Raw genomic sequence first — 60,948 nt, 5'->3', positions numbered from 1 at the left:
GGCAAATAACCCAACCAGGCCTCCCGAGTGGTGCAGCGGTCTAAGGTACTGCATCGCAGTGCTAGCTGTGTCACTATAGATCCTGGTTTGATCCCAGGCTGTGGCCGGCCTCGACTGGGAGACCAATGAGACCTTGCACAATTGGCCCAGTGTCGTCCAGGTTAGGGGAGGGTTTGGCAGGCTGGGATGTCCTTGTCCCATCGCGCTCTAGTGACTCCTGTGGCAAGCTGGGCGCATGCACGCTGACTCGGTCGCCTGTGTGTACTGTGTTTCCTCCAACACATTGATGCGGCTGGCTTCTGGGTTAAGTGAGCAGTGTGTCAAAAAAGCAGTGCGCCTTGGTGGCGTTGTGTTTCGGAGGATGAACGGCTCTCGACCTTTGCCTCTCCTGAGTCCGTACGGGAGTTGCAGCGATGGGACAAGACTGCAACTACCAATTAGATAACACGGAATTGGGTTAAAATAAATAAATAAATAACCCAAAGGGAAAGCTCCTTGAAAAATGGAATATGCCAGGCCTATTGGGCCAAAATCAATTATGGCCTATTATATAGATAATAGAACAAAAAGGAAGGAAACTTTTAAGAGATCAGATTTTTTGTTTATAAATACTTTGCTACAATGTCAGACTTAATTAGCTAACCACCTCATTCCTTTCTTTTAGCATGTGCACGTAGTAAGTACACCATCATGCTTTCGGGATTTGTGTCTTTTCAGATTCCACAATGATTCTTTGGTTGTGGACATTACATCGCAGCACTCTCTCTCTTGCTCTTGGTCCTTTGTAAGTCACCTTGATTTTGTACCTCTGTGATTTTACAGTTTTTTTATGAAAATACTTAGCGAACTCCATGACCGTAGCTAAAGCAAGGGCCTTTAGCAGTACACAAAGTGACTACAAATGCATGCTGGGCCGGGTATGCCCTGAGCTGGTGAAGTGAGCGCTATTGGAGCAGGACAGAAGGTCGACACTCCAGCCTTTGGGAATCTCGCTCCACTCTCCAGTCAAATTGGGCAGGCTCCTTTCCTTGCTCCACTCCAGCGCTGCTCCACTCACATACTCTGGTGTCTGTCATCATATTGTTTGATAGATTCTTAACCTTATTGTCTATACACCCTCTTGAGAAGAACTAGATTGTTTGTTTTGAGTCATCAGTAGGTCTTCCAGCCCCTGGTAAGACTGATCTTATCCCACCTAATGACTCACAACCAGCCTGAGAGAACTGTCTGAGACACTATTTGTCCGTCTGGTTATTATTTATTTGAGAAGTTCAAGAAGTAAAGTAAAAACATTGATTGTAATGTTCTCTTTTGAAGACAGAGTAACCAATAAAAACAAATACTGACACTGACTTCAGCACAGTGAGAGCTACCCATGGACTGATGCTGCTAAGCAGTGACCTTTAGCTTCTGTCTGGGTGTGAGAAGTGGTCAACCCCGTAATACAGATCACTTGCTCAAACAGGTGACTGGGCAGGGCCATGTTTTAAGGCAGCAACAGACCTTAGAATGCCCGACCATAGCTACATAGCTCTATCACGTCTTGTGATGTGACGTGAGAGCTTAATATACGGTTCCTTTATGAAAAAGGCTTGCAAAAGAAATTAGAACATCCGACCATACAGTAGCTTTCACGACGATGCAATGTTGTTATGTGGGGACTTTTGACATGTCTGGTTCATTTATGATACCACTGTTGTTTTGTTGGTTTTTGTCTTTTATCCACTCAGTTATAAGTGATGCTTTCTTTCCTGTCCTTCAGATGATAAAGCAATTATTTATCCTCTTCATCCCCTTATCTTTACGCAAAGTGCTCCAGCAGTCAGCCCCCTGCCTAGAAGGAAGATAGGATTCCTGGACTTTGATTGCCTGGACTTTGATTCCCCCAAACACATGTGGGCTCTGTAGGGCCATAACAGAGTGTCAAAATGTGCTCTCTTTATGTTAGATCTCTGCCGTTGTCTAATCGTTTCCCATTTCTTTTCTCAACTGTGCTGAAATCAGGAATGGAGCCAAGTTGTGCTTAGTGTACAAGCACAATTTTTCCCATTCCCAGGTCATATTTGGAGCTGTCTGTGTCTACCTACCTAGTAGAGGTTTTCTCACCAGGTCTTTTAGATGCGTAATGAGGATTCTTAGCCAGAACATCTGGTAACACTGAGAAGTGGTCCTTGTAATACGGATTACTGGCAATTCAAACAGGTGACTGCGCAAGGCAGTGTTATTAGGGAGCAACAGGCATTTGAAAGAAATGAGAACACCTGGACATTATGTGATTCTCCTCTTATCCTGTATCTTCAGTTGTATGTAGTTCAAGTTATATCTTTTTTTATTTAACCTTTATTTAACTAGGCAAGTCAGTTAAGAACAAATTCTTATTTACAATGACGGCCTATCCCAGCGACACTGGGCCAATTGTGCACCGTCCTATGAGACCCCCAATCACAGCCGGATGTGATAAAGCCTGGATTCGAACCAGGGACTGTAGTGATGCCTCTTGCACCGAGATGCAGTGCCTTAGACTGCTACGCCACTCGGGAGACAGGCTCCATTTAGTTCAGTCATAGGGGACAAATTAAACATGCATGTTTATGTAAATCCCTTGTGTTCTACACTCTTAGAAAAAAGGGTTCCAAAAGGGTTCCTCAGCTGTCTCCATGATGTGGAAACAATGTTGATTGATTTTTTTAAACTCATGTACTACAATGTTTTGGCACAAAAACTGTGCGTGTTGACTTTTCTTCTGAGTCTCAACGTGTGTGTGTGCTGAAGATATCAACAACAGAAAAATTGCATGTAACGTCCTCCTCCCTTGATAGTGAGTGTTATATTCGATATTGGACATGACACTATTGTGTGCTATTGTGTAAGCATACCATGGGTTTCATTTTCACCACATGACATGGCTCCATAGTGTACAGGCACTGAACTACGGTACAACCGATATTTTGATGTCATTTATATTATTTAAGGTGACCACTGTGGTTTTCGGAGGGTTGCTGGTGTACAGTACATGTTTTACATAGAAACACAGTCTTTTGAACATTGTATGCCAGAGGACATTACACAGACATAGCTTTTAGTCCATTTGTGAAGACATTTATGGTATACAGTGCCTTCAGAAAGTGTTCATACCACTTGCCGTATTCCACATTGTTGTTGCAGCCTGAATTCAAAATGGATTCAAAATAAAAATTCTCACCCATCTTCACACAATACCCCATAATGACAATGTGAAAACATGTTTTTGCAAATTTATTGAAAATGAAATAAGCATATAATTTACATAAATATTCACACAATCCAAAGTGTAATTAATAACAACACCATGCTCTAAGGGATATTTAGTGTCTGCTTTTTTAACATTTTTACCCATCTACCGATAGGTGCCCTTCTTTGCGAGGCATTGGAAAACCTCCCTGGTCTTTGTGGTTGAATCTGTGTTTGAAATTCACTGGACCTTACAGATAATTGTATGTGGGGTACAGAGATGAGGTAGTCATTAAAAAATAATGTTAAACACTATTATTGCACATGCAACTTATCTTGGGACTTGTTAAGCAAATGTTTACTCCTGAATCTATTTAGACTTGCTTTAACAAAGGGTTTGAATACTACAAGACATTTCAGCTTTTCATTTTTAATTAATTTGTAAAAATGTCTAAAAACATAATTCCACTTTAACAGTATGGGGTATTGTGTGTAGGCCAGTGACAAAAAAAAAGATCTACATTTAATTAATTTCAAATTTAGCCTGTAACAACAAAATGTGGAAAAAGTCTAGGTGTTTATACTTTCTCAAGGCACTGTACAATTCCACATGCCTACATTTGTGACTAGGGAACTCAAGGAGATCCACTACACTAATCAGACATAAGCCTACACAATGTATTGACATTTGGTAGCCCTTGGTGACGTTTTAGACAGTGTCAGAATATGACGTTGTTGTTGTGCATTTGCACAATGTGTAAAGAGAAAAACAGTCATTTTACCAGATATACATTTTTATTAACAGTTTAATACACTTTATAACGTTTTTTTAACATTACATTTGGAAATAGGTGGTATACATCGTCCCTTGTAAGGAAAGATTTAAGGAACAGACAGTTTTTTTTCTTTTTCTGTAAGGTTTTCAAAACATGTCTAATAATAACGTTTTATTAGTCTAATGTTTGGACAAATAATCTCAATCTTATCTCAAGAAAACACATCTTGTTATGCTCTGGCAATGTATAAAATCTCTTTGTGTTCCGTTTGATAAACAGCATACCGAGCATGACCAATGCAAATGAGCATGTTCAAACTGCGTGTGTAATGCGCTCTTGGAGTTTCATTGCAAGTCTTCAAGAGAACGTTAGCTCCCACCGTTCAGCAGTGATGATTGGAAATTCTTCATCACCACCACCTGACCATGGAACAGTATATTTAGTTCAGTTTTAGTAACTCATCACCAGCTCTTGAACACGTTTTTCTTTTTCCACGATGGACGGACGTGCATTCTGGAATCGGACAACTCAAATACTTCTCAATGAATCTTGGGACAATCAGTACAATGACCCTTATCATGCTTACTATAATTTCGTCCATCTAACAGAGACCACTATTTTACCTTCTCTCATTGGATTCCTCTGTTCAACGGGGCTTGTTGGAAACATTCTGGTCTTGGTGACTATCCTAAGGTATGTATCACAGCATTCCAGTTGAATCGAAGTTGTTTCAACATCATTTCTCAACATGTTGTGACGTGGAATTAAAGTGGAAAATACATTCGATTTGAAAAAAGTTAGCAACCATCATCTCATTTCAACCAGCGTTGTAAACATTGCAATTAAGGTAAAACTTCAATTTAAATGGACTTAACCTGACTAATGGGTTCATACATCAATCTAATTTCAAGATGATCATCAGAACTATGTATATGTTGAAATTGCATCTAAAATTCCACAGAAACATTAAAACCTCAACAGGATTGGTGGGTCCCCCACGGGACGGTTGCGCTAACATAGGCTAATGTGATTAGCATGAGGTTGTAAGTAACAAGAACATTTCCCAGGACATAGACATATCTGATATTGGCAGAAAGCTTAAATTCTTGTTAATCTAATTGCACTGTCCAATTTACAGTAGCTATTACAGTGAAAGAATACCATGCTATTGTTTGAGAGTGCACAGTTATGAACTTGAAAAGATATTAATAAACCATGTTTTTTTTCTTCGTATTATCTTTTACCAGATCTAATATGTTATATTCTCCTACATTCATTTCACATGTCCACAAACTTCAAAGTTTTTCCTTTCAAATGGTATCAATAATATGTATATCCTTGCTTCAGGTCCTGAGCTACAGGCAGTTAGATTTGGGTATGTCACTTCAGGGGAAAATTGAAAAAAAGGTGCGGATCCTTTTAAACGTTTTAAAAAGATAGGGGCATGGATCAGAAAACCAGTCAGAACCTGGTGTGACCACCATTTTTGCCTCATGCAGCGCGACATCTCCTTCGCATAGATTATTTATTTTAATAGTATATTTTTTAGGGGGTAGATCAGCTTTAATATAGCTGATGGATTGTGGCTTCCATCAACGTAATTGTCTGCGTCATTTACAATCAACATATATATTTTTTGTAGACATGTACACTACCGTTGAAAAGTTTGGGATCACTTAGAAATGTCCTTGTTTTTGAAAGGAAATCAAAAATGTTTGTCCATTAAAATAACATAAAATTGATCAGAAATACAGTGTAGACATTGGTAATGTTGTAAATGACTACTGTAGCTGGAAACGGCAGATTTTTTTTTATGGAATGTCTACATAGGCGTACAGAGGCCCAATATCAGCAACCATCACTCCTGTGTTCCAATGGCAAAGTTGTGTTAGCTAATCCAAGTTTATCATTTTAAAAGGCTAATTGATCATTAGAAAGCCCTTTTGCAATTATGTTAGCACAGATGAAAACTGTTGTACTGATTAAAGAAGCAATAAAACTGGCCTTCTTTAGACTAGTTGAGTATTTGGAGCATCAGCATTTGTGGGTTCAATTACAGGCTCAAAATGGCCAGAAATAAAGAACTTTCTTCTGAAACTCGTCAGTCTAATCTTGTTCTGAGAAATGACGGCTATTCCATGCGAGAAATTGGTAAGAAACTGAAGATCTCATACAACGCTGTGTACTACTCCCTTTACAGAACAGTGCAAACTGTCTCTAACCAGAATAGAAAAGAGGAGTGGGAGGCCCCGGTGCACAACTGAGCAAGAGGACAAGTACATTAGAGTGTCTAGTTTGAGAAACAGATGCCTCACAAGTCCTCTACTGGCAGCTTCATTAAATAGAACCCACAAAACACCAGTCTCAACGTCAACAGTGAAGAGGCGATTCCGGGATGCTGGCCTTCTAGGCAGTGTTGCAAAGAAAAAGCCACATCTCAAACTGTCCAAAAAAGAAAAGATTAAGATGGGCAAAAGAACACAGACACTGGACAGAGGAACTCTGCCTGGATACTTCTGTGTGTCGCTCTGAATGGGAGTCTGTTTGATGACTGGTGTGGTGTAATTTTTGAGCGGCTTCACTACAAGTATATCTACTGTATGTTTAGAATTATTATTATTATTTTTTAAAGCTATGCCCTGTGCACAGCGCTTAATTGGAGTCAATTTCCTCATACAACAGGACAATGACCCAAAGCACAGCTCCAAACTATGCAATAACTATTAAGGGAAGAAGCAGTCAGCTGGTATTCTGTCTATAATGGAGTGGCCAGCACAGTCACTGGATCTTAACCCTATTTTAAAAAGAAATTTTACTAGGCAAGTCAGTTAAGAACAAATTGTTATTTACAATGACGGCCTACTGGGGAACAGTAAGTTAACTGCCTTGTTCAGGGGTAGAATAACATATTTTTACCCTGTCAGCTCAGAGATTCAATCCAGCAACCTTTTGGTTACTGGTCCAACGCTCTAACCACAACGCAACCTGCCGCCCCTACCGAGCTGTTGTGGCAGTAGCTTGACAGTATGGTACGTAAGAAGTGCCCATCAAGCCAATCCAATTTAAGGGAGATGCTTCAGGAAGCATAGGCTGAAACCTCTTCAGATTACCTCAACAAACTGACAACTAGAATGCCAAAGGTCTGCAAGGCTGTAATTGCTGCAAATGGAGGATTCTTTGACGAAAGCAAAGTTTGAAGGACACAGTTATTATTTCAATTAAAAATCATTATTTAAAACCTTGTCAACGTCTTGACTATATTTCCTATTCATTTTGCAACTCATTTCATGTATGTTTTTATGGAAAACAAGGACATTTCTACGTGACCCCAAACTTTTGAACTGTAGTGTGTATATAAAATATATATATTTTTAAATATATTTGCCTTTATTATTTTCTCCTAACCCTACCACTCCTTCCCTAATTGGAGTAAACTAATAGACAACACTTAGGCTTCTACTTCCAGCTTAAACATACTATGTACATTTTACGGACACAGTATATTTTACAATAGTTACCTTTTGTTTGTTTTTAGTCCTATCCTTCAGCTAACCTCAACTCCTCCCATCAATCTCTGAAGACCATCCAGCTTTTATTTCTATTTGCCATACATTTCTCAACTGTGCTGTGATGTTTCACAAAAGTTCTGAACCTTTCTATTCTCATAGTTTCTACAGATTGAAAATTAAAGAAACATTGTTGCTAAGATTTTATTATATTATTGATCGATTGACTGACTGTTTTTTGATCGATTAGTATATTTGACATTTCTGGTGGATTAAACTGAAATTGCAACAAACTTTCTATGGCTTGTTTTAAAATTGCGATATTTTGCAGATTATTTCATTTTCAAGAAGTGCAGTTTGGCAGGTCATTTTTCGGAGGATGCATGACAAGACCTTCGCCTCTCATGAGACCGTTGGGGAGTATTTAAAAAATATATATTATTTACAATTATTTATTATTTTAGGGGGTAGATCAGCTGTAATATTGCAGATAGATTGTAGCTTCCATCAATGTAATTGACTGCAACACTTCCAATCCCCCATATACAGTGCCTTGCAAAAGTATTCGGCCCCCTTGAACTTTTCGACCTTTTGCCACATTTCAGGCTTCAAACATAAAGATATAAAACTGTAATTTTTTGTGAAGAATCAACAACAAGTGGGACACAATTATGAAGTGGAACGAAATTTATTGGATATTTCAAACTTTTTTAACAAATGAAAAACTGAAGAATTGGGCGTGCAAAATTATTCAGCCCCTTTACTTTCAGTGCAGCAAACTCTCTCCATAAGTTCAGTGAGGATCTCTGAATGATCCAATGTTGACCTAAATGACTAATGATGATAAATAGAATCCACCTGTGTGTAATCAAGTCTCCGTATAAATGCACCTGCTCTGTGATAGTCTCAGAGGTCTGTTTAAAGCGCAGAGAGCATCATGAAGAACAAGGAACACACCAGGCAGGTCCGAGATACTGTTGTGGAGAAGTTTAAAGCCGGATTTGGATACAAAAAGATTTCCCAAGCTTTAAACATCCCAAGGAGCACTGTGCAAGCGATAATATTGAAATGGAAGGAGTATCAGACCACTGCAAATCTACGAAGACCCGGCCGTCCCTCCCTTTCAGCTCATACAAGGAGAAGACTGATCAGAGATGCAGTCAAGAGGCCCATGATCACTCTGGATGAACTGCAGAGATCTACAGCTGAGGTGGGAGACTCTGTCCATAGGACAACAATCAGTCGTATACTGCACAAATCTGGCCTTTATGGAAGAGTGGCAAGAAGAAAGCCATTTCTTAAAGATATCCAAGTGTCGTTTAAAGTTTGCCACTAGCCACCTGGGAGACACAACAAACATGTGGAAGAAGGTGCTCTGGTCAGATGAAACCAAAATCGAACTTTTTGGCAACAATGCAAAACGTTATGTTTGGCGTAAAAGCAACACAGCTCATCACCCTGAACACACCATCCCCACTGTCAAACATGGTGGTGGCAGCATCATGGTTTGGGCCTGCTTTTCTTCAGCAGGGGCAGAGAAGATGGTTAACATTGATGGGAAGATGGATGGAGCCAAATACAGGACCATTCTGGAAGAAAACCTGATGGAGTCTGCAAAAGACCTGAGACTGGGACGGAGATTTGTCTTCCAACAAGACAATGATCCAAAACATAAAGCAAAATCTACAATGGAATGGTTCACAAATAAACATATCCAGGTGTTAGAATGGCCAAGTCAAAGTCCAGACCTGAATCCAATCGAGAATCTGTGGAAAGAATTGAAAACTGCTGTTCACAAACGCTTTCCATCCAACCTCACTCGAGCTGTTTTGCAAGGAGGAATGGGCAAAAATTTCAGTCTCTCGATGTGCAAAACTGATAGAGACATACCCCAAGCGACTTACAGCTGTAATCACAGCAAAAGGTGGCGCTACAAAGTATTAACTTAAGGGGGCTGAATAATTTTGCACGCCCAATTTTTCTGTTTTTCATTTGTTAAAAAAGTTTGAAATATCCAATAAATTTCGTTCCACTTCATGATTGTGTCCCACTTGTTGATTCTTCACGAAAAATTACAGTTTTATATCTTTATGTTTGAAGCCTGAAATGTGGCAAAAGGTCGAAAAGTTCAAGGGGGCCGAATACTTTCGCAAGGCACTGTATTCTTTTGCAAATACACACACACACACACACACACACACACATATATATATATACAGTTGAAGTTTACATACAACTTAGCCAAATACATTTAAACTCAGTTTTTCACAATTCCTGACATTTAATCCTTGTAAAAATTGCTTGTCTTAGATCAGCTAGGATCACCACTTTATTTTAAGAATGTGAAATGTCAGAATAATAGTAGAGAGTGATTTATTCCAGCTTTTATTTCTTTTGTCACATTCCCAGTGGGTCAGAAGTTTACATACATACATACAATTAGTATTTGGTAGCATTGCCTTTAAATTGTTTAATTTGGGTCAAACATTCTGGGTAGCCTTCCACAAGCTTCCCACAATAAGTTGGGTGAATTTTGGCCCATTCCTCCTGACAGAGCTGGTGTAAATGAGTCAGGTTTGTAGGCCTCCTTGCTCGCGCAAGCTTTTTCAGTTCTGCCCACAAATTTTCTATAGGATTTAGGTCAGGGCTTTGTGATGGCCACTCCAATACCTTGACATTGTTGTCCTTAAGCCATTTTGCCACAACTTTGGAAGTAGGCTTGGGGTCATTGTCCATTTGGAAGACCCCTTTATGACCAAGCTTTAACTTCCTGACTGATGTCTTTTTCTTTCCTCATGTTGCCATCTATTTTGTGAAGTGCACCAGTCCCTCCTGCAGCAAAGCACCCCCACAACATGATGATGCCACCCCCATGCTTCATGGTTGGGATGGTGTTCTTTGGCTTGCAAGCATCCCCCTTTTTCCTCCAAACATAATGATGATCATTAAGGCCAAACAGTTCTATTTTTGTTTCATCAGACCAGGGGACATTTCTCCAAAAAGTACGATCTTTGTCCCCATGTGCAGTTGCAAACTGTAGTCTGGCTTTTTTATGGCGGTTTTGGAGCAGTGGCTTCTTCCTTGCTGAGTGGCCTTTCAGGTAATGTCGATATACGACTCATTTTACAGTGGATAGATACTTTTGTTCCTGTTTCCTCCAGCATCTTCACAAGGTCGGTTGCTGTTGTTATGGGATTTATTTGCACTTTTCACACCAAAGTACGTGCTTCTCTAGGAGACAGAACGCGTCTCCAGCCTGAGCGGTATGACGGCTGCGTGGTCCCATGGTGTTAATACTTGCGTACTATTGTTTGTACAGATGAACGTGGTACCTTCAGGCATTTGGAAATTGCTCCCAATGATGAACCAGACTTGTGGAGGTCTACAATTTTTTTTCTGAGGTCTTGGCTGATTTCTTTTGATTTTCCAGTGATGTCAAGCAAAGAGGCACTGAGTTTGAAGGTAGGCCTTGAAATACATCCACAGGTACACCTCCAATTTACTCAAATGATGTAAATTAGCCTATCAGAAGCGTCTAAACCATGACACCACTTTCTGGAATTTTCCAAGCTGTATAAAGGCACAGTCAACTTAGTGTATGTAAACTTCTGACCCACTGTAATTGTGATACAGTGAATTATAAGTGAAATAATCTGTCTGTAAACAATTGTTGGAAAAATTACTTGTCATGCCCAAAGTAGATGTCCTAACCGACTTGTCAAAACTATAGTTTGTTAACAAGGAATTTGTGTAGTGGTTGAAAAACAAATTTGAATGACTCCAACTTAAGTGCATGTAAACTTCTGACTTATACACGCATATCTTGAAAATATATATTTCCTTTATTACCCTCCAACCCTACCCTCTTGCAGCGATGAGACAAGATTGGAATTGGATTGCAATTGGATATCATGAAAAAGGGGGTAAAATACTAAGAAAATTATATATACATATCATGAATAAGCAAACAATGACACCTTTGTTTTTAAGGTCAGTACTGTGTTTCAGTAGTGTATAATTTATCAACGGTACTGTGTTCATTCAAACATATAGTTCTCACGGCGTGACATGGATGCATCGGAGAAAAAGACGTGCAAGACAAACGCCCGTTTCAAGGAACCAACCTGTGTCTGTTGTCGTGAAGAGAGCTACAGTTACTATACATAACTATCACCCATTGCATAAGAGATTCTCCAAAATTGAAATATCCCATGCATTTAAATATAAATTCCATTTGTACTTTTTAAACTTTTGGTGCCAGCGAAGATGACATAAGAAAGTAGTCAAGACAACTTGCTTGAGCCTCCGCCATTGATATCTCATTAGGTCAGAATATTTAAGCCTCCATAAATCCAATAGTTCGAATATATCTGTGATATTTGTGATTTCCTTAAGTGCATAATGGTGATCGTTTGTAGTGTGATTTCCTTTACAGTCCACTGAGGCATTTTAAACCGTATTATAATCTCCCACCATAATAATAGAGTCTTGTAGGCTTGATAAACCATTATTAATATACAGTACCATTCAAAAGTTGACACACCTACCTATTCAAGGGTTTTTCTTTATTTTTACTATTTTCTACTAATCATGTTCAATCAATTGAATTTACCACATTTGAAGAATAATAGTGAAGACATCAAAACTATTAAATAACACATATGGAATCATGTAGTAACCAAAAAAGTGTTCAACAAATTAAAATATGTTTTATATTTGAGATTCTTCAAAGTAGCCACCAGCTTGATGACAGCTTTGCACACTCTTGGCATTCTCTCAACCAGCTTCACCTGGAATGCTTTTTCAACAGTCTTGAAGGTGTTCCCACATATACTGAGCACTTGTTGGCTGCTTTTACTTCATTCTGTGGTCCAACTCATCCCAAACCATCTATATTGGGTTGAGTTCGGGTGATTGTGGAGGTCAGGTCATCTGATGCACTCTCCTTCTTGGTCACTCTCCTTCTTGGTCAAATAGCCCTTACACAGCCTGGAGGTGTGTTGGGTCATTGTTTTGTTGAAAAACAAATGATAGTCCCACTAAGCACAAACCAGGTGGGTTGGTATATCGCTGCAGAATGCTGTGGTAGCCATGCTGGTTAAGTGTGCCTTGAATTCTGAATAAATCACAGACAGTGTCACCAACAAAGCACCATCACACCTCCTCCTCCATGCTTCACAGTAGGAACCACAAATGCGGAGATCATCCGTTTACCTACTCTGCGTCTCACAAAGACACGATGGTTGGAAACAAAAAAATATCAAATTTGGACTCATCAGACCAAATTAGATTTCCACCAGAAATGTCCATTGCTCGTGTTTTTTGGCACTAGCAAGTCTCTTCTTCTTATTGGTGTCCTTTAGTATGGTTTCTTTGCAGCAATTTGACCATGAAGGCCTGATTCACGCGGTGTCCTCTGAACAGTTGACGTTGAGATGTGTCTGTTACTTGAACTTTTTTGGGCTGCAATCTGAGGCGCAATCTATCCCTGCTCTCACTCAAAACCCTATCCAGGGCCCGCTCGATCAAGAAACAAGTCCACATGCTTTGACCATAGACTCAGATACAAATGTTGCGATGCACAAGGTAAACCACATTACAATAGCCAATTCCACTCAAACGCCAATAAGTCGATCTGTTTTCACCATGAACACAAATGACATATCACGTTGTTGCGAACAAACACTACACTTTGTGGGGAATATGACCACAAAACGCAACTCTGAAAGTCGCTACCTGGAAACACTCCTGGAGGACTGCTTAACCCGTGATACGCTAATTGATTCGGGCTCGACAATATCGCTCATCTCTCAGACGATGTTCAATGATCTCAAAAGGGCTGTGAACCCAGCTAACCGTTGGTCAAAAACAGAACAATGTGAAACTAAACTTCGAGGTTTCACTCAGACTACCTCGCCTCTCACAATGCAGCTCATGCTGAAACTACACTTCCAAAACACATTGCTTGTTCACCCTGTGTATGTTACTAGACTCGAAACTGAACACCTGCTACTTGGAGAAGACTTGATGGATCGTTTAGTCCCACAGATGGATTGTAAAAACAACCAATTGTGGTCACAAGTAACCGTGCCGTCTCTACTGACCACACCGTCTTCTCCTCACGCTGGCTACAACACAGTCATCCACAAGGGGTATCTGTCAAAAGGACCCCTTGGGAAAAAGAGGTTGACACCTCGAGGTGTAGAATCTGACTCAAACAGATATTACGATATCCCGTCACATTCAATCAACAAACCTGATAGACTATTCTTTTCATGATTTCGAGCCAGCAGTCTCTGTGAGTGAGAAACTTCCCTCCTCCTTGGAGTCATGCAATACTGTAGCTAAGATTAACTTATCTTGTCCTTCAGATACTTCCGCAAGCACCAATGCCGAAACAAAGCATCAACGTTCAGAGTGGACTCTGCTTCCGATGATACATTTTTCACTTTGAGGGGGACTGAAACCCCTTACAATGAAACTAACAGTCAGTCCCGCCACTGATCCAGTGACTCCACTGGTGAAACAAGCCCCTCAAATGATCGTTTGGTCCCACTGATGGATTGGGGATAACCTTAGAATACATCTGAGATATCAATGAGGTGATGGCGGCAGATGAATGACAATAGGCCTCAGGATCTCGTCACGGTATCTCTGTGCATTCAAATTGCCATCGATAAAATGAAATTGTGTTAATTGTCCGTAGCTTATGCCTGCCCATACCATAAAACCCACTGCCACCATGGGGCAGCAAACCACTCACCCACATGACTCCATACATGCTGTCTGCCATCTGCCCGGTACAATTGAAAATGGGATTAATCAGTGAAGAGCACACTTCAGCCATTGGCCATCGAAGGTGAGCATTGCCCACTGAAGTCGGTTACCATGCCGAACTGCAGTCAGGTCAAGACCCTAGTGAGGACAACGAGCACGCAGATTAGCTTCACTGAGACGGTTTCTGACAGTTTGTTCAGAAATGTATAATTTGTGCAAACCCACAGTTTCATAAGCTGTCTGGGTGGCTGGTTTCAGACGATCCCGCAGATGAAAAGCCAGATGTGGAGGTCCTGGGCTGGCGTGGTTACAGTACATGTAGTCTGTGGTTGTGAGGCCGGTTGGATGTACTGCCAAATTCTCTAAAATGATGTTGATGTTATGCAGCCTGGTCTCATGGACTCGGCATAACATAGTACATTTAAATCCGGGATACTCAAATTAGTATGATATGTTACGTTTGGTATGGTTACATAAGATAGATGGTTATAATGCGAACGTCTAGCAACCCAAAGGTTGCGAGTTCAAATCTCAATATGGACAACTTTTGCTAATTAGCTATTTACGACTTTTTAGCTACGTTGCAACTACTTAGCATGTTAGCTAACCCTTCCCCTAACCCTAACATTAACCCTTTAACTAACCCTTCCCCTAACCTTAACCCTTAAACCTAACTCCGAAACTTAACTGTAGCCCCTAGCCTAGCTAACTTTAACCAACTAGCTAATGTTAGCAACCTAGCCACCTAGCTAGAATTTGTAACATATACTTTTAGCAAATTCTTTACATATTGTACATTTTGCAAATAAGTAACATATAATCCAAATTGTAATTCGTAACATATCATACAAAATGGGTGACGGATATCCACACATTTAATACATACCATGCGAAACGTAACATATCATACTAAATGGAGTGTCTCGGTAATCCGTACAGAATTATAGGAAATTCTCTGAGACCAAGTTGCATTATGGTAGAGAAATTAACTTTCAATTCTCTGGCAACAGCTCTGGTGGACTTTCCTGCAGTCAGCATGTCAATTGCCAATCCCTCAAAACTTGAGACATCTGTGGCATTGTGATGTTTGACAATGATCATGCTGTTTAATCAGCTTCTTGATATGCCACACCTGTCAGGTGGATGGATTATCTTTGCAAAGTAGAAATGCTCACTAAAAGGGAATTAAACAAATTTCTCCCTAAAATCTGAGAGAAATAAGCTTTTTGTGTGTATGGAACATTTCTTGGATATTTTATTTCAGCTCATGAAACATTGGACCGACACTTTACATGTTGTGTTTATAGTTTTGTTCAGAATAATTGCGTTGTAAACTGAAGACCATGATTAGTTGATTATTGGAGTCAGGTGTGTTAGCTGGGGCAAAAGTGTGTCACCAATCAGGCCACTGGGGACTGGAGCTGCCCATCCCTGCTACAGCTACAGAAACTCGGTGGAGAGTGACAGTAATAATATGGAACAATCATACTTTAAAGGCATTCTCCAGGGGATTTCACTCTACCGTACTGTACGTGTACCACTGCAGCAAGAATTGGATGTGTTTTCACTGTATTTGCTCCATGTTGGTGTCAGCAGGTCCTTTAAGGTCAGTGTTTCCCAACTCGAATCCTCGAGAACCCATAACAGTACACATTTCTGTTGTAGCCCCGGACCAGCACACCTGATTCAACTTGTCAACTAATCATCAAGCCCTCAATGAGTTGAATCAGGTGAGTTTGTCCAGTTCTACAACAAAAATGTGTGCTGTTGGGAGTACTCAAGGACTGGAGTTGGGAAACACTGCTTAAGGTGGAACAATGGACTTGAAAGCAATCCTAAAGATCCCATTACCGAGCTGTTTGTACAGTAATTGTAGATGTCCCAGTCCTTTCCATTTCCATACAGAGAGTCTTTGAAGCAAGGCCTTTGATTTTACCATTCAGTAAAATCAAAATGCAGTGCATTGTGGGATATTCCCAGGTCGGGAACCAAAGGGTAGAGTGAGGACCTCAGGCCACATGATAAAACAAGTTCAAATGTGATAGTCAGGAGCCACTAGAGGACAGATGGCACAATTATTGCTCTTTTGATAACTTGTTTAAAATCTTGCTCCACTGGGGTTTGCTCCACTTCACACTACAATAAAGGTTGTGAAGGAATCATCTCAAAACACAGCCCTACAAATGTGACCCTATGCATTAAGCAGATTGGAGTTCCTTTATTTCAACTTCGTAAGGGCAGCTCTGCCTAGAGAACATAAACTAATGCAATTAGCTATGTTTAGGAAAGAAATGTGATTGACATCCTCCACCACCACCATGCACCATCACCAACCTACCTACCATTCTTTCTGCCCTTTGAGGCAGAACAACCTTCAGAACAAAATTGAACAAGCACAGAGTGTTCCTTTCTTGTTAGATGTGATAAGTATGCAGTAGTTATGCAGTACACCATTGTTAGTTCTGAATGTATTAAACAGAGTACAGATAGTGCTAAGATGTGTGTTATTTTATAGGACCACTAAGAAGACAGTTCCAGACGTATACATCTGTAACCTGGCCGTGGCTGATGTGGTCCACGTGACGGTCATGCCCTTCCTGATCCACCAGTGGGCGCGGGGGGGGCACTGGGTGTTTGGCAGCACCCTCTGCACCATCATCACCTCCCTGGACAACTGCAATCAGGTGGCCTGTGCAGCCGTCATGACCGCTGTCAGCCTGGACAGGTGAGTAATATGAGATGGGAGTCAGTTTTCCTGAGTGCCAGTCTGTTTGTGCTCTATTGCTGGTTGGCAATAGAGAGACCGGCACATAAAAACACCAAAATTACAATTAAGTAATCAATTTTTGTCCTAAGCCCTAATCTTCACATTTTCATATTTGGAACAGGTCCTTGCATGCTGGCACGTCCTGACCCTAGTAAGATGTCATTTTCTATAGTAGAGTAGGTCAGGGCATGACAGGGGGTGTTTTGTGTGTTTCTATGTTTTCTATTTCTATGTTTGTGTTCTAGGTTTTCTATTTCTATGTTGTTTTTTGGGTTGATCTCCAATTGGAGGCAGCTGGTCTTCATTGCATCTGATTGGAGATCATATTTAAGTAGGGGTTTTTCCTGTGTTTTTGTGGGTAGTTATTTTCCATTTTGTCAAGTGTACCTGACGGAACTGTTGGCTGTCGTTTTGTTTAAGTGTCTTCATTAAAGTAAAAAAAATTAGCACTCTACACACTCCACCTTGGTCCCCTTTATGCGACCCGCGTTACAGAACTACCCACCATGATTGGATCAAGCGGCATGCCCGGGCTGAAATGGACACCTGGTCTCATAGTGAGTGGACGGAGAGGAGAAATTGGACCTGGGGCCAGGTAATCAAGAGATACCGTAGAGGCAGCCCCCAAAACATTTTTTGGGGGGGAACATGGTTAGTTTGGCTGGGCCAGGGGTGAGGCCTAAGTCAACTCCCCGTGCTTTTTGTGGTAAGCATGTGCCTGCCTCTCGCACTCTCTCTCCAGTGCGCCTCCATAGCACAGTACGTCCTGTGCCTGCTCCTCACGCTCTCCCTCCAGCGCGCCTCCAGAATCCAGTACGTCCTGTGCCTGTTCTTCGCACTCTCCCTCCAGTGCGCATCCATAACCCAGTACGGCCGGTGCCTGCTTTGAGCACTCGGTCCCCAGTGCGTCTCCCCAGTCCGGTGAGACGGGTTCCTGCTCCACGTACAAAGCCTCCGGTGATAATCGATGGTCCGATGCCTGTAGAGATGATCCATGGCACTAAGCCTCTAGTGATGATCCATGGCCCGGAGCCTGTAGGGATATTCCATGGCACGAAGCCTGAAGAGGTAATCCATGGCCCGGAACCTGAAGAATTAATCCTTGGCAAAAAGCCTGGAGGGATTATAAATGGTCCGGAGCCTTTAGGTATAAACCATGGCACGAAGCCTGTAGGAATAATTCATGGCACGAAGCCTGTAGGAATAATCCATGGCCCGGCACCTGTAGAGATAATCCATGGTAAGAAGCCTCCAGTGACGATCCTTGGCGCGGAACCTGTAGAGATGATCCATGGCATGGAGCCAGCAGCAATGGTCACTAGTCCGGAACCTATTATGACGCCTCCCAGTCCGGAGCCTCCAGCAACGCTCTTCAGTCCGGAGCCATCAGCGACGCTCCCCAGTCCGGAGCCATCAGCGACGCTCCCCAGTCCGGAGCCATCAGCGACGCTCCCCAGTCCGGAGCCTCCAGCGACGCTCCCCAGTCCGGAGCCTCCAGCGACACTCCCCAGTCCGGAGCCTCCAGCGGCGGCCCGCAGCCCGGAGCCTCCTGCGGCGGCCCGCAGCCCGGAGCCTCCAGCAATGATCTACAGTCCGGTTCCTTCGACGACGATCCACGGTCAGGTGGTAATAAAGCAGAAGGATCAGCGGGTGAAGCGGGGAGTACGCCCCGAACTGGAGCCGCCTCCTATGCTGGAGGTGTTTTGTGTTTTTCTATGTTTTCTATATTTGTGTTCTAGGTTTTCTATTTCTATGTTGTTGTTTTTGGGTTGATCTCCAATTGGAGGCAGCTGGTCCTCATTTTTCTTCCTGGATTTTTGTGTGTAGTTATTTTCCGTTTTGTCAAGTGTACCTGACGGAACTGTTGGCTGTCGTTTTGTTGTTTTGTTTAAGTGTCTTCATTAAAGTGAAAAAATGAGCACTCTACATGCTGCGCCTTGGTCCCCTTTATACAACCCGCGTTACACATGCCATGCACTGAGTATGTAATAAGACACTTCATTAGATTCTGATCATAATTGGGGAGTTGACTTTGCCAAGCGGTTGAAGGATAAGGATAAGTGTCTCAGTAGTGGAAAAAGGTGTATAGTCAGTTCAAATCAAAGTTTATTGGTCGTGTACACAAATTTACAGATGTTATTGCAGGTGTGGTGAAATGCTTATGTTTCAAGATCATTAGAGTTACCAGCCTCAGAAATTGCAGCCCAAATAAATGCTTCACAGAGTTCAAGTAACAGACACATCTCAACATCAACTGTTCAGAGGAGACTATGTGAATCAGGCCTTCATGGTCAAATTGCTGCAAAGAAACCACTACTAAAGGACACCAATAAGAAGAAGAGACTTGCTTGGGCCAAGAAACACGAGCAATGGACATTAGAGCAAGATGGCGCCGATAGAGATGGCAGCTTCGCTTCTTTCCTTAGAAAACTGTGCAGTATTTTGTTTTTTTAAATGTATTATTTCTTACATTGTAAGCCCAGAAAACCGTAAGTGTTATTACATACAGCAGGGAAGAACTATTGGATATCAGAGAGACGTCAACTTACCAGCACAACCAGCACTACGACCAGGAATACGACTTTCCCAAAGCGGATCCTTTGTCTGCACCTCCCAGGGCATTTGAACAGATTCCAGAGGCCGACCCAAAACAACGCCGCCGGAGGAGAGGGTGCCGGAGCGGTCTTCTAGTGAGGCTTCGGATGCGCGCACACCACCCACCGCTTCTGAGTATATCACTCACTAATGTCCAGTCCCTAGTTAACAAAGTTGACGAAATCAGGGCAGGAGTTGCTTTCCAATGAGATATCTGGGATTGTAACATACACTGTTTCACAGAAACATGGCTAGCTTGGGACATGCTGTCGGAGTCAGTACAGCCAACAGGATTTGCTCCTCTGCTATAGGCAGAAACGAAAACAGGAAGTGCCCGTGGTTAGGTCTATCCAACGCTGGTCTGACCAATCGGATTCCACGCTTCAAGATTGCTTTGATCACGGGAACTGGAATATGTTCCGGGTAGCCTCCGAGAACAACATTGACATATACGCTGACTTTGTGAGCGAGTTTATAAAGAAGTGTATAGATGTTGTACCCACTGTGACTGTTGCAATTCAACGGCTCAAACATGAGACGTATGTCGTAGGGTCTACAGACAATCAAGGATTATAAAAAGAAAACCAGCCCCGTCGTGGACATCGACCTCTTGCTTCCAGACAAATTAAACAACTTCTTTGTGCGCTTTGAGGACAATACCATGCCACTGACGCGGTGTCATCGTGAAGTGCTTTGAGAGACTAAGCAATCGCCATCACACTGTACACTTCCCTATCCCATCTGGACAAGAGTAATACCTAATTAAGAGTGCTGTTCATTGACTACAGCTCAGCATTCAACACCATAGTGCCCTCCAAGCTTGAGTCTCTGGGTCTTGACCCCGCCCTGTGCAACTGGGTCCTGGATTTCCTGACAGGCCGCCCCCAGGTGGTTAAGGTAGAAAACAACATCTCCACTCCGCTGATCCTCAACACTGGGGCCCCACAAGGGTGCGTGCTCAGCCCCCTCCTGTATTACCTTTTCATCCACGACTGCGTGACATGCGCGTCTCCAACTCAGTCATCAAGATTGCAGACGACACAACAGTGGTAGGCTTGATTAACAACAACGATGAGACAGCCTACAGGGAGGAGGTGAGGTCCCTCGGAGTGTGGTGTCAGGAAAATAACCTCTCACTCAATGTCAGCAAAACAAAAGATGATTGTGGATTTCAGGAAACAGAAAAGGGAGCACCCTCTATCCACATCGACGGGACAGCAATGGAGAAGGTGGAAAGTTTTTAAGTTCCATGGTATACATACCACAGACAAACTGAAATGGTCCACGCACACAGACAGTGTGGCGAAGAAGGAGCAACAGCTCCTCTTCAACCTCAGGAGGCTGAACATTTTTTTACAGGTGCACAATCGAGAGCATCCTGTCGGGCTGTATCACCGCCTGGTACGGCAACTGCACCATCCAAAAGCGCAGGGCTCTCCAGAGGGCAGTGAGGTCTGCACAACGCATCACCGGGGGCAAACTACCTGCCCTCCAGGACACCTACAACACTCGATGTCACAGGAAGGAAAAAAAGATAATCAAGGACAATAACCACCCGAGCAACTGCCTGTTCACCCCACTTCCATCCAGAAGGCGAGGTCAGTACCGGTGCATCAAAGCTGGGACAGAGAGACTGAATAACAGCTTCTATCTCAAGACCATCAGATTGTTAAACAGCCATCACTAGTACAGGGAGCCGGCTGCCTACCTCAGACTGGGGTGAAGGTTCACCTTCCAACAGGACAATGACCCTAAGCACACAGCCAAGACAATGCAGGAGTGGCTTTGGGACAATTCTCTGAATGTCCTTGAGTGGCCCAGCCAGAGTCTGGACTTGAACCTGATCTAATATCTCTGGAGAGATCTTAAAATAGCTGTGCAGCAACACTCCCCATCAACCTGACAAAGCTTCAGAGGATCTGCAGAGAAGAATGTGAGAAACTCCACAAATACAGGTGTGCCAAGGTGGTAGCGTCATACCCAAGACGACTCGATGCTGTAAATGCTGCCAAAGGTGCTTCAACAAAGTACTGAGTAAAGAGTCTGAATACTTATGTAAATGTGATAGTTAAGTATTTTTTTAATAATTCGATTTTTTTTTAAATCTGTTTTTGCTTTGTCATTATGTACATACAGTTGAAGTCAGAAGTTTACATACACCTAGGATCACCACTTTATTTTAAGAATGTGAAATGTCAGAATAATAGTAGAGAGAATTATTTATTTCAGCTTTTATTTTTTTCGTCACATTCCCAGTGGGTAAGAAGTTTACATACACTCAATTAGTACTTGGTAGCATTGCCTTTACATTTTTAACTTGGGTCAAACATTTTGGGTAGCCTTCCACAAGATTCCCACAATAAGTTGGGTGAATTTTGGCCTATTCCTCCTGACAGAGCTGCTGTAACTGAGTCAGGTTTGTAGGACTCCTTGCTCGTACACGCTTTTTCAGTTCTGCCTACATGTTTTCTATAGGATTGAGGTCAGGGCTTTGTGATGGCCACTCCAATACCTTGATTTTGTTGTCCTTAAGCCATTTTGCCACAACTTTGGAAGTATGCTTGGGGTCATTGTCCATTTGGAAGACCCATTTGCGACCAAGCTTTAACTTCCTGACTGATGTCTTGAGATGTTTCTTCAATATATCCACATAATTGTCCTCCTCATGATGCCATCTATTTTGTGAAGTGCACCAGTCCACTTCGTGCTTCACGGTTGGGATGGTGTTCTTCGGCTTGCAAGTCTCCCCCTTTTTCCTCCAAACATAATGATGGTCATTATGGTCAAACAGTTCTATTTTTGTTTCATCAGACCAGAGGACATTTCTCCATGTGTAGTTGCAAACCATAGTCTGGCTTTTTTATGGCGGTTTTGGAGCAGTGGCTTCTTCCTTGCTGAGCGGCCTTTCAGGTTATGTCGATATAGGACTCGTTTTACTGTGGAGATAGATACTTTTGTACCTGTTTTCTCTAGCATCTTCACAAGGTCCTTTGCGGTTGTTCTGGGACTGATTTGCACTTTTCACACCAAAGTACGTTCATCTCTAGGAGACAGAACGCGTCTCCTTCCTGAGCGGTATGACGGCTGCGTGGTCCCATGGTGTTTATACTTGCGTACTGTTGTATGTACAGATGAACGTGGTACCTTCAGGCGTTTGGAAATTTCTCCCAAGGATGAACCAGACTTGTGGTCTACCATTTTTTTCTGAGGTCTTGGCTGATTGATTTTGATTTTCCCATGATGTCAAGCAAAGAGGCACTGAGTTTGAAGGTAGGCCTTGAAATACATCCACAGGTACACCTCCAATTGACTCAAATGATGTCAATTAGCCTATCAGAAGCTTCTAAAGCCATGACATCATTTTCTGGAATTTTCCAAGCTGTTTAAAGGCACAGTCAACTTAGTTAAACTTCTGACCCACTGGAATTGTGATACAGTGAATAATAAGTGAAATAATCTGTCTGTAAACAATTGTTGGAAAAATTACTTGTGTCATGCACAAAGTAGATGTCCTAACCAACTTGCCAAAAGTATAGTTTGTTCACAAGAAATTTGTGGAGTGGTTGAAAAACGAGATTTAATGACACGAACCTAAATGTATGTAAACTTCTGACTTCAACTGCATATGTGGGAAACAACCATTCCAGCTCTGCATATTTTGCTGCGAAGAGATATTTACTTCATTTGTTTTGGTACTGGGATGGTCGCAGGTCCAGGAATGGCTGAAGAATTGTGAAATTTACCTTGAGCTTACTCTGCAGGTAGCCCTACTGGGTGATTTGAAAAGTCCTAGTCAATCCATCAGTAATATAATAATACTTTTAGCAAAAATGTTATCTTTAATTTGTAATCTGTAGAAACTATGAGAGCAGAAGGTTCCGAACTTTTGTGAAACATCACAGCATATTTGGAAAATAGATGGCAAATAGAAAACCAATATGGATAATGTTAAGTGATAGATGAGAGGGGTTGAGTGGAGCTGAAGGGTGGGACTAATAGCAACAAGATGACTAATGTAAAATATACTGTGTTCGTAAAATGTATATAGGTTCCGAACTTCTGTGAAACAGCACAGTTGAAAAATACATGGCAAATAGAAATCAAACTGGAAATAAATGGGTGGGGTTGAGGGTAGCGGAAGGATATGAGTAAAAAACAAAAGATAACTATTGTAAAATAGATTGTGTCCGTAAAATGTTCAGTGCATTCTGGAAGTATTCAGACCCCTTGACTATTTCCACATTTTGTTATGTTACAGCATTATTCTAAAATAGATTCAATTGTCACACAGAATGTTGTGAAAATTCTGTGCAACTTCCAGCGTCCATTTACTGTGAACACTGTGGCTGTTCCCACTTTGATTTAGGTCTAGGCATCCCGTCAGTGGGACACCTGTCGACAACTACCGGTGAAATTGGAGGGTTGGGCAATTCAAATAAATAATCATAAAAATTATGGATATTAAACATCTAGGTATATACAAGTGTCTTATATCGGTTAAAAGCTTAAATTCTTGTTAATCTAACTTCATTGTCCGATTTAAAATAGGCTTTACAGTGAAAGCATGCCATGAGATTGTTTGAGGACGGCGCCCCACATCAAAATATTTTTCAACCAGCACATGCGTCGTAAAATTATTAAATATTCACTTACTTTTTGAAAATCTTCCTCTGATTTGCAATCCCAAGGGTAACAGCTACAACATGCATGGTCGTTTTGTTAGATAAAATTCTTCTTTATATACCAAAAAGTCAGTTTAGTTGGCGCCATCGATTTGATTAATCCACTCGTTCAACATGCAAAGAAAGGAATCCAAACAAAGACTGTTGACATCTAGTGGAACCCACAGGAATTGCAACCTGGGAGCTGGAATCGCATAGGACCCATAGCTTCCATTGAAAGAGCATGGGCTCTCCCCCCAAAACAAATCTGGGTGGTTTTTCTTTGGATTTTCTCCTACCATATCAATTGTGTTATAGTCTCATACATTATTTTAACATTTCTACAAACTTCATTTACTTTGGGCAGGTCAGTCAGACAGGAAGTGGAGAAAAATAGACCCTAGCCTGAAGAAGCTTTAGTTTTAACAGTGGCCAAATAGGCTACTGTGGCTATTTGATCATAATGTAGGCCTACCATAGTAGCCAACCATCAAAAACAATGGAGAAAATGCATCCCATAACATTTTAACATGGAAATAGCAGTTCTATCATTCAGCCTACAGTAACAGCCAATGTGTGGTGTCAATGTAGGCCTACATTCCATGAGACTTTAACCGGTTTACCCACTTCTCCTTCAGACAAGGAGGTGGTTGAAATGTTGTGTTGTTTGATGCAAGAAACCACTTTACAAAATAAAATGCATTATTATTCCCATAGCATTATTACAGAGAATCAGACAAATTATTATACCCTCTCCCTACACATGTTGTGTTCTTGTGGGAAGCAATCACTCCCCTATTGCTGACTACAAATTATCTGTAACTGGGCTAGTAACTCAGTAACTAGGAAAGGATATGAACAAAATGTGCACAGGTGGCTACGGGCAGCCCTTGCTTTGATCTCAAAACAAGCGCATTTACTCACGACCACAGCTGTAAACACAGTCCAGTTCAGAGTAAATAGCACAGATCCATACAGTATATGGCAATGGTCTATTTGCATATAGGCCTACTGCAGCTCTGATTGGTTATGCAACACTGGTCTCTGTAGAGTAGGGGCTAAGTCTTGCACAATAGAATCTTGTGCCGATGCGTTCTGCCTGCTACATAATCTCTTGCATAGTTTGTTTTGATTCGGTATGTTGCATTGAAATTGGCTAATATTGCATTCATTCGATCACTATTGCCACAGTAAAGGGAAACGTTGATAGTGTTAACTAAAGGGGAAAACTCTAGAAAGTTGAGTGAAGTTCAATCTAGTGCTTCTCTCCATGGGCTGATATTTCTTCTGCGCTCTGATTGGCAGTCCAGAGGGAGCTGCATGGCAGTCTTGGGGCTACTGTGCACCCACACATGCGTGCAGCTTAGAGGGAACATTGTACATCACAGTGAATGTTCTCATTGTTCATGCACCATGGGAAAAAAACATTTTGGCATGGCAAATCCAAGCTTGACATTGATCTGCATTGACGTTGTCACATGCCTTAACTATGGCCAGAAGGAGGGTGGCACAATCATGGGGATGGTGGTCGTATACCTTCCTCCTCCATGCTGAAAAAATGTCCTCAATAGGTTTGAGGAAAAGAGAGTATGGGGGCAGGTATAGGGTCACGAATCTGGGATAGGCCCAAAACTGTGCCTGAACCACTTCTGCATGGTGGAACCTGACATTGTCCCAAACAATGACATAGGTGACCCGTCACCTTGACAAGCCTGCTGAATTTCATTAAGAAACCTAATGAGGTGATCAGCGTTGTAGGATCCAAATAATGGCCTACGTCCTACCACACCATGTTAGAGATAGCTGCACACATGGAGATGTTTCCCCCACGTTGTCTAGGCACTTGTACGGTCGCCCGTTGGCCGGTGAGGTTCCACCCACCGCGACGAGTTTTGGCCAGGTTGAAGCCCACTTCATCAACAAAGATATTCTTGTGATGATTCACAGGAGCATCAAGCACCATTACCCTCTAAAAATATATTTTGGTTAGTTCTTTTTACAGTATAGTTCCAATATGATATTGTGAAGTATCATGGGCATCAAATAGTAACAGTAATATAGTATATAGTGCTGCACCTGAACATACTCGGCCCGCAGTTGTTTCACCCGGTCATTGTTTCTCTCGAAAGGCACCAGGTAAATGTGTTTCATAGATACCTGGTGCCTCTTCAAAAGGCAGGCGATTGTTGGTAGGCTGATGGATGCCACATTGGCAAAGATGTCATCGTTCTCCTCAATGGCCTGCTTAATTTTGGACAGCTGTATGTCATTCCTGGCCCTCACTATTTCCACCACTGCCCACTCCTCCTGGTCGGTCAGCACACGGCCACGGCCATCACCATTGGGCCTTCTGTCAATTCTGAGGGTAGAACTGAGTATACTGTCAATAGATCGCACTGTAAGAATACTGTAGCATGTTTTGTGAATTTACAATATGTCATTTACTGTAAATCTAATTGTAAAGCATAATGCATATTCTGCAGATTTACCGGTTTTCTTGGCGAAATGTTCTCATGATCGAATTGACCTTTGATCTTTTCAGATTGGGTTGAACTAATCTGGCAGCCCCTGCCATGGTAAGGCCTCTGTTTAAAAACCTGGGCAAAAGACTCGCTGGCATAAAAATAGGAATGAATGATCAGTTCACGAAGGAAATTGCAGAATTCTGTACCCACTATTCAAAGTGAATAGAATAAAAGGGAAACGTGTAGCACTCGTTCGATAAACTGTACATTGTAGAAACTATCAGAATAGTAAGGTTCAGAACTTTTGTGAAACATCACAGCACAGTTAAAAAAAATGGATGGTGTTCGAAGATAGGCGGGAGGGGTTAAGCGGAGCTGAAGGTTGGAACTAAAAACAAACAAAAGATAACTGATGTCAAATATACTGTGTCTGTAAAATGTATATAGTATGTACTGTATGAGCTTGAAGTAGAAACCTAAGTGTTGTAGTCCATTAGTTTACTCCAATTAGGGAGGGGTGGTAGGGTTATGGGAAAATAATACAGGAGTAAACTATAGAGTAAACTAATATACAATATATATTTAAAATAATATATATATTTATACAAATATTTATTGGGGATTGGAAATGATGCAGACAATTACATTGATAGAAGCTACAAAAATATAAAAGCAGCATGTAAAGTGTTGGTCCCATGTTACATTAGCTGAAATAAAAAATCCCAGACATTTTTCATACGCACAAAAAGCATATTTCTCAAAAAGGTTGTGCACACATTTGTTTACATCCCTGTTAGTGAGCATTACTCCATTGCCAAGGAATTCCATCCACCTGACAGGTGTGGCATATCAAGAAGCTGATTAAACAAACAGCATGATCATTGCACAGATGCACCTTGTGCTGGGGACAATAAAAGGTCACTTTAAAATGTGCGGTCATGAGGAGTATTTCTGTCTGTAATAAGCCATTTTGTGGAGAAAAACTAATTCTGATTCATTTCAATTGACTGATTTCCTTATATGAACTATAACTCAGTAAATTCTTTGAAATTGTTGCATATTGCGTTTATATTTATGTTCAGTATATTTGAAATAATAAAGCTCAACCCCCCAAAAATAAATACCTTACCGTGAAATGCTTACTTACAAGCCGTTAACCAACAATGCCATTCAAGAAATAGAGTTAAGAAAATATTTACTAAATAAACTAAAGTAAAAAATTACATAAAAAGTAGCACAATAAAATAACAATAACGAGGATATGTATACGGTGGGTACCGGCACCGAGTCAATGTGCGGGAGGTACAGGTTAGTTGAGGTAATTTGTACATGTAGGTAGGGGTAAAGTGACTATGCATAGAGGGTGTCAATGAAAATAGTCTGGGTGGCCATTTGCTTAATTGTTCAGCAGTCTTATGGCTTGGGGGTAGAAGATGTTAAGAAGCCCTTTGGACCAAGACTTGGCGCTCCGGTACCACTTGCCGTGTGGTAGCAGAGAAAACAGTCTATGACTTGGGTGAGGTGACTGGAGTCTTTGACAATTTTTGGGGCCTTCCTCTGACACGTACGCACTACCCTCTGTAGCGCCTTACATTCAGATGCCGAGCAGTTGCCATACCAGACGTTGATGCAACCGGTCAGGATGCTCTCGATGGTGCAGCTGTAGAACTTTTTGAGAATCATATGAAAAGTATTATGAGCATTGCATTGGGAAAGGTATTTCTAGATGAAACACTGATGAGGTTTGGTGAAAAAGTTACTGTGTTATTTTGATTGTTGTACTTAATCAATTGAAAACGTTCTTAATGTAAAAAAAAAAACACTTTTTATGACCTGTTTAGATTTTTATACTAAGAGTTGTGAAATTTTACCACATAGTACCAAAGCGATAAAAAACTAAATAGTCATGTCTATATGATTTCTATAGGTTTCCTATGGAAGATTGAAAGTATAATTTAAAACGAGATATTTCAAGTTAACTTTCTCTGATGAGCGGACTTCCAACCATCTTTGTGGTACCATTTGAAAGTAGAAACTTCCTAAACATTTTTTTGCAGTGGTGGTTATTCATGGAGCCAAGGGAAGTCAGGCTTCCCCAAAACATTGACCAAGAAAAAAAACATATAAAATAATTTATCTTTATTCTCTCTGTGCTTCATAATGTTCCTTCAATTCGCAAGAGGCTGAATGTATCTCACCAGAGAAAGCATCCGAGCCAGCGAAACAGCGTCCCTCTGTATGTATGTGTAGCCCATATATCTAACGCTGTCTGGTCAAAAAGAGTATGACATTGTTGCCCCCTGTAGCATTGAATGCAAGGGAAGCCAGTGAGCATTTGGCCTCCCTTGATAAAAAAAAGTATAAAATTATAGCCAATCAGCATTGAGCTAAACTGAGTGAGCTCAACAGTGAATGGTCGTGGGGCACCAAAAAAAAGTGTCAAGGGAAGCCAATTTGGATTTGGCTTCACACCAATCACATCACATCGAGCGCAAAATGCAATTGACAGAAAAAATGTGCATCTCGTTCTGTTGTTGTCCTCAGGTTGCATAGACCGTTTGTCAACATGAAAGAGAGGAGGATGACATTGGCGTAGGGTGAGTCAGCGTTTTTTCTACATGAATGCACGCACGTACGCTCGCACACACACACACACACAGAAATCAGAACCATGGACAGCCAAATCATATTTAGCTTATGTTGATTGGACTAAATTGTTTTTGGTATCTTTTAGTTGTTACAGTATTAGACTAAGCATAGGTAATTTGATGATGTTGAAATGGTACTGGAAGAGTGGAGGCAGCTCCTGTTTTCTTTGCGACTTGCTGTAGGTCATGTAACTCTCTGTGGTTCTAAATCAATAGTTGTTTAGTAGTCCGAAAATGTCGGAAACATTAACTTGCTTGAACTGGCTGGGTTTCTGTAGGTCATGTAGCTGTTTGTTACATGCAATATGGTTTGCGGATTTCACCGGACAGAGGTTGCTGTCTTGTTTTGTGATGAAACAAAGGTGTGCCACTGTGTCTTCTTATTGTCTTGGCCTTAGGCCTATATATCACGGTCGCAAGGCGTATTAACTAACAGGTCCTAGAGAAAACAACAAAATTATCACAACACGTGTAATATGGCTTTTTGGGGGGTTTGGCTACCCCAGGGTATTTTTTGATTTTTTAAATTAGAAAATAGTTTGACAACCCTGTTTGTAAGCTTTTAAATGATATCAATCTCAACTGTTTATCTTTTCCAGAGATGAAGACATGGATATCTCATGGTATGGTGGGGTATGCAAAATAGGGTATCTTTGAGCACCTTTATCTCTTGAATGTTTTTGCATTCAGGTCCAAAAAGTCACTTTCTGAGCACTTCAACAATGGGCAAATATGTATGGAAGGTTTTGTTCCAATCAAAAGGGATGCTGTCAAAAAGTGATTGCATTCAAATGGATTTACCCATCAGCCAGGCTAACACTCCACTGTATTGCATTTAGTACAGTACTGTTCCTAACGTTTCCTTTCACAGGGGTTGCGGTACAAACGTTCCATGATGTGATTGCATTCCTATTTATACTTCCATAGAAAACTGAAGTACGTAATCAATAATGTCCTTTAGTTTTCCAAATTGCTGTTACACTTTCTATACTTTATTTACCATCCAATCCAGGGCCATTTCTAGATGTTCTACACTGGTTTAGTTAAATTCACTCGTATACAAATTGCATACAAAATGCCAGAGTCCCACTAAAAACATGCACGATTTTTCAAAGGAGGTAGCATAATTTGGAGGGAAAATCAATTTCCCTCAACTTCTTAAAAATGATATCTGGCTCAGATTAGGAACAACTAACAGATTAACTGATTTGTGGAAGTTGAATAATTCATGGGTTTTCTTTACCCTGAATGCCCTGTTTCTAGTGATATGCAGATAGTGTCTTGACCTCAGTTGTATAATTGATGAGCGTAGCGGCCTCCATGTCAGTGTCCAGTTGGATGCTTCTACACCTGCATTGCTTGCTGTTTGGGGTTTTAGGCTGGGTTTCTGAACAGCACTTTGAGATATCAGTTGATGTTAGAAGGGCTTTATAAATAAATTTGATTTGATGCGGAACCCACTGACAATCCTCTCTAGCTAACTGTTCTGCTCATGATCAAAGTTACCTTTCCATTCGTTCCAAGCCAGCACATGATGAAAACTCAATCGTCTCGCCCACAATCTCTACACAGTCTCATCTGCACTGTATTACAGACAGTAACAAAGTGACCTTACCTGACTTTGTATAGATGGGTTAGCTGACAATGTCACGAAAACAATGTGCACGCTTCAATGGGGCAGAAGTCTGTAAATTGTTGTGATTCTGGATGGCTAGTAACAATGACACGAAACTGCCATGCGGGAAATAAAAGTGTCTCATTTCAGCTACTATAGTTTCATCTCGTTCTTGACACTGTTTTGTTTTGAGGTGTTTGATTGATTTCATGTCAATCCTAATATGGCTCCAATTCGCTAGCTAGCTAACCAACCAACAACTTTAACAATGCATTTGAGAGACAACAAGTGATCGTTGTGCAAATGTATTATGTTTTTTTGTAAACATTGAAGACAAAATATCGTTTACATGTAGTCAACATTCCAAAACCAACCTTGTCGGTTTTGTTACTAAACAACCAACCCTTCTATAGATTGTTCTGTTGTAAGTCTATATCTGCAAGGATATAAATTAGGTTATTTAATGGGGATGTATGTTTGTGGCATATAGTCGGTTTAATTGGTCAGTTCCTCACATTGATCTATTAATTGTCTCATAGGTACCTGGCGGTGGTGCACCCGTTCCGTCTGATGACCCTCCGAACCCGCTCTAAGACCATCTGGATCAACCTGTTTGTGTGGGTGGTGTCATTTGTCATGGTCCTTCCCGCCTGGGTCCACTCCAAAGTAATTCGCTTCCCTGATGGACTGGAGAGCTGCTCCATGAACCTGGTCACTCCCAAAGAGGTGCTCTGGTAAGGTCACAACCTTGACATAACATCAAATCAACATTGAATTAAGGTGGATATTTAATTGACTTGACTAACATGATTTCAACATGGGGTAAACCAGATCATGAAATCATGTTGTTGGTTTGCTCTTGAATTAAATGTTCAATGCTGAAAGAAATATGAAATCTGATGTTAATAGAACTTGGAGTTAATATATATTTGTCTGATGGGGTCAGAGGTCAGATGAGTCCTGCTGGTCTCTATATCATGATCCTCTACTCCAATGTCATATTCCCCCCCCTCTAACTAGCTTTATAAACAAACCATGCACATGTTATTGGCTGGGGAAATTAATGGACTCCTGCAGAAACTGTTCTTGGAAATCCAAATGTCAATTAAATTGGTAGAGGCCTTTTAGGGCGGAAAAAGGCAGAAAAACCATCGGAGGAACCTGTTCTCGAAAGTAGAGCTGCTTTCAAGCATAGTATTAATCAGTGGTAGAAAAATGAACACCAACTACTTGAGTGCTTCGTTAATCACACCCTTCACTGTAGTTACTGTAATCCTGGGGACACTTTTAACAGTGTGAAAATTTGTTTAGCTACAGTTCTTACATTCTATCTAATGATCAAACGTAGCAGTGGGACATCCCACTGGGCACAGACATCAGTTCAATGTCTAGTTTCGATTGACATTTGGTTGAGTCAACTAGCGTGAAATCAATGAAAAATGTAACCATGTCATTGGATTTAGGTTAAAAGTTGAGTGAAAAAAAGATGAAATGCCCTTACTTTCTGCAAATCCAATTATATTTCCACATTGATTCAACATTGATCACATATATTTTTGGGGTTGAAATTATATGGAAACAACATTGATTCAACCCGTTTTTGCCTAGTGGGATGGTACTGTAGCTACTGAAAGCTGATACACATCTTCTCTCTCTCTCTCTCTCGCTCTCTCATAAATCTCCCCCCCAGGTACACCCTCTATCAGACCATCACATCTTTCTTTCTGCCCTTGCCCCTTATCCTCACCTGTTACATGCTGATCCTGTGCTATACCTGGAGGATGTACCAGAAGAACAAGAGGGAACGGCGGTGAGTCATGCCCGCTGGCAGCTGCCCAGCGGGCACACATGGGCGTGCATAGAGCAGGCCTGAATAACGTAATACCCTGGGCAGGGCGAGATCCTATGGTATCTCTAGTGGCAGAGAGCGTGGTCAAATGTAGTCGTGGTCATCAACCGTGGCAGAGCCTGATAGTTACTTATATACACAGAGACACACAAAGGTACTAGATACAGTAAATGTGAGGCACTAGAAATAGAGATGCCCACAGGTATGAAATTACAGGTTTTGGTGGGTGTTCTAAAAAGAAATGACATTAAAACAGTTCTATGCTGGAGAAATCTAACGGAACCATGACCTCAATTCAGTAATCTAGTCATTAGCCGTCTGTTTTTCTGTGGGTAGAAATTGAGCCTGAGGACAAGGTTATCCACTCAGTAAACCAAAATTATTGAAACAAATTATAGTGGGAATGACTTATCTGATGCAGGAGGGAACTTCTTGATTCATGCTTCTATGCTGGTCATTATTGTCACTAACCCCTGCCCCTGGTTCCTCTCCCCTCCTCAGCTTCAGTGCTAACAACCAGTCCAGGGACCGAGCCATCCGCCTCACCAAGATGGTTCTGGTCCTAGTGGCGGTTTTCCTGGTGAGCGTAGGGCCCTACCACATGCTCCAGCTGGTCAACTTAACACTGCGGCAGCCCACGCTGGCCTACTACACCTGCTACTACCTGTCAGTGTGCCTCAGCTACGCCGCCAGCAGCATTAACCCTTTCATCTACATCCTGCTCAGCGGACACTTCCGTCACCGACTCACTTACCGCAAGCCGACCAGCAGGCCTAGTGTTGAGAGGGAGCCTTGTGGGCCCCAGGTCCGTACACCACATTCCAGCTTCTGACAGTCCCGTCCTCAAAGCAGGCACACACACACATACATACGCACACACATGGATGCATGCACGCACACAAGCGCATCCCCACACATGCGCACACGCGCACACACACACATACACACATACCACCACCATTATAGCCTATCCTCAGCACACTGCCTGTGGCATTACCTATGGCAGGAGAATGACCTTTTGGTCAAGGATTGCTTTAATTTACATTGTGGATTGACTTACACCTCAACAGGATCAGAGTGTTATTATTTATTTTCTATTATGGTTTTCAAATGGACTGTACGGTAGAATACTGTAGTTATTGTATTGTAAAGTAATTATGTTCACATGAGTAGTTCCTGCTGTTAAAGAAAATACATATATTGCTAATGGATCAGTCTCATGGGTGGTTAGCATAACACGCTAGGGGTTATTGCCTGTTGTTAGGATATTTTTGTGTTGCCATCTTGTAAAGATACTGGTTCAAATTTCTCATGGTGGCAAGGCTCCATCCAGAGGTGGATTGGGATATTGCAAGGATCCACTATCATTTTGGATTCACCTGAATTCGGCTGACATTACCTTCACTGTGTATTTTAATGTATAGCTAAAAAAAAAAAAATAACACATTTTAAGTGTTTTCCATTAGCACATAGTTTGGCATTTGTTTTCAACCTAAAGTTAGTGCTATATCATTAATTGGTGCATTGATTGTGATGTGTGGGACTTTGAACACAGAAACATCTGTTCTACTGAACTGTATCTACTGCTAACAGTGCTGAGTGAATAAACATTTATTACAGATAGACTTAATGCTAAGCATTAAACTGGAATCACTGGGATCGGTCCAGGGTGTTTTGGTATTTTCTGGTGTTAACTGGGCTGGACTGGGAACTGGCCCCAGGATGTAACGGTATTACCAGTCAACAGACTGACCACTGGCCACAGACACACAGATGGACAGTACCACCAGGGGCACCTAATCAAACCACTCATCCTTACCCTCACCCAGCCTGTGATCAATAAAAAGCCTATAGCAAACCAGATCAGACAGATAGGCGCAGCGTCACACCCCCGGCAAGGCTAAGGGGAGACTAAAGTGCAACCCCTCCTCTCTCTCTCTCTCTCTCTCTCTATCGTTCTCTCTCTCTCTATGGTAATCCCTCTCTGTTTTTACTCCAAAATTGCCTCTGGCATAGAGTGCTTTGACATATTGATCAATATGTCTCAATGTCAACATACTCCTGTTGTCTCCATAGTTTCCAATTAGTCTCCTATTGGATTGGTTGTGCTCAACATACTAAATTCCATTCTGTTATTGGTCGACCATGGATTCATTTGTATGTTATCAGTACCAGTGTACCTAATTTATTAACGTTAACTCTCAGCTCACACCTACTCCAATAACATCAAATTATTAAATCGACTAATATACCAATGTGATATAATTATATTTTCTTCCTACTCTCTCTCTATACTCCAACTGTTACTTCAAAATATTTCCTTCCCATACTACTGCCTATATAAATCTTCCATCTCTTTGTACACCTCAACCCTCTTCTTTCCCCTCTGTGCCTCAACCCCATGACCTTTTCCCCTTTCTCCATCTCTCCCTATACACCTTGCTCTCTGCACTTAGCCTAGGTACCTTGCTGGTCAAATTGATGGTCTCTGTGTTTTGAAAGGGTGCTAGTCCACAAAGGGGATGACGACATATAAAAGAGATGACACACTCCAGATAATTATTTCAGTTACGTCTTATGTTTTATTTTATTTTCTACTTTCTTTTGGAAATGACACGTCACCTTGCTGGTTCCAGTCAGTCTGCCAGTCTGGGGGAGACAGACAGACAGACAGCTGTAACCTGACTTTGTTTGACCTTGTTTACCCCATCATGGCATCATGTGACACCAGGACCTTGTCAGTAGCACTGGCACCCCTGAGGCCTTGCAGCCTAGCGTCTGTCTGTCCCAAGACTGTCTGCCGTAGGGAACCCAGACACCCGCTCCTCTCCTCTAACCCATCCCACCCTGGTCACCCTGTCTAGTGTCTGTCTACCCCCACCATCAAAAGGTAGCACAGATAATCATGCATTCATGTAACTATTCATGTATCTGAATAGAATAGAACACACATTGAGAGGCACAGGGTCAGCCACAGAGCAGCACAACTGAATGTAGAGTTGGAGCTCTTTCACTTGGTTTAGGAAAAAAATTGTATTGCAGTTGTCTGGATAATAAAATGTGTTCAGAATGTGTACAAATAAAAATTCATCAAGACAGTCCATGACATTGTAGGAGTCTGACTTCATTGTTTAAAGGTGTTATTGTTTTCTTGGTAAGACTTTTGAAAAAGTGTTATTACAGTTTGTAAATAGAAAATATGCTGTCTTATTTTTTTTAATATATATAATAATGTATCAATAACATGTGACCTTGATGTTTGTATTTTAGTGAGAGAGAAACAGAAAAATAAAGACAGAATCCCTATTAAAACTATTTTATTTTAGCATTATAAACAGCAGAGGGCACCCTTTTCCAATGTTCCTCAAAACTGCAGTGTTTCCCAACTGTTGGGAGGTCACAACTGGTTTGACTTGTTCTGTCTACTTGCCTCACAAGACATCAAAATGTCAGTAAGTTACATCATATTTTTTGTACAGTAAACCATACATTTAATCAGAATTTGATGATTTATTTAATTCTTCCCCACACATCTTAAACGAAGACCAGGGGATTAGGCCTCTAATACAATTAAATGACTTGAATCAGTCAAATGAGAATGGTACAATGACAACATGAAATAAAGCAAATTGAGTTGAAGTGAATTATAGGTTCTCTATAGATAAAACACAGTGGTTTCAGTTGTCACTTGTTTTGCCGTCACTGACCACCTCATTGACCACCTACAGCATGGATAGGCAACTCTGATTTTGTTCCAACTAGGCACCACACCTATAGCCAAGTTATCGTTACTCATTGTGTATTTATTTCTCTTTTTCGCTGCATTATTGGGAAGGGCCCGTAAACATTTCACTGTTAGTCTACACCAGTTGTTTACGAAGCATGTGACAAATAACATTTTATTTTGATTTGATCAGTTCATCGATTGCCTAAATTCAACACACCTGGTCTTCCAGGTCGGTTAAATCAAAAACATTAAGTACCTTCCCCCTGACCTACAGCTGAGTGGTACCGTGACCAGTGCGCCATTGTCAAGCTCTGACCACTGCCCTAGCCTATGGTCCTGAATGGTGTGATGCCGATGTCAAGACCACTGCCTTACGTTGCTACTGTAACCTGAAAATGCTCCTGATGAAGCCGTGGAGATACAGTATAATGCATGTTCCATTCAATTATGTGGGTGAAGTCACGGCCACTAGAGTAGACCATTTGCTTTACAGGGCTGATTTTACCCACCTACTGACCTGCAGTGCTGCGGTCTCAACTTACTATTGAGAGTAAGAATAGTAGAATACACTAGATGCAATTTTGAAATTTGGTTATGCATCATTTGGCAGTTTTTTTTCTTATATCAGTCACTGATAGTCACTCAATTAGCCATGTCAGTTAAGAATTTTTAGATTGGTAGTTAGTTTAGCCAGTTATCTAAACTTGTAGAAATCATGGCCGAATACTTACTGAGCACGCAGGGCACTTGCCCAGAGCCCTGACCTCCAGGGGGCCCCCATTGATTGTGTTAGTTATTCTCACTCAGATATCATATTAACATAGTCATGGCAAAATGTGTAGAATTGCAGGAAATTAGCTTTAAACCATTTTTAAAGAGCGACTGTCTCTAAAAATCTACTTCTTGTTTAAAATGGCATATGTGGCATCAATATATATATTTTTGTTATTATTTACTTTGGCAAGTTAGTTAAGAACAAATTCTAATTTTCAATGACAGCCTAGTTAACTGCCTTGTTCAGAACAACAGATTTGTACCTTGTCAGCTCAGGGATTTGATCTTGTAACCTTTCAGTTACAGGTCCAACACTCTAATCACTAGGCTACATGCCGCCCCAATAAGAGTCAGAAACATTTATTAGTCAGAAACATTTACTGACTACAAAGTGTAAAACAGGATACTTTTGGTCATAAAGTCAATCTCGTCCAAAACTGAGATCTGGAGATGCTAGGAAAAAATGGTATGTCACGGAATGAAGGGTACTATAACAGTTTTCTATGGGTTGAGTTTATTTTAATCTTGCCCACATGCCCACAGCTGGCAGCACCCAATTAATCATTAATTATAATGTCCATGGGCAATTTGGTTTTACATTCGATATCCATATGGGGTTAGTTAGGGACCATCAGTAAATTACACAATGGTCACTGGACAATATTTTAAAAAGTCAAAAGCTACAAATTTCAATGACTTAAAAACCTCAAACCAACTTTAAATTGTAGAAATTAATATACAAATATTGAGCGCATTTTATGAGACAAAGAAAATGTGTGCAACATGAAAATATTGCCCTATTAACATTGTGTAATTTATTAACGGTATCCAATGTTAAACCAATTTTTCCATGGTCACACACCAGTCAGCTGAAGCTAAAAAAAAGATTGGTTAAATTATTTGGCTAACTCTTCCCACCTGCAAACACACACATTAAACCCCACTCAGAAACCAACTCAGGTTTGAATTCAGTCATGGCCACTAGAATTTCTGAACTAAATCAGAGAGGAAGAGGAGAAGCGAGAGGATTTACTCTGCCCTAAAATCTGTCCTGTGAGATTAGGCCTTTTTGTATGGAGATCTATGAGTGTCGAATTACGTGAGGCTCATTTAATCGAATTGAAGTTTCGTAATGTTTAAGCTGTCATAAATGTACTGATAGGCCTATAAGTGGATGACCTTTGAGAAAAAAATACTTAGTTGTTCCTTTTGTTCAAACACGTATCTGCCCTCTCATTGGCTAGAATGGCCCCACCTGATCTCGCCTGCCTTCAATAATTGAAGACATGTATTTCCATCGTTAAAGCGGTCAACCCGGCTATCTTGTCAATAAAATAGATCATCTTTGGCCAAATCAAGAAATGTAGTCGACTTTTATTTTTTTTATCACATTAGACTAACTGGTGGACCACCTCATTTCCCAGACACAAACATGACAAACTACAAGTCATTAAGAAAGAAAATGGCACGCATATAACCCCTCACTGTTTTTCGATTCACTTGACTGATTCTGTGAGTAATATATCAAGACATCTCGGATCTCCAGCCAGCTCGTGCGTCCCGCGCTACGCACAGGTTTTCGCCTCTGAGGCAATGGTGGGCACAGGTTTCCGACAGCCTGTTGTTTCTCGGGCGGGTACCACGCGCAGATAGCAAGCAAATCCTAAAGACTTGACAACTTTTACATAATTAGACGAGGCTTCTCACCCCGGTGTGACTCAACTCCGAATTGAACATGACAAGTGTGATCACGACCTAAAGTCGCGTTTAATATATTCAATTTATTGGAGACAGTCTTGCCGAAGCCCCCACTGAAAACCTCCCAGTCCTTTTTGTGGCAAAAAAATGGTTGTTGATGGTTTTGACCTTATCAGACATGGTAGGACCAGCATACTTTGAGTTTGTTTAACTCAGCAAGTGTTAGACCTAGGCTACTGTAGCGAAATATAGCCTGCAACATCACACTATTTGTAGGGTGTCCACCCGACCTGCTCAGGGTCGCAAAAAGCTACATTAGCATGATAGGAGCTGAATTAAATGTAAAAGGCTTTTAAAATAAGACGCTTGGTTAAACTCAGTGCTTCGTTGACACCACATAGAGAGCTTGGTTTTCGGAGGAAACTTCAAAAAAAATTACAGGAATATCGCATTAATTTGAAAAGCATATAGGCTACTAAAATATGAAAATACTACATATGCCTCAAAATTGAGAGTTATCTTACCTCATTGTTTTATAATAAGCCACATTTAAACTTCTATAGCCCTTTTCATAAAAATCTCAAATCCCTTCATAACAAAACTAACAAATAAGCAATATCTCAAGACCGATCAACCAATAGTGGCGAGTCTATGAACGCTGCATCCTCAGCAGATCGAGAATCCTGCCGATTTGAAAATATGACGAGTTCAACAGGAAAGTGAGTCTCTCAGGTAGCCTTCATTCTCCTACAGCATCCTGCCTAGCTGAGGCGATGCTGTGCAATTTTCCTTATTTTTGATAACTTTCTTTTTATCTGGCCTCCATTGATTTAGTCACCCTAATTTTGGCCATCCTACAAGAGTAAAAACTCCAATACAAAATTCCCATGTCCTTCTGTGGGAATTTCAGTACTTCAGCATAATGTTTTCATCAGGGTTCCTCATGGTTCTATTTAAAGTAATGTTCTCTGAACATTAACACTTTCCTTAAAAACAACAAAACATTCATAACATTCAAAGAATGTTATTGAAACACATATACATTCCATTCTCAGCGTCAACAAAACTCTATCCTCTACCTTGTTAAGTGTGTTGGCTGCGCCCACTAACTCACCACACCTGATCTTAATGAGTGCTTGTTTCCTTTGAAATGTGGTCTGTATGAATAGACTAAAATGAACAGCATTGTATGAGTAAAAAAAACATGCTATTCTAGCTTCATCCTGGTGAGGCAGTGGACTAATTCCATGGATAGAGATCAGAAGGTCATAGGTTCAAGTCTGACTGATGCCTTGCCATATTAAAATATAGATGTGTTTTCATGATTAATGTCTAAGTAAATGAATATCTGTGCTTGGAGTTCAAAACAGTTAACCTAAGCTAGCAGAGTTGTTAAAAGTCTTATTGAAACATGTTCTCAGAACGTTATTAAATAACCTATCATTTCCATTCTCAGAAGGTTAATAAAATCTCCAAGGAAAACTTTCAGGGAACCATAGTAAAACCTAAAAGTTAATGTTTCCAGAAAAGGCACTTTTTTTTTTACTTCAGTTCTCAGAATGTTTAAAACACTTTTTTACTGGTCAGAAAACGTATGGCTTCTATCCCAGAAGCAATGGGAAATCAAAAACGTACATTCCCACAACTTCCAAGGAAGTTGCTGGATTGTCCTCACAATAAACATATTATTTTACCCGTCCTTGAGTAGCCTAGGCCCATGTTAACACAATAGGCTAATAACTTCAGTTTTTTACATTGGCCAAATAGTGTTTAATGTATACACATATTTCAATCATTTTTCTGGCAACGAACGCTAAGGAAAAAGTGACATATTTTGTATAATTTTGCGTCTGTGTACTATGAATACATGGAGAGGCTTGCTATATTTCCCGCCCTTACCATTTCGGATCATGCTCGCGCAGCTTGTGCTGATTATTCACTTCTAGCTACAGCTCCAGATGGATCAACACATGCTGGACATATGACAAGTAAGATACAGATTTACATTTGACCTCAATCCTTCACTTCTGCTCCACTGTACAGACAAGGCATTTTACATATTTGGTGACCTTGGTCCTTGACTGAAACGTCTTTGCTACAGCATACAAAAGCATAGGCCTACCTTCACCTATACTATGCCAACCTGACTGATTTCCTCAAATGTGAGCAGAAATGTTAATATAGGCCTAATGTGCTACATTGACACTGTTCATTTTTAAATCATAAAAAGTAGCCAGATGACGTGCTTCAGCTATCCAGGGCTAGACAAGTATACTGGAAAAATATATAAATGCAAAATGCAACAATTTCAATGGAAATAAATGAATTAGGCCCTATATGGATTTAACATGACTAGGAATACAGAAATGCATCTGTTGGGGCGTGGATCAGAAAACCAGTCAGTATCTGTGTTTGTTGTCTGTAGCTTATGCCTGCCCATACCATAACCCCACCGCCACCATGGGGCACTCTGTTCACAATGTTGACATCAGGAAACCCCTCGCCCACACAAGACCATCTGCCCGGTACAGTTGAAACCGGGATTCATCCGTGAAGAGAAAACTTCTCCAGCGTGCCAGTGGTCATTGAAGGTGAGCATTTGCTAACTGAAGTCGGTTACAACGCCGAACTGCAGTCAGGTCAAGACCCTGGTGTGGATGACGAGCACACAGATGGTCTGCGCTTGTGAGGCCAGTTGGACGTACTGCCAAAGTCCCTAAAATGACATTGGAGGTGGCTTATGGTAGAGAAATGAACATTCAATTCTCTGGCAACAGCTCTGGTGGACATTCCTGCAGTCAGCTTGCCTCGTTTGACGCTCCCTCAAAAGTTGAGATATCTGTGGCATTATGTTGTAACAAAACTGCATATTTTAGAGTGGCCTTTTATTGTCCTCAGCACAAGGTGCACCTGTGTAATGATCATACTGTTTAATCAGCTTCTTGATATACCATACCTGTCAGGTGAATGGATTATCCTGGCAAAGGAGAAATGCTCACTAACAGGGATGTAAACAAATGTTTGCACAAAATTTGAAAGTATGTGCGTATGTAACATTTCTGGGATCATTTATTTCAGCTCATGAAACATGGACCAACACTTTACATGTTGCGTTTATATTTTTGTTCAGTGTAAAATGGTGAATGTGAGTAGGCCTAGAGTAGGCCGAGTCCAGGGAAGGGCAACTTTTATGGGGCTGGGGGCCATATAAAAATCTGAACTCATCATGAGGGGCCGCAGTGGCTCGCTTGACCGGCGACGAAATGTTGTTGGGTTTTACAACTAATTTCCTGCACCTTTTTGTCATAAGGTGGAGAAAGTGTTTGCAGTTTTTAATGTGATAACTGAGTGAGAGGGACTAATAAAATCAATGGGGGCCCCCGGTCGGTAATTCGATCATGATTACTGCAAGTTTAGAGAGCTGGCTAGACTCATTTGTCAATCAAAATCACTGATGAGAACAAGAAAAAACTGCTGATGCACAACCACATTTCTAAATTACACTTTGTGTATTTTATTATTCTAAATCTCAACAGTAAGTTGAGACCCGGACTGAGTTCCCAGATTTTTTAAAATCTAAATAATATTTTGATCCGCAGGCTTACCAGTTGCCCATCCCTAGCCTAGTCTGTCAACCGTTAGTAAGATATTTCTTGAGTTTTACATCTTATTGCTGACACTGTCCTTTGCAGACTTACCCGGGATATCATAAGGTGAATGCACCAATTTGTAAGTCGCTCTGGATAAGAGCGTCTGCTAAATGACGTAAATGTAAAAATGTAACTGTTCCATCCAAGTCTGTCTGGTTCCTGTAACTGAGAGGTGCTGATGAAGGTAACATCATTTAAAACTGCTCTTATTTCATTACCAATTAAATCATAAAGGTTATTCCGTTCAGGAGGATTCAGTAAGTGCTATATATCAAGGACAAGAATACAGACATTGGCCAATTAAAAGGTATTGATTCAAATCACATTTAAATGCATGTATTTGAGGCATATTAACATGCATGTATTTGAAACAATAGCCCTGGCCATTGTTTTTGCTGTCTTCATTAAGTCTGCAATTGTTTGTCACTGACGATTGACTGCCAAGTTTGGTGAACATCAAAGCATTTAAAATTTTCCCCCAAACCAGAGAACCCATTAAATTAACATGCATATTGCATCTTGAGCTCAATAAGTTGCCTAATTGTGAGAGGCACCGACAATAGAGTAGTTTCGTCATCATGTCGATAATAGAGAAAGATATAGAACATAGTTGGTATGTATACTTGTGTGTTTACGTGGTTGTTTTGCTGTGTGTAATTGTGTTTGCGTGTGTTGTTGATTCTAAATGAGCGTGGGAGAGCGTGTGTTTGTAATGCAGCCTCCAGTGCTCTCCATCCCCCGTTAATAACCTGGTCTCCTTTGATGTGGCTGCAATGGATGAGGTGTCTCTTTCTCTGCATCACTTGTGGCATGTAAATCCGGCTGGGATTTTATCTCCTTACCTGCTCAAGGGTCTACGTGATATCGTAGACCCCCCCACTTCCCACCCCACACTGCTGAACAATACAGTGACTCAACAGACTTGCCCACCTAACAGACCACTTAGAACTTCTCCAAAGCTGATTGTTGTCTACGGTTGTGGGTTTTTGAGTCACTGTCTGAACATGAGAACATTATTATTTAGTGCGTCAGGTTTAATTGACCAGGCAGCAACAATGTCCATATCTGACCAACTGAATCTCAAATAGCGGAAAGTAGAGAGGTGGCTGTTCATTAGATATCAGAGTGGACAGTTGGTTGGTTGAGAAGTATCTGAGACATAAGTAGGAGTCTGGGGTCAGTACCCTCTTAAAAAAGAAGGTGCTGCAGTACCTAGAACCATAAAGGGTTCTTCAATTGTCCCCATAGGAGAACCCTCTGAAAATAACTATTTTTGGTTCCAAATGAAACCCTTTCATTGATACAAGATTCTATGTGGAACCCTTGCACCACTAAAAGGTTCTTAGAATCTTTTTCACCACCAAAAGGTTCTACCTGGAACCTAAAACGCTTCTCCTATGGGGACAAACAAATTAAAAAAAATGTATTTATATTGTCTGTCCTGTTTTTGCGTGTGCATGTGTGTGTGTGTTTGGGTGGGGGGTGACGGGCACGTTGTCTGTCTGCCGCTCTGCCCTGCAAGCCGCACATGGGCAGAAAGCTCATTATCCATTGTCGGCAGGCACAATGGCCTCGAGGGCAGCCTACATGGGTCCAACAGCCTCAGCACAATACTTGTAAACAACCAGCGGCCTAATTGAAAACAGAGCAGGATCACCGGGCTGTTTTACAATAATGACAGGGATGAATAGGAAAATGGGTTTTAAAGAAAATATTTTTTTGATGAAAGGTGGGAATGTAGTCTATCCTCATGCTTCCAAGCCGAAACAGTTTGGTAGAGTTTATGCATATATTATGACAACGTTTTAGTTCTTTTGGACTTTGGCTGTTCTGGCACAATACATTTTTTCTGGGGGAGCCAGAGTTCGGAGCCGAAGTCTACGCACCTTCATCTGTGATTGGTCAACATTGGGATTCTTCAATAAAGTCTTTGTTGTCATTCAATGAGAGACGACTCGTTTTCATGCACATTTCATACAAAAAAATCTTAGTCAGATGTTAAATTGTGCAACTAAGATCTCCTTGGCAAAAAATGTCTAAATTAATGACAGATTTCTTGAGTTATTTTAGATTTTTTCTGACAATTTTGAGGAAGTGTATACTGACTACGGCGTCTCAAAATGGACAAACAGTACCATTTGCCGCTTTTTTCTCGTTTCTCAAGCGAAGATCTTTTAAGGGATTATGCGAGTACACTCATTCGGTTCGGCATGAACTGAAACATGCTCATCCCTTTAGCCATGTTGTTTGTTCTGTGTTGTCTCTTCTGGGTTGGTTCTTCTGTGTCTTGTTCAACAGGTGGATTTTGCAGGTTGTTGTTTTCTTTTAGTGACACAGTTTGCTTTTCAAGGTGGATTCTATTCTGTGGTTATAAACCATTTATTAACTAAAATGCAATAGTATTAATTAATGAAAGTGCAACCCGTATATTTTCACTCAAAACCTCCAATCGTCCTTTGGCCGATGATGTTGGTTTGCTCTGCTGGTGTATTGTGCTTATAGGAATCATGCTATTTAATGCATAGTATACATATACTTAGTGATCTTTTGGATGTGTCCACCATCCAGTCCATGATGCAGCCAAGCTTACTCTTAGGCACAGAAGCAAGTTGCTTATTCTTCTACATTCACAAACATACTATATACAGTATTTAAGATAGAAGGTTTATCAAATAGATATACATCAGTTTGGATATGTTCTCCAATTAGGTCAGGTCATCTCCAGTCCATCTCCTCTCCCACCCACAAGAGAGAGAGAGAGGTTGGAGTTATTCATTCTTGACTGTGTATGGTCTGAGTAACAGTAATCCAATCAGATAAAAGACTAGTCAACCTACTAGTTTTGCCATTTTTTTCAGCTGCTGTGCGCGCGCCATAAATTCACTAGTATCCCGTCAACTTGTTGGCTTCCATTACGTTGAACCGTAATGCTGTGCGCCTAATTCACTTGACTGCTGTTCCATAAGTGGGCTTAGCGATTAGGCTAACAGACACACCTCTGTTTCCCCTCACGGAGGATAAAGACACAGGCTACAAGCCCCGGGTCTCTGTTTGGGATGGGCGAGAGAGTGAATGATCCTCCATCAGGAGGTTTTGTGATCTTGCAATACCTTTTAGTTGGCCAACCTGTATGTAGCCAATCAACATAGTCAGAGTACCTTTGAGATGGGGTGTTTAGTATGGTGAAAGTCTATTAAACCTTGTAGGTTTTGTGTAAGGCCCTGTTTTTCACCAAGTGGTTTCTTGTTATCTCTGTGCATCCCAGTGACCCTAGTGCTTGTTGAATTAGTTGGCAGTGAATATGGTGTTGGCTTGTTGGGCACCTAAACATGCGTTTTCTAACCAAACAGCTTTCACCCTGGCAAATCTCTCTCATAGTGGTCTCTCTCTCTCTCTCGGCTGAGCTGAGCAGCTCCACTACCAGAGAGTCCACCCCTCTCTTTCCAGGGCGATGCCCGGCAGATGTTCTGTATGGGCGAGCTCCATCATGGAGCTGTATGGGCGTGATGATGTCATAATCATCAGACTTTCCGGCCACTCAGGCCCATTCTGGGTCGGCCTCCCTATCTGATGATGGTGACCCGGGGCGACGAGGCTGGCCAGTGATGTCACGGACACATGACCTGGGGCCATTGTAAACTCAGGCAGATCTCTGGCCCAGCGGTGCTACCTCACATTTGCGGCCAGTCCGTCTGAAGGGCCCCGAGTGGTACTAATGCGATGGGCTGGTTGAGGCGGGTTGGGACTCTGGTGCCCCATTAAGTTTAGGCTGGAGGATCATAAGGTTACAAGTTCAGCCACTCAAATCTGGACTGGCCTGGGGTAATGCGATCTGAAGGTCCGCACTGAGTTTTCCTATCACTACCACCAGAGATGCTATTAAAGACAGACGCGATTAGTAGAGGGAGAGAGGAGGGTACGAAGAGGCGGAGGGAGAAATAGAGAGAGATACACGAAGAGGAGACACTCTTCAGTCTGCATCTCCCAAGAGCAGATACAGCACAGGTCATTGGCGTGACATGTGACAGGTCATGAGAGACCCTAACCACAGGCCCTGACCACCTAATCGAGAGTCGACACCAATTCTTCATCTCATCTCTGGAATCACTTCATGATCTTCGATCTAGACTTGAGTCTTTCTTCCTTACCCCAACAGTACCCACCCACCAAGGCCTCTCCTCATTCTCTCCTGTCCCTCAGTGATATCCTCTGTGTATTTGAAGAGCTGGGGTGATACAGTTCCTCATGTTGCATCTCGATGCCCACAAGTTTACCGTTTTTTATTACAGTCTTTGAAAAGCAGTGTTTTCCCTCATTGTCTGAGATAATTACTTATGGAATAAACCTTGACGTTCTTTAGACACTTTATGGCTCTAGAAGCAAGGCTTCTCTTTACCTGTATGTCAATTTCACTTTGATCTGTGACTAAGACTGATGCACATACATATTCACTGTTTCAGCGTTTATACATTATTGAACTGTTTTCTACTTTGTGTGTTAACTTTATCTAACATTAATGTAGCTTGAGAACACTAGATCCTTTATCATTTAAATTACAGCCGAGTTACAAAGAAAGTATACTGTGCATTGAGGTAGTATACGTATCAGACAAAAAACACATACATTTGTAATCACACAATGGTAAGGACGAAATAGACCATTACATTATATACAGATACATTCTGACATTGTATTGATTGCCCTACCAGAAGAAATACATTAGAATACAATTTCAAAATGTGTATAGATGACATAATTAAAACATTGAATGTTGTGGCGAGCACATAAAAAAGTAAACCTTATCGTTAGTGTTCTTTACGGGAACAACAGCGAAGTAATTAGATCCTAATTATTACTCTCATTAATCTACCTACTCATTGGACAAACAGTGAAATCTGAGCTCCCATAGTTTACATGACCTTTAAGACAAACTTATTTCAGAGCCCAGCCCGTAGGCAGTAGAAATTCAAATTATAGCTGGTGTAATGTTCAATTATGTCCCCAGGATATGTCGCCGTTAGGTTGCCTTTTTTGAGAGTTCAGCTCACAATGCTAATTGGGTCCCGTCCTGAGCTGCATTATTGAACGTGACACTCAGGACAGGGCTGGCCCTCTTCTCTAACTCTATGGAGTGAAGAGAGGGAAGGAGGAGGAGGGGGGGAGTAAAAAAACTACAAATTAAAAGTAGATTACTGACCAGTAAATTTGGCAATTAAGGTCAATTAGCAAGCACGTGGGGAAGTGTAAAGTGATCCCAGCCCAAGCCACGTCCCACATGAGTCTCCTGACACTGTGACCTACTTAAGCTTTCAGGAGGGCTCTGTGATTTTGTACATATGCCCCTTGGGCTATGCAATGCTCCCTCTTTTTTGTTTGAAGAGAAAGTGAGATTTTTTAAAACTCTATATAGCTAATGAAGTTTTCAGAGGGACTTGATATAAAGACCTGCCATAAGAGTGGAAAGTGGCCCCATAGTGCCATGCTCTGTTTCTGACATAACGACTTGTGTATGGCTCAGATGTTATCGAAGAGATGAATGTTGTATGCTTCATTTCCCCAGAGTAATAAGCACTGTGAGATACTCAACAGACAAGCTGATCATCCAAATGATATTCGGTGTCAGAATTGGCGGCAAATGATTTCACTGCTGGTGATTTCATTTTCAGTCCCCACATGAACAGATTTGTTCTGCAACTTTGTCTGAACTAAAAGGAACAACTGTGTAGACTTTGAAAGTGCTGTGTATTTTATCTTTCGTTTAAAGTTCATTTTTGTAATGGTTCACTTTTTTCACGTCTGTACATCCACCCTTGTGATAAGACTTGAAAGGAATTAACTCAAGCGAAACTCCACTTCTTGTCAGGACAGATCCAGAGATGCACACCGCTGAGATCTGAAGGTCCAGGGACACTCAGTGTGACACCAGCTTCTTCACAGAATAAGACTAATCCATTATCCCTCCTACACTGCTGTAGTTCTTTTGTTCAACTCCTTACACCAGTTCCTTCCCAAAACTCAAAGGGGGGCGTGGTGGGGCTTACAGAGAGGATGTTGGGGACGCACAGTATATCAATTAAAGAGCTTGTTTTGTCCCCTAGGGGGGAGGTAGTACTGGTCCAAATATTTACATTAGGGCCTATCAGGGTGACGGCTGGCTGGCAGAGCGGAGAGATGGGCCATTTGCCATGGCAGAGTGGCCATTAGCCAAGCTAAATGGCCAGAAAGAATCTGGACCAGACAGGTTTACTCACAGGGCCAGTAGACCGTAGCACACAGAGCCGGGCTGGCCAAACACATATACATGCATGCACCACGCACACACACACACACACACACACACACACACACACACACACACACACACACACACACACACACACACACACACACACACTCATGCAAGCATGTACATGTATGCACACGCCAATGCATGTGCGCACATACACACAGTTGTGTAAAGTAAGGAAGTAGAAATACTTTGTTACTGTACTTAAGTATTTTTTAGGGTATCTTTATCTTTACTATTTATATTTCTGTCAACTTTTACTTAACTACAAAAAATAAATATAAACGCAGCAAAAAAGAAGCATCCTCTCACTGTCAACTGCGGTCATTTTCAGCAAACTTAACATGTGTAAATATTTGTATGAACATAACAATATTCAACAACTGAGACATAAACTGAACAAGTTCCACAGACATGTGACTAACAGAAATGGAATATTGTGTCCCTTAACCTGTTGGGGGTAGGGGGCAGTATTTGCACGGCCGGAAAAAAAACGTACCCGATTTAATCTGGTTATTACTACTGCCCAGAAACTAGAATATGCATATAATTATTGGCTTTGGATAGAAAACACCCTAAAGTTTCTAAAACTGTTTGAATGGTGTCTGTGAGTATAACAGAACTCATATGGCAGGCAAAAACCTGAGAAGATTCCTTACAGGAAGTGACCTGTCTGACAAGTTCTTGTTCTTGGCTCTCTTTAATGAAAACTGAGGATCTTTGCTGTAACGTGACACTTCCTGCGGCTCCCATAGGCTCTCAGAAGGCGGGAAAAAGCTGAATGATGTAATTCCAGCCACTGGCTGAAAAACATTAGCGCTTTTGGTAAGTGCTCTATCAGAGGACAATGGGACGGAGGTGCGTGCTGAGTCGACCCCATGTTTTTATTTTCTTTCTCTTTGAACCCAAACACGCTTTCCCGGTCGCAATATTATCGCTTTTTTACGAGAAAAATGGCATAAAAATTGATTTTAAACAGCGGTTGACATGCTTCGAAGTACGGTAATGGAATATTAAGACATTTTTTGTCACGAAATGCGTCGTGCGCGTCACCCTTCTTTACCATTCGGATAGTGTCTTGAACGCACGAACAAAACAGAGGATATTTGAACATAACTATGGATTATTTTGAACCAAACCAACATTTGTTATTGAAGTAGAAGTCCTGGGAGTGCATTCTGATGAAGAACAGCAAAGGTAATAACATTTTTCTTATAGTAAATCTGACTTTGGTGAGGGCTAAACTTGGTGGGTGTCTAAATAACTAGCCCTGTGATGCCGGGCTATCTACTTAGAATATTGCAAAATGTGCTTTCACCGAAAAGCTATTTTAAAATCGGACATAGCGAGTGCATAGAGGAGTTCTGTATCTATAATTCTTAAAATAATTGTTATGTTTTTTGTGAACGTTTATCGTGAGTAATTTAGTAAATTCACCGGAAGTTTGCGGGGGGTATGCTAGTCACATGCTAGTCACATGCTAATGTAAAAAGCTGGTTTTTGATATAAATATGAACTTGATTGAACAAAACATGCATGTATTGTATAACATAATGTCCTAGGGTTGTCATCTGATGAAGATCATCAAAGGTTAGTGCTGCATTTAGCTGTGGTTTGGGTTTATGTGACATTATATGCTAGCTTGAAAAATGGGTGTCTGATTATTTCTGCCTGGGTACTCTGCTGACATAATCTAATGTTTTGCTTTCGTTGTAAAGCCTTTTTGAAATCGGACAGTGTGGTTAGATTAACGAGAGTCTTGTCTTTAAAATGGTGTAAAATAGTCATATGTTTGAGAAATTGAAGTAATAGTATTTCTAAGGTATTTGAATAACACGCCACGGGATTCAACTGGCTGTTGAGTAGGTGGGACGATTTCGTCCCGCCGACCCTAGAGAGGTTATCAAAGGGGGGGTCAAAATCAAAAGTAACAGTCAGTATCTGGTGTGGCCACCAGCTGCATTAAGTACTGCAGTGCATGTCCTCCTCATGGACTGCACTAGATTTGCCAGTTCTTGCTGTGAGATGTTACCCCACTCTTCCACCAAGACACCTGCAAGTTCCCGGACTTTTCTGGGGGGAATGGTCCTAGCCCTCACCCTCCGATCCAACAAGTCCCAGATGTGCTCATTGGGATTGAGATCCGGGCTCTTTACTGGCCATGGCAGAACACTGACATTCCTGTCTTGCAGGAAATCATGCATAGAACGAGCAGTATGGCTGGTGGCATTGTCATGCTGGAGGGTCATGTCAGGATGAGCCTGCGGGAAAGGGTACCACATGAGAGAGGAGGATGTCTTCCCTGTAACGCACAGTGATGAGATTGCCTGCAATGACAACAAGCTCAGTCCGATGATGCTGTGACATACCACCCCAGACCATGACAGACCCTCCACCTCCAAATCGATCCCGCTCCAGAGTACAGGCCTCGGTGTAACACTCGTTCTTTCGACGATAAATGCAAATCCGACCATCACCCCTGGTGAGACAAAACTGCGACTCGTCAGTGAAGAACACTGTTTGCCAGTCCTGTCTGGTCCAGCGACAGTGGGTTTGTGCCCATGGGCAACGTTGTTGCCGGTGATGTCTGGTGAGGACCTGCCTTACAACAGGCCTACAAACCCTCAGTCCAGCCTCTCTCAGCCTATTGCGGTCAGTCTGAGCACTGATGGAGGGATTGTGCGTTCCTGGTGTAACTCGGGCAGTTGTTGTTGCCATCCTGTACTTGTCCTGCAGGTGTGATGTTCGGATGTACCGATCCTGTGTAGGTGTTGTTACACGTGGTCTGCCACTGTGAGGACGATCAGCTGTCCGTCCTGTCTCCCTGTAGTGCTGTCTTAGGCGTCTCACAGTACGGACATTTCAATTTATTGCCTTGGCCACATCTGCAGTCCTCATGCCTCCTTGCAGCATGACTAAGGCACGTTCACGCAGATGAGCAGGGACCCTGGGAATCTTTCTTTTGGTGTTTTTCAGAGTCAGTAGAAAGGCCTCTTTAGTGTCCTAAGTTTTCATAACTGTGACCTTAATTGCCTACCATCTGTAAGCTGTTAATGTTTTAACGACCGTTCCACAGCTGTATGTTCATTAATTGTTTATGGTTCATTGAACAAGTATGGGGAAACAGTGTTTAATAAACCCATCAGAGAGCTGATCCATAACCAATTCATAACGGTCATGTTCAAGTAATGTGGTATCTGGAAAAAGCATCAGAGTAGCTGGATTACATGGTGTGCCACGTTGTATGATGATGTTAGGAGCCTCCAACACAGTCAACCATTTGTTCCAACGAGCAGATGTGACCTGTGCAGCTCGATTCATTGTCAAAAGAGTATGAACAAAATGTCGGCAGAATCTTTAATCACTACTTTATAGCATCCATAGCTTCCTTGCTAATGGGATATTGTTTTGTGCAAGGTGGGGAAACACCTGTCAAGCACACTGGTTCCATATCCAAAGTTCCACAGTCATTTTTCTTCGTAGTCCAAATAGGACGGTTCTGAACTGTAGATCCCTGCAGTTGTCTAATTTAGCATGTCACCTTCCCTTCAGAAATGTTCAATCTAGAGTCAAGTTGCATAATAACATCAAGGCCTAAATTAGGTTGCTCAAATTATCCTATCCACACCCCTGCATCAATCTGCATTGGATCAATAGAAATTGATCATGGTTTGGTTTGTTTCATATCTGTCTTGCCCCCCCCCTCCCTCATTCCTGTTGCTCTCATCTTCTTGATCATGTACTAAGGACATATATGTTTTGCATAAGATATGGACAATACAGTGACTTCAGCACCCGTATCTACTAAAAAATGTGTTAACCATCATGTTGTTAACCATCATGTTCACATGTATTCTATCCGATTTCACATGTACAGCTGAGATGGGACGTAAGAGGGGGGTCTATTAGTTTCCCTCCAAAGCATCCAGCAAACTCTGCTGCTGAGCCGGAGAGAGCATCTTAAATTTCTGCATCAGCATTGTGTCGTTGGGGCTGTTGCCTTGATTCCATTTTCACTTAGACGGACCCTGCTTCTCCTGGCCATTCCTCATAAGAACACGTTTTCTTTCTTCACAACTCTGATAACAGCGATTTATTATGTTGATTGATGTCTCTGCCCAGTCGTGACAACCTGTCGATGATGTCGCCGTAGATTTGTCTCTCCCAGTAATTAGTTGTGGAAACAAAAGTTTCGCAAATCATCGTGATTGGATTGCATGAGCCGATGGGTGATTGCCCCATTTTTGGATGAATTGAGTGTATCTTCATCTTCCAAGTCGGATGACCCACTGTGTCTAACCACTTATGCTTTAAACCTTTCTTCAAATTCAACAAACGGTTCTTTCGGTTTTTGAAAACATTTGGTTATCTCTCCCCAATTGGTGGTTGCATTGGTCAGGTCCTTAAGGAAAACATGTATGGCTCTCCATCCATCGGCAACATCATGCTCTGCACCACTAACAGCTCTATAAACCTTTTCTTCATGTACACCATGTTCACGGTTGTTCAAAACAAAGGATAATAACTGTACCCATCATAAAAATGTAGATTGTAGAGTTTCTTATAACGCTTCCAATGGTCGCATGTTTTCATACCCACTTCTCGTGGATGTTTCAACGTTTTGACCATTCATCCAACTGTTTTGGAGATGATGATTCATGTGTGATTACTGTCACTGGAGGTTTGTCTTTACTTCCTTTCACAGCCTGTGTTCTGGTTGGCCTAAGACATAGTTTGTCACCACTGTCAGTATCTGTTGACTCAAAGCCAGGTAGTGCTGACCAGATGCTTGAAATCTGATCTGCCCTGCGCAACTCAGCTTGAGGGTAGATGGAGGGAACAAAGGGTCCACATATTGGAGCCAAGTCTGTTTTTACGACCCTTGCCTGTAATTGTTGAATTTCTCCTTTCTATTTTTTTATCTGTTCACCAAGAGCTCTCAAACTATCTTTATCTCTCTGCAATGTCCAGTCATGATTCTCCAGAAAATAATTCTCATCCCGTTTTCTTACTTTGGCTAAAACAGTTAAAGACCATCTTGTTTTTGTCAATGAGTTAGACTTTCTCTGTATTTTTCCCCAAGCTTTATGTATATCAGACAGACTCCATATTCCATCTTTGTCAACAATGACTAAATACTTCTTTATTATCTCTTTCCTACACTTCTCTACCTTGAAATGGTTCTTCATATCACTAGACAGTTCATTTAAAATATTTTTATGCTCACATCCGGAGGAGCTGTCCCGCCCTTTTCCAGAGTGGTTTTCTCACATAACAATGGCATTACATTAGCTTAAAAAGTTGTATAATATATATATATATATATTAGCAACTAACAACTCACTTCTATGCAACAAGAAGTTTTCACAAAAATAGAGGCCACAAAACTTTTAATAGAGGACTTGAACCCCTATAATAGATTTAACAAACCTGCAACAGAGCAAAGGACTTGAACCTTATACAGTGAGGGAAAAAAGTATTTGATCCCCTGCTGATTTTGTACGTTTGCCCACTGACAAAGAAATGATCAGTCTATAATTTTAATGGTACGTTTATTTGAACAGTGAGAGACAGAATAACAACAAAAAAATCCAGAAAAAAGCATTTGAAAAATGTTATAAATTCATTTGCATTTTAATGAGGGAAATACGTATTTGACCCCCTCTCAATCAGAAAGATTTCTGGCTCCCAGGTGTCTTTTAACAGGTAACGAGCTGAGATTAGGAGCACACTCTTAAAGGGAGTGCTCCTAGTCTCAGCTTGTTACCTGTATAAAAGACACCTGTCCACAGAAGCAATCAATCAATCAGATTCCAAACTCTCCACCATGGCCAAGATCAAAGAGCTCTCCAAGGATGTCAGGGACAAGATTGTAGACCTACACAAGGCTGGAATGGGCTACAAGACCATCGCCAAGCAGCTTGGTGAGAAGGTGACAACAGTTGGTGAGATTATTCACAAATGGAATCCCTCGGCCTGGGGCTCCATACAAGATCTCACCTCGTGGAGTTGCAATGATCATGAGAACGGTGAGGAATCAGCCCAGAACTACACGGGAGGATCTTGTCAATGATCTCAAGGCAGCTGGGACCATAGTCACCAAGAAAACAATTGGTAACACTACACCATGAAGGACTGAAATCCTGCAGCGCACGCAAGATCCCCTGCTCAAGAAAGCACATATACATGCCCGTCTGAAGTTTGCCAATGAACATCTGAATGATTCAGAGGACAACTGGGTGAAAGTGTTGTGGTCAGATGAGACCAAAATGGAGCTCTTTGGCATCAACTCAACTCGCCGTGTTTGGAGGAGGAGGAATGCTGCCTATGACCCCAAGAACATCCTCCTCACTGTCAAACATGGAGGTGGAAACATTATGCTTTGGGGGTGTTTTTCTGCTAAGGGGACAGGACAACTTCACCACATCAAAGGGACGATGGACGGGGCCATGTACCATCAAATCTTGGGTGAGAACCTCCTTCCCCCAGCAAGGGCATTGAACATGGGTCGTGGATGGGTATTCCAGCATGACAATGACCCAAAACACACGGCCAAGGCAACAAAGGAGTGGCTCAAGAAGAAGCACATTAAGGTCCTGGAGTGGCCTAGCCAGTCTCCAGACCTTAATCCCATAGAAAATCTGTGGAGGGAGCAGAAGGTTCGAGTTGCCAAACGTCAGCCTCGAAACCTTAATGACTTGGAGAAGATCTGCAAAGAGGAGTGGAACAAAATCCCTCCTGAGATGTGTGGAAACCTGGTGGCCAACTACAAGAAACGTCTGACCTCTGTGATTGCCAACAAGGATTTTGCCACCAAGTACTAAGTCATGTTTTGCAGAGGGGTCAAATACTTATTTCCCTCATTAAAATGCAAATCATTTTATAAAATTTTTTACATGTTTTTTTCTGGATTCTTTTGTTGTTATTCTGTCTCTCACTGTTCAAATAAACCTACCATTAAAATTATAGACTGATCATTTCTTTGTCAGTGGGCAAACGTACAAAATCAGCAGGGGATCAAATACTTTTTTCCCTCACTGTACATCACAGATACATATCACTCATTGCATGCACTAATTTTAACCTGATTTGGTTCTTTTAAATGATATCGGTCTAGACTCACCCAGCAATATGTTAGCAGTCAATCAGGAGATTAAGAGTTGAATCCCACTGGTTGCGCTCAGCCCTCTCTCTCCCTCTTTTCCCTGGATCAACACACAGTTCAGTTTTTAAAGACCAATTCATCCGGGTCACGGCACCAACTGTTAGCAGTTGATGTTACTCTTCAATAACACAGACCCCAAAGCAAATCAGTGGGAGGAAAATAGGTTTATTCAAAGAGGAGATATTATGGTGAGAGGTAGATGTTCATTCTCCCCTGTCCTCAGTGATTTTCTCCTGTGATTCTCTCCACAGAACAAAGGGACAGGATGGAGTTTTATAACCCAGCCCTAACCTGTGGTTGATCAATTAGAATTCCTTGCAATAAAACTGGGCTCATGGCCGAATAAGCAGTATCCTATTTCAGGCTCAATATACAGTTGAAGTTGGAAGTTTACATACACCTTAGCCAAATACATTTAAACTCAGTTTTTCACAATTCCTGACATTTAATCTTAGTACAAATTCCCTGTTTTAGGTCAGTTAGGATCACCACTTTATTTTAAGAATGTGAAATGTCAGAATAATAGTAGAGAGAATGATCTATTTCAGCTTTTATTTATTTTATCACATTCCCAGTGGGTCAGAAGTTTACATACACTCAATTAGTATTTGGTAGCATTGCCTTTAAATTGTTTAACTTGGGTCAAACGTTTCAGGTAGCCTTCCACAAGCTTCCCACAATAAGTTCCTCCTGACAGAACTGGTGTAACTGAGTCAGGTTTGTAGGCATCCTTGCTCTCACACACTTTTTCAGTTCTGCCCACAAATGTTCTATAGGGTTGAGGTCAGGGCTTTGTGATGGCCACTCCAAAACCTTGACTTTGTTGTTGTCCTTTAGCCATTTTGCCACAACTTTGGTAGTAGGCTTGGGGTCATTGTCCATTTGGAAGACACATTTGCGACCAAGCTTTAACTTCCTGACTGATGTCTTGAGATGTTGCTTCAATATATCCACGTAATTTTCTCCTCATGATGCCATCTATTTTGTGAAGTGCACCAGTCCCTCCTTCAGTAAGGCACCCCCACAACATGATGCTGCCACCACCGTGCCTCATGGTTGGGATGGTGTTCTTCGACTTGCAAATCTCCCCCTTTTTCCTCCAAACATAATGATGGTCATTATGGCCAAACAGTTATATTTTTGTTTCATCAGACCAGAGGACATTTCTCCAAAATGTACGATCTTTGTCCCCATGTGCAGTTGCAAACCGTAGTCTGGCTTTTTTATGGCGGTTTTGGAGCAGTGGCTTCTTCCTTGCTGAGCAGACTTTCAGGTTATGTCGATATAGGACTCGTTTTACTGTGGATATAGATACTTGTGTACCTGTTTCCTCCAGCATCTTCACAAGGTCCTTTGCTGTTGTTCTTGGATTGATTTGCACTTTTCGCACCAAAGTATGTTCATCTCTAGGAGACAGAACGCGTCTCCTTCCTGAGCGGTATGATGGCTGTGTGGTCCCATGGTGTTTATACTTGCGTACTATTGTTTGTACAGATGAACGTGGTACCTTCAGGCGTTTGGAAATTGCTCCCAAAGACAGTCTGCAATTTTTTAAATGAAATCTCGCCTGATTTCTTTTGATTTTGCCATGATGTCAAGCAAAGAGGCACTGAGTTTGAAGGTAGGCCTTGAAATACATCCACAGGTACACCTCCAATTGACTCAAATTATGTCAATTAGCCTATCAGAAGCTTCTAAAGCATGACATCATTTTCTGGAATTTTCCAAGCTGTTTAAAGGCACAGTCAACTTAGTGTATGTAAACTTCTGACTCACTGGAATTGTGATACAATGAATTATAAGTGAAATAATCTGTCTGTAAACAATTGTTGGAAAAATGACTTGTGCACAAAGTAGATGACCTAACCAACTTGCCAAAACTATAGTTTGTTAACAAGAAATTTGTGGAGTGGTTGAAAAACGAGTTTTAATGACTCCAACCTAAGTGTATGTAAACTTCCGACTTCAACTGTATAGACAAATTCCTCCCCTTGTCTGACCCATTGATCATTAATCCCCTATTACAGAAGAAACTATTTCCATTGATCATTAGTACTGTATTGACTTTTAGTCCTCTTGACCTTAAGTACTCTATTAACCTCACGTCCTCTGCGTTGTGTATTTTTCTTAAAAATATTCTTACACATATAATATGGAAAATGCTGAAAGTATTTTTGCTAAGATAGGGACATGATTTTAGGAGCCATAAGAGATAATAGTTTTACATAACTTTGTGCATAATAAGTAGCCACGCCCCGAATTAGGTCAGAGAGCGGGTCATACTGACGGAACCATCCTCTTTGGCCAGAGTGCCTAAAATGATTGTCAACAGAGATTAACATTAGAGTTGCAGCCCATGACTAAAGTGGTTTAAATGCTGAATCTCAAAGACCAGGAAAGTTGGGGAGTTGCAGCCCACATCTAAAGTGATTAAAACATTGAATCTCATAGACCAGGAAAGATGCGGAGTTGCAGCCCCCGTCTAAAGTGGTTTAAACATTGAATCTCATAGACCAGGAAATGTGAGGCAGGAGCTACACATTTGAAATGGTTGGAACTTTGAACCTCAACATGAGGTGGAGAAATAAACTCACCTTCCTTTTGACCAGAGAGACGGCGAGCTGCAGCTCATATCCATCGTGGTCCGAATCCTGAATACCAACACGAGGGGAAAACAAACTCCCCTCTCAGACAATCACTGAGACAGCTGATTAGGTGTCTTGAGTAAAATATCTAGAAAAGCGAATCTAAGTGAGACTATACTACTATGTTCATTACCAATGGGAACCATCAACACGGCTGGCTAGCTATCTTCCAGAGTGAACAACAGTAGAGACGGGAAAGGGGAGACCCCTTTCGGACAATCCGAGCCATACAGCTTGCAGCTTAAAGGCCAACAACCTTCCTAAGGAGGGCTGGTTCCGACAGAGATAAACTGCGAACTTAGGCACTCACACGTAAATACATTCATGATTTTTTATTCCAAACGGGCGGCGGTTCGTGTGCAAACTATGTAATTACTGTAAGAATAGTTCTGAAATGAATCGACGATAAGTGTCTTTTTCCCTCTCTCTCTCTCCCTCTCCATGTCATTGTGTAGAAAGCCACCATATTGTACAAGTCCGCTAGTGACCTTTGTTTCATGTATTAAGTGTGTATGTTATCCTGTTACTATTTAGTTAACTAGTGAATAAATAATTAAAACAATTTGTGTAGGACTGAATCATGAGTAATGCTGGGGTTTTTGCAGATGCATGAGGTTACAACTGTTCAGAATGATTACTTGATAAAAGGTAATGATTAATAAGATGACTGTTTATCGATGTAATAGATATATATCTTATAGAATTTCATTCGGGAGATGGTAACTCTTTAAACAACCTCTTCCATGGTGCCCCAAATTCCTAATGAGTTAGTTGTTACATGATTCATTTAATTGGGTAACAATTAAACATAGTTAGTGGTTTAAATAAATAACAGTCATCAGATTAATGAAAGTAAAGTCACGACAGTGGTGATGTCCTCATATTCCTACAGTGAGGTTGTGTGCAGTTCTGTACATGTACTTTTGATGAGCTCATCATCTACATATTTTTTTTCAATATATAGTGTTCTATCATAGGATGTTTTTTCTAAAGCAACATGACTGATTGTAAGTGCTTACGTTTACTGGCTATATTCCTTAATTAAGGCATAATTATATTTTGCCTCATTTTGAAGTGTTTCCTATTTGAGAATCCACCTTTTTTTATCTGAGCACTTCTTGCATCTGTAAGACTGTTACATTTTAGAAAAAATAACTATTACCTTTCAGAAAAACTCAAGCCCAAACAAAATAAAAGGTTCTGGCTGTTTTACCTTTTGGATTTACGACTCTTACGTTTCATAATTTTACTTTTGATACTTAAGTACATTTACCTTACAGCTATTACTTTTGATACTTAAGTACATTTAGTATCAGGTGCTTCAAGACTTACTCAAGTAGTATTCCAATCGGTGACATTCACTTTTACTTGAGTCATTTTAATCAAGTATTGCTTTTGGGTACTTTTTCCAGCACTGCATACACATACTGTATACATGCACACTCACACATACTCGCAGTCAATGTGGTCAAGAGACAGTATATAGTCAAGTCATCTTCTGACAACTTGAGAATATAGTAGGGAATGTCCTACAGAACCTAGTTCCATTATTAAGCTAATTGAAATAGTGACATTTTTAACTCTTTGAGGTACTGAGTAATATGTGCAGACCTATTGACCTTGAAGGTGTTCAGTGCTTTTAGACTTCAATTAAACATTTTCTGGTCGCCAAAGGAACACTTCCAGGAGCAGTCCCCGCTGCCCTTTCCCATTTTTCGGGCACCTCCTAAATTGATTTCATTGAAATTAAGAATTAGAAAAGCCATCATCATTCACCGGCTGGATCACTGGTTCAAAAGGGAAATTATTTCTTCAAAAAAAAAGTCTCAAAATGTCTCAGTCCAAAAGTGCATACATGTAGTAAAGAAGCTGTTTGAGTTTCTGTGGTGTAGAGTACCTCCCGCCTCCCCTCGACCCTCCTTTCAAGTGTTGTGCTTGCTACAGTAGTGATGCACTTTCTGGCTGTAATGGTTGGTCATGAATAGTCCATCTCCCGCTTGGCCCTTCTCACTGGTGGGAGTGTGGTCAAAGCCAGACATTAGAAATATAGTTTTTTTTTCTCTTGACACCAGTGGTGATTTTAGCATGTGAATGTGGTAACAAAAAAAAGAAAAGTGGGATGCATGCCAGCAAA

General features: G+C 41.3%; 1 protein-coding gene across 1 annotated transcript; it reads left to right on the top strand.

The window, feature by feature from the left end:
- The first annotated feature begins 4,482 nt into the window (after positions 1–4,482).
- LOC106604995 (melanin-concentrating hormone receptor 2) lies at positions 4,483–33,857 on the top strand. Its single transcript, XM_045717726.1, has 5 exons — positions 4,483–4,679; positions 16,785–16,994; positions 31,560–31,754; positions 32,711–32,830; positions 33,377–33,857. The coding sequence occupies exons 1-5, from the start codon at positions 4,483–4,485 to the stop codon at positions 33,699–33,701; spliced, it is 1,047 nt and encodes a 348-aa protein (XP_045573682.1). The 3' UTR covers positions 33,702–33,857.
- Positions 33,858–60,948: the final 27,091 nt, after the last annotated feature.

Source organism: Salmo salar, chromosome ssa05 (genome assembly GCF_905237065.1).
Source record: "Salmo salar chromosome ssa05, Ssal_v3.1, whole genome shotgun sequence".
In the NCBI taxonomy this organism is placed as follows: Eukaryota; Metazoa; Chordata; class Actinopteri; order Salmoniformes; family Salmonidae; genus Salmo; species Salmo salar.
Note: the sequence above shows the minus strand (reverse complement) of the source record. Positions and strands in the feature narration are given on the sequence as shown.

Bases quoted from the DNA above. Each gene is read 5' to 3' on its own strand.
- LOC106604995 (XM_045717726.1), top strand. From the start codon at position 4,483: ATGGACGGACGTGCATTCTGGAATCGGACAACTCAAATACTTCTCAAT. The intron at 4,680-16,784 runs GTATGTATCACA...GTTATTTTATAG, and splicing joins GTCTTGGTGACTATCCTAAG to GACCACTAAGAAGACAGTTC. The intron at 16,995-31,559 runs GTGAGTAATATG...ATTGTCTCATAG, and splicing joins ACCGCTGTCAGCCTGGACAG to GTACCTGGCGGTGGTGCACC.